The sequence below is a fragment of the Protopterus annectens genome, chromosome 14.part0, assembly GCF_019279795.1.
Source record: "Protopterus annectens isolate FY-2018-M chromosome 14.part0, PAN1.0, whole genome shotgun sequence".
In the NCBI taxonomy this organism is placed as follows: Eukaryota; Metazoa; Chordata; order Ceratodontiformes; family Protopteridae; genus Protopterus; species Protopterus annectens.
This window is the reverse complement of record NC_056748.1, coordinates 797,338,577-797,410,665: the sequence shown is the minus strand read 5'-3', so window position 1 is coordinate 797,410,665 and position 72,089 is coordinate 797,338,577.

Here is a 72,089-nt window from a genome sequence, read left to right as displayed (position 1 = left end):
TAAGTGACTTCTAACAAAACCAGTGCAGTCATGTTCTGTCCCTCTTAAATAGGTCCCTCCCTACTCAATGTTTTTTGTCCAAAGCCATGAGCATAACTATAGGCAGACACAAATAATGACCCAGTTTCCATAGCTGAGAAAGGGGAAAGACAAAAAAAAGTACAGTTGTGTACACTTACCATAAATGTAGATGTTCAAGTGTATTCACTGATGCAGTCATCAGACTTGGGTTATCTGCCTGCAGGTAGCCCTCAGTCGGCCCAAATACCAGATTTTTGCACTGGATGCTGTTGCTTCTTCCATGATGTCAGGAGTATAAAACATGTAGCCAACGCCATTACATCAGTTTTTCTTGCCCCAGATGTCAGGAACCCCCCAAATAGGAAGCTAGTATAAGGTGTGGAACACCACCAGTAAAAAGTAAATACCCCTGCCATAAAACTGGCCATACAGAGGATAGGTAGAAAGGATAGAGAAAAACAGGGGGCTGGAGGGAGGGAAACCAGGACTGCAAAAGTGAATACACTCAAACTTCTACATTTATGGTAAGTGTACACAACTGTACTATGTCTTCGTGTTTCACTGTTGCAGTCATCACACTTGGGTTGACTCCCAAAGCTGAAGAAGGGTGGAGGCATTCAATTGGAGTTAGCAGGCCTTATAAGACTGCTGTAGCAAATCCAGCTCTGGATTTAGAAAAAATAGGTAAGTGGTAATGCTTGGTGAAGGTGTGTACAGAACTCCAGGTTGCAGCTTCCCGAATGTCCCTGGTAGGGACTCCCCTAAGAAATGCTGTAGAGGTGGAAGTAGCCCTAGTTAAATGTGTTTTGATCCCCTGTGGGGTAGGTTTTCTATGGTGCTTGTAGCAGAAATGGATGCAGTGTGCTATCCATTTGGAAATGGTTTTCTTGGAAATGGCCTTGCCCTCTGCCCCTGTAGCAAAGCTGAATAGCAATTGGTCAGATTTTCTGAAAGGTTTAGTCCTGTCAAGGTAGAACCTGGGCTGTCTGTGCACATCCAAGGAGTGCATGATCCTCTTCCCTTTCTTCTGAGGATTAGGGAAGAAGGTTGGCAAATGGATGGCTTGGTTTAGAGCCACACTGGAGACCAACTTAGGCATAAAGGATGGGTTAGTCCTGAGGGAAACCCTGTCTGCATGGAAAATAATGGAGGGTTCCACAGCCATTAGTGCCTGTAACTCAGTCACTCTTCTAGCTGAGGTTATGGATAAAAGCAATGCTGTTTACCAAGAAAGGAATTTTAACTCTGCTGAAGCTGCAGGTTCAAAAGGGGGGAGCGTGAGCTTTTCCAGTACAAAGTTAAGGTCCCAGGCAGGGATGGGTGCTCTCCGAGGGGGCCTTAAGTTGTTAGCCCCTTTCAGAAACTGTTTGATGAGAGGGTGAGAGAATAGAGTTCGCTCAGTATTATAATGAGCTGAGAAGGCAGAGGCATGAATCTTAATGGTGGAGAAAGATACGCCTCTGTGGAGTAGCTCTGCTAGGTAATCAAGGATTTGAGGTAAGGAGGGCACAGCTGTGTCCTTTCCTTGAGATGGACTCCAACAGCAATATCTTTTCCACTTTTCAGCCTAGGATTTTCTAGTACTAGGCCTTTTGGCTTCAAGAATGACATCCAGCACCTGCTTGCTGAGGGTTGCTGGTGGAGTATTCAGGGGATAAGCCAGGCTGCAAGGTTTAGGGTTTGCAGCTGTGGATTGAAAATCTGTCCCTCCTGCTGAGACAGCAGGGAAGGAGTCTGATGAAGGTGCCAGGGTAGCACTGTTGTCAGACTGAGTAAGAGTGGGTACCAGTGCTGGTGTGGCCAATCTGGGGCAATAAGAATTGCCCTTGGGCTATCCTGTCTGATCCTGAGCAGTACCTTTGAGAGGAGGGGCAGAGGGGGAAAGGCATAAATTGAGAAGTTTTCCCATTTGAAGGATAAGGCATCCATCTTCCAGGCCCTGCTGTGAGGGTTCCTGGTGCACAATTTGCTCAACTGGTGGTTCTCAGGGGAGGCAAAGAGGTCCACCTCCAGTGTCCCCCACCTCTGGATTAGAAGGTTGAAGGTGTTGGGCTCAAATTTCCACTCGTGTGGGTCCAGGAGATTTCTGCTTAAGTTGTCTGCCAGTGAATTCTGTTTGCCTGGCAGGAACTGAGCTTGCAGATGCACTTGGTTGCTCAAGGCTGTGTTCCACAGGGCCATGGATAACCTGTAGAATGGGTAAGAATGGGTTCCACCCTGTTTCTTTATGTACCACACTACTGTGGTATTGTCTGTTGTTTATCAGCAGCTGTCCTGGAAGGATTAGGTATTTGAAGGCTGTCAGAGCATACTGTAGAGTTAACATCTCTTTTTGATTGATGTGCAGGAGAATTTGTCCTGGGGTCCACTTTCCATGAATGCATTTGCTTGCTATGTAAGCCCCCCATGCATAGTCTAATGCTATGTCAGGGTTTGGGTGGCAAGGGGTTGAGTGAAAGGCAGTCCCTTGTTGTGGCTGCATGCTTCTGCCCACCAAAGGAACTCTGCCCTTAGACAAGGAATGATCGAAATGACTGTTTCCAGGTCCTAAGAATGTTGGAACCAAAGACTTTTTAAGTACCACTGAAGTTTCCTCATATGCAGTCTTGCATATGAAATTAGCAGAATGCATGAGGCCATGAAGCCTAGGGTTTGCAGTACTTCCCTTGCAGATAGCTGGGTTTTGATGGCCATGTGTTTGAAGTAGTTGTTCAAAGAGATCTGTTTTTCTGGAGTGAGAAAGGCCATCTGGGAAGTTGTGTTCAAGCTTGATCCCAGGAATACAATTTTTTGACTGGGCACCAGTTGTGATTTATTTTCATTGATGGTGTATCCCAATGAAGATAGGAGTCTTTTTACAAATGCCAGGTCCTGAAGTAGTAATTCCTGACTGTCCACCTAAATCAGGCAATCATCCAAGTATGGGAAAACATGGATATTTCTCTGCCTGGAGTATGCAATGGCTGGAGCTAGGCACTTTGTAAATACTCTGGGAGCAGTAGATAAGACAAAGGGAAGTGCAGAGAACTGATGGCGCATAGATCCTGCCCTGAAGCGGAGATATCTCCTGCAAGACTCCCTTATGAGGATGTGCAGATAGGCTTCTTTTAAGTCTAGGGTGACTAGCCAGACATCCTTGGCTAGCATAGGGAGAAGCTGTTGCAGAGTTAGCATTTTGAATTTTGGGACCACCAGAAAGGTGTTGATAATTGATAGATCCAGGATTGGGCACCAAGAGCCCTCTTTTCTGGGCACCAGGAACAATCTAGAGTAGAAACCCTGTCCCCTTTGTTCTACAGGAACAGTTTGGATGGCCCTGATATTGATCAGGGAATGTACTTGCTTTTGAGCCTCTGCCCACTGGTTTGGAGGAAGATCTAGAAACCCACTTGGGGTTGGCAGGGAATGGAAGTAGAATCTGTACCCCTGGGATATAATGTTTAGACCCCATCTGTCCTGAGTAATGGACATCCAGTTTTTGGCATGAAGGGCACGTTTTCCTCCTAGAGGTGCAAGTAGATGGGCAGGGCTGGGAAGGATAATTGACAAGTCATTGTGAACTTTTACCATAAGGGGGTGGCTTGCCACTCCCTGTTTTTGAGGTGGGAGCACTCCATTGTTTAGATCTCTGCATACCCTGAAACTGTAGTCTTAGTGGTCTGGTTCCCCTGGGTTTGGACTGTGAAGGCCTGGAAGGGGCTGGAAAGGACCATTTTTTTGTAAGCCAATGCCTACTGAATCTAGGTGGCTGCACGTGTAAGACTTCTTTAACAGTTTGCTTAGATTTAGCTTTTTCTTCAGTCTTTTCAAGAACCTATTCTGCTTTCATGCCAAACAAACGGTTCTGATTTAAAGGAGCGTCTAGTAATTTTGATTTGACATGGTCGGGCAAGGTTTGTTCCTTCAGCCAAGCATGCCTTCTCAGTACAGATCCAGTGACTGCAGCCCTGCAAGATGCTTCTAGGGCATCAAAGCCACACTGCAAAGTATGCTTACTAACTTGGCTTGCAGAATGCATTAACTCTTGTAAATCTTTATTTTCTGCACAATCTGGAAGTAACACCATTTTTTGTTTAATTTGTTCCATAATATGTTGCTGGTACTTCAACATATGAAACTGGCAATTCAATGCCCTGATGGCAAGAGTTGCAAAGGTATATACCTTTTTACCCCATCTATCTAAAGTTCTGGAATCCCTGTCTGAAGGAGTAGGGTTTTTGGCTGTAGTAGCCTTAATACCTTTAGGTCCCTGGGAAATGGTCTCTGGATCCGCAATAGGATTCTTAAAAGAGAAATTTGTGAGAATCAGGTACTCTGTAGTACCGGTCAGGTTTTCTAGGGGCTGGTGGTAAAGTGTCTGGAGTAAGACGGGATTCCATAAAGACATCATCTACAACATCCAGGACAGGGGGTATAGCTAGGGGCCTGTGCTGAGGCAACTCTAAAAATTCTGAGTCTCTTTTTGAACTGAGGATAATCCTAGCATTCCCAGCAGAAATGCTCTCTTAAAGTATGCAAGGTTTCACCAAAAGAAAAATCCTCTGGAGGGGAGGCAGAGGGAATGGATTCCTCTGCATCTGAATCCTCAAAGGTAGATAAGGGTATAGCCTGGTAATCAGAAGGGCCAGAGTCATCGGACTCCTGGTCTGTAGAATCAGAAAGAAACTCAATTCTTGGTCTCTTAGCAGGGGAAGGCTGGCTTCCCCTAATTAGGGTGATAAGGTCTTCAGCCATTCTAAGCATTTGTTTTTTAGGCATGGGAGCTTCAGCATGCGCTTTGGTCATCGGTTTTCTAGGCTTAGTGCGTACTCTGGGCCTAAGAAACTCGATGGTTTTAGCTTAAAAAGAAGCTGTCGGTTTAATGCGAATATTGGTAGGTCGGAATACACCCTCAGAAGCTGGTGCCTGCACAGCAGCTCCAGACCCATCCAAGGTAGAGACATCCGCAGGTTCCATAGTCAAAGAAGCATATTGCGGCCTACCGGACTCCGAATGAGTCTCAGCAGAGGCCTGTGAATCTGTAGAAGCTGGCATTAGGGGCTGCAAAGGCACCTCACTGAATACCAGCAGACTGGCGACTAGCTTAACGGAAGGGTCGTTGGCAGTTTTTGACCTATGCGGTCTGTCTCTGTCTTTATCTTTGTGCTTTTTCGGAAGATTGGTAGTTGGATGGCTTACCGAAGCCATTTCGGAATACACAGAACATGAGCAAAAGAATTTTGCAACAAAAATAGCCCAACAACGAATGGTTCGGGCATTAAACAAGGCACAAAACTGACAGCGAGGGACGTCGTGGTCTGGGCCTAAACAGGTGACACAGTAAGAATGAAAATCTCTGTGAGGTATTTGCTTTCCACAGGCAAGACAATTGTTAACTTTTTCTGACATCGGTTAGAACAACAAAAAAGAATCCACAACGGGGTACTTAGCTTTAGAAGACTTCAGGTTTGAAACTCAAAAAACGAAAATTTCAGGTAGCGGCCGACCGGGCACTTGCGAACTGCTTCTGCTTCGGGCTCCTTCTCGGCAAGAAAGACTGGTGTAATTGTGTCGGCTGCCTGTTTTATACCCCTGACGACCTGATGTCATGGAAGAATTGACAGCATCCGACGCAGAAATCCCAAGACTCTGGTATTCGAGCCGACTGAGGGCTACCTGCAGGCAGATAACCCAAGTGTGATGACTGCAACAGTGAAACACAAAGAACATCTACAGTTTTAGCAAACACTGGTAAGCCATTAAGATATAGGTGAAGTATAAGGCTACAGGCAATTAGGCCATAATAATAGCTCATACTAATAATCATTGTTATCTCTGTTTTTCTCATAAGACTAACCTTACTCTCTACACAAAAAACTTTCACTACATTGGTGTGTTTTACAAACAGAATAAGTGCAATTTCTTTCTTCACAATCAGCTGACGATGCAGCTTAACGCTGGTTAGCAAACAAGGAATGAACTGGACTGTTGAGTGAGTAAGTGAGTGAGTAGTGACTAAATAAGTCTTGGTAACAGTGGAAGCATGTCTGGTGTTAGTATAACAAGTTAACAAGGCAAAAGGGCACTTTTTGCCAACTCTTTCACGGTCAAGTTTTAATTTTTTAATTTATTTTGCAAATGAATGCATGGTATCCATGCAGGCGGCATGTGTTTTATCATCTCCTCCTTTTTCTGAGAGATAATCATTCTTTTTTTGCATCAAATTGGATATAATATATCACAGGTACCCTACTTATCTAGTGAAATCTCAGTTCATTCTTCCTTTCTTCAAGAGACTCCTCTGTCAGGAGCAGTGTATTATGCCACAACTACTTGTAATTTTCAATGTATTATTTCATTAAGGAACTGTTACATATCTTAGCAAGTTGGGTGTCATCAGTGAAAAGTCACCAATGTTTCCACTGTTCTGAAATAGATTACCTGCATTTTACATTTCAGGAAGCCAACACTTACCATGTATGCAAATCATTATGCTGCATAAGTGTCAAACATGTATAGTCAGTTTTAAACAATGACAGTATCCAATTAGAATTCTGAAAGGAAAAAAGGTGTATTAATACCGGTCGACTGGATACTGTAAACTGTCCATGTGTACTTTACTTGGCATTATCTTTCTGGTCTAGGTTATAGCTGAAAAGTGTACACAAAGGACTAATTCACTTACCCATTTAACAAAAAGATTAAACTCTAACCTCAGATCACTTAAAATGCATTGGGCTGAAAACAAGATAAAAGCACTGATCTAGTATATAATTTTTAGTTTCATAACTTAAGTGATATTTACAGGGCACTTTGGAAATTCAGTGAGGACTTCAGGAAAATAAATGCTATAGAGCTGGCGTGTTATTAGCAGCAACAGTATTTCAACAGCTGTTGTAAATGAATCCGTATACTTACCAGTAGGCTGTACAGTAAGCTTGACTCATAAAAACATCTTCACTCAGAGACTCTCCTTTATGCAATACAGTGTCCTTGCATAAATGCTATATTGTAAGTAATGTATTCTGGAGATTTCTCCTTCAGTCTCCTCTGAAACGGGTCTAGCATGACCCATTCAGATTTTCTCAGTAAACAAATGCATATTAATAAATGAGACATGTGAGACCTAACACTGTGAGTCTTCATATTTTAAAAATAAATTGTGATTCAAACAAAAAGGGAAAAACAGCAAATTCTGAAACTTACTGTTCCCGATTTTAAACACATTTGCCCACTGCACTCACTGAATGGGTGGAGCTATACCCCCCTCCCCACACACACCCCTGCTACATATATACACTAACTCTGAAATTACTGTAACTCACATTAAAAATAGTCCAAGATATTGCAACGTCAGATTTGGTACTGGCATTTAGTTGCAATATTATTTTTGCTCTAGTATAGCAACCTTATTTTTGCTCTTCTTCTGAATATAGCACTAAGATTTGTTATCCTTTGTTTTACTTATGTATTTGTGCTATTATTTATGCATTCAATCACAACTGATGTTTATTGTTTATGTGCCTGTAATTAACATGTTGAGATTCTAAACACTGTCAACAGTCAGCCTCAGCAATGACCAGTAGCTGTAAGTTTGTGATATTTTTCCTCCTGAGTCTTAAAAATTCCACATTCCGTTCTGTCACATACTCAGTGTTAATACTGACTTTTTTCAACACATATACATGGTGAATAATGTTGAATGGCAGTAATTTATCAAAATATTTTTTTTTATTTTTAGTAAGAGTACATTGTTAAATAACCATGCTGTGAGCTTCCTAGTTGAAGTTGCTAGTGAGTGTTCTACGTTTTCCCATTTGTGCCACATTATGAAAAACAGTGTTCAACAATTTGGAAATGGAAGGTTCATAGCTATGTACATTTTGCTTGCTTCTAACGAAATATGTGAGTTTTTTTTATGTTTTTTTTGCAAAACAATGAGGATTCTAGTCAGTAAATAATGGCAGACAACAGTTTCAGACTTCATGTCCTTTTAAAACATGTATGCTAATGTAAACACAGTTATTTAAAGCTTTATTTATTTTTTATCACTGTTAAGACTAACAGTATTGCACAAACAGACTAAAATTGCTGCGTATTTGTGGGGGCTGTTTGTAGGTAAAAGTGGCTTACCCTCTTGTCATTTGCTCAGTTAACTATCTGGACTGCGGGACTAGTGTGCATTTATGTGAAATAAGTTGGAATACATGTCACTTCTGTTTGTGGGAAACTGAAACATAACTGAAACCTGTCAACTATTCTTGTTTTTTTTTTTTTTTTTTGGTCTGCTCTTCATAAAATTTGCTGTTTTTTTTTCCTCAAAGACTGCAGTCAGTAAACTATGACGGAAGTTTGAGTTTCAAACTTCATATTCTTCAGAAAAATGCAAACTAATACAAAAACTGTTATTCTGTCAACTTTCTAAATATGTTGTATCTTTCGGCTTTTCCCGGTTAGGGGTCGCCACAGAGGGACTCTGGTCTGCTAATAAGCGGCAGGAGATTTTTACGTGCCTTTCTAAATATATGAATACTATTCAGAATTAGTCCCTGATTGCAGGGCTTTGTCCCTAATTACTTTTTTACTGTGTTCCTGATTCTAGTGCTATGAGGTTGAGAGGTATTGTTTATGTATAACAGTCCGGTGAAGTGTACACAGCAAAGTGGCTATAACTGCTGAGTGGAAGTAGGTGCTTTTTTAACACAAAAGCTACTTGCACCTTATTGTTAAATGATCAGTTTTAAACAACTTTGTGGGGGCAAGTGTGTGAAATAAGTATGAGTACATGGTCTACTATATGTTTAGTGAAAGAAGCATGAACTGCATTATTGTGTCTGTAATTATTATTTATTTTTACTATGATTAGACATCCAAGGTGTACACAGCAAACAATGGGGTTATAATTGCTAGGTAACAGGCTGTCTGGGAAGAGAATGGCTGACCCTTCTATCATGATCAGGTTAAACAGTTATTAATCTGTCTTTGCAAGAATATTTGGCTTTTATTACAATCAAACATTTGAGAAGTACATAATCAGGCACTGTAATTGATGGGTGCAGACACTGGTCAGGTCATGACAGCAGATCAAGTATTTTATGGTTTAAAGCAATCAGGAAAGTTAATTCAAGAGAACATTTGCATTTACTTGAGATAAAAAAAAGTGTGCACTTGGAGGGAGGCCAATGATTTGAAAATCACCCATGGCCCAAAGTTATTAACCTGAGGTCACAGTTCTCAGTTTGGAGATGAGAGAAGTCACCACTGAAAAGAAAGGTTCTCAGCACAAAGGCTTTGGGAACTCTACTGTTAACCTTCATACTTGTAAACAAGGCATCTTCCACAGGAACTATATGGGTTCTGTCTTCTAGCCTGTTTGCTATCTGTCTTACTACCTAAGGATCTAAATTTAAAGAATTTAACTCATTTACAATATGATGTAAAAAGCTTTAGCTATAGCAAGATACACTGTGTGAAAAGTATGGCCACTGTCAACAGCCTCTGCGACTCTCAAAGAAGGTAACTAGATTTAATAGGCAGAATTGCCGTTTAATGACGCCAAAGTGTTGATGGTTTAACCTAAAGAGATTTTTTGATATTATAATTGATGAGATCAGTTGTGATATGGTTCAGAACTTTGCAGATCAGGCATGTAAGATTGATGGGGCTACAGTTACCAGGCTCCATGGTAGAGCTACAGTTCTACAGGGGTATCACCATTGTGGCACACTACAATTCAGGTACAAATCTTGTGGCTTATGACATATGCTTAGGTTTAATAATATAAGGACAGGTTTGGTGAGGGCATGTTTGGCACTGTTTACTAAACATCCAGGTATGTTGTCAGGTCTTATGGAGGAAGTATTTTTGGTTTTTGATAGCACCTTCAGAACATGTTCCTTGTTGATGCTAGAGAGTATAATGAATTCTAGGATAACTGCAGTTTGTACAGATGTCTCAGGGTGAAGTTTGCACTAAACTTGTTTGCTAGTATATTGGCAGTGTCTATTTGGTTGGAGTAGTTGGTGCCATTCAGGACAAGTTTTGAGCATTGCTGGGTATTATTCCTTTATTTCATAACATAGCTAAAGAAGGAATTGCAGCTATATTTAGCCTGCTTTTGTGGGTTTCTTTACTAGGCCTAAAAGAATTTTTAATATCCCTGGTATTTCTTTTATATTTTTCTTGGTATGAGGAGTTTTGGATATGTTGTACAATTTATGGATTTTTTTGTCATTGTCGTAAAGGTAGTTGACCACCAGGCTAATGTGTTTTCAAATTTCCCATTGTATTTTGCTCTGGTTGGGACGGCTTATTCAACACATTTATTTAAGCAGGAGTAGAATTCAATTCCCGCGGTGGTGGTGCTGTGGTAGTGTTGTCGCCTCACAGTAAGACATGGAGACATGCGTGAATGGGTGTACCGTCGTTGAAGGTTGTGCGTCAGGGCTGGTAACTCAGCACGTAAAAATCAACTACCAATCATTAGTGGACCGGAGTTCTGCTGTGGCGACCCCTAACCGGGAAAAGCCGAAAGACACAAACAAACAAAGAATTCCTTTGTGAAGCTAACTATTGTTTCAGTGTCTGTGCTGGTGCTGTCATGGGTGAATGTTGAGATTTCATTAATAATTGTATGAAGTCTTTAAAGTTAGAGATGTTAGCCTCAGAGATTTTGGATTTTTTAGGCAAATGTCACAAGTTTATGGACAGAAGTAATTAGGGAAGGAGAGACCAGGGGGATACTACATGTAGAAGCTATATTTATGAAGCCCAAATCTGAAATATTATGTCCTCTGATGGGCCTATTAAGTATCCGTTTCACAGAATCTTTGTTACTAAAGTCAAATAACTTCTGGGCATATGCTACACTGGAGGTATAGGTGCTGCAGTTAATTGCAGGGTAGTTAAAATCTGCCAAAATAATGGTGTTCGTGTTGATGTGGGGTTATATGAATACTTTCAGGAATATAACATGACTGCCTGGGACATGGATTGTGTTCTACTGCAGGCTGTAAGCTGGTAGTTCATTTTATTTATGGTGATTGGGAGTTCTGTAACTCCTACTTATGGATCTCAAAGGTTCATAGGTTTATACAACCACCAGGATCTTTACAAGCCTAGCCATGCAATCCAGACCAGTTTTTTCTCAAAGTTCCTTGGTGCCTACATGGTGGGTTATGTTAGTAAAGAGGTAGCTAAGGATTAGGTGGGGGAGGTATATTAGTTGGAGATTAATGTACTATTGTCACCCTCTGTCTATTAGAGACATGGGGGCCAGACTGTGGTGAATTTGTAATTTACCATCCAATGATCAGAGTTTCTTTTGAATAAGGTCAGGGATAAACTCTGCTTCATGTAGATGGGGAGTTTATTCCACAGCGTGGGATTCCTTTGAGACACATATCAGTCTTTCCAGTAAGATCTATTTATGTTGCAGGCAAAGTTCAGATCCTTGGATTTACTGTTTCTGGTGCTATTTGTTTTATGAATGTGCTGGAGATTCATCAAAGCTGGATCTGAGGATGCCTTATATGCTATTCCTCGATTGCATCTCAGTAACCTGTAGGAGACTAAGTACACACATAGAGCCTTGAGGCATTCTCTGTAGGACAGAATATTCATACTCTGGATTCTTCTGGTGAGGAACCTTTGAGGGCATACCTCTTCTTGCAAGTTTCTGGTTAGGTACATGCCAAAGGGGCACTGTACTCAATGACGGGTCTGACAAGGGCTGAGAAGAGCTGCACAATAACTTCCTTGGACCTAAGAGTGAAGTGGAGTGAATTTTTTTTAGTAGAATTCTTTTATGTTACATATTAGAACTTTGAGGTAAGGAATTATTCCCCGTATCCTCAATGATGACTGGTCTTAAAGTTTAAATTTAGTTAGACAGATTTTCTTAGTGTTGGCTGTTACAGTTAATGTTTCTCAATGTAGAACTCACAGTTCCAGTATTTTGCATTTCGATAATAATAACGTTAACTAGTTACTTTTAAACTGCATTTGTGAATTATTAATCTTGATAATCATACATGTAATACTAATGTTTCTATATATAAATGTATCCACATTATTCAAAGCAGAAACAGTCAGGAAAGAACTCCTAATAATAAAGATGGATATGGTAATGAGACCTGTTGAAATTCGCCTTAGAATTCCAGGACAACCAAAGGGAAATGATATAACATTTTTTTTTTTTTTTTTTTTTTTTAATTATGGAAGGAAGTTACAATTTCTGAAGCCTGGAGGAGGGAAAGGTGATTCTCCTTTTCAAACGTAAAAGGGCAAAATGAAAACTACTGGCCTGTCAGCTTGGCATCATTTCTGAAGAAAATTCTGAAATACCTTGAACCCAGTAGGGTGGTAAACTCAGTTCAGCCATACCTCTAAGCTGTCCAAATTTTTGCAGAAAGTCCAGATTTTTAACTTATTTTTAGTCTGCTCCTTTCAAAATATGTGCTGTTCTGGCAAATCATTGAGGACTGAAGTCACTAAAAATAACAGAATTTCAGACTTCATATTCTTCAGAAAATGTGTACTAAAGCAATCACTGTTCTTCTAACATTTCTAAATTTGCTAAGTACATTATTTATAGGTTCATAGGTAGGTACTAGGTTATCGGCCCAAGGGCCTGCATAAGCCTAGCCAACAAGGTTCCCTGGCTTGCGCCACCCAAGAAAGTTATTTTCCTGTACCATTGTCGAGCAGAGACACAGAAGTGATCCCCGGGGTGTATTTCCTATTTCCCATCCACTCATCAAGATTTTTCTTGAAGAGTGCTAATGAACAACTTTGCTTGACATAGATGGGTAGCCTGTTCCAGAGTATGGGAAGTCTATGGGACAGGAATCTATCCCTCTAGCATATCCTATTTATTGTGGTGACAAGGTTTAGGTCCCTAAAGCGTGTAGCTCAGAGGGATTGTGATTTCTTTAGGTACAGCTCTGGGTTTGACATAGCTTTATATGTTAGGCAGAGATCACCTCGGAGTAGGTGATATGCTACGGAGTAAAGCTGGAGTTTTTTGAGGCAGTCAGTGTAGGGCATTTGTTTGAGGCCAGTAATCCTCTTTCTGAGGTACTTCTGTGATCTTTACAGCTGCTGCAGATGTCTTGTGAGGTACATTCCAAAAGGGGCGTTGTACTCTATAATGGGTTTAATGAGTGTCGAGTAGAGGGGAACAATGACCTCTTTTTTCCTGGATGAAAACCCTTTTATGATGAGGTGTGCCACGTAGAAGGACTTCCTGACTACTGTGGCGATGTGACTATCAAAGGAGAGACTACTGTCCACCTGGGTCCCAAGGTCTCTTATCACACATTCAGTGTTAAGTAGATTGCTGCCTATGTGGTAGTTCATGGGTACAGAGTTTTTACCAAAGGGGATGACACTGCACTTTTTGGCATTGAGCTTGAGGCCATGGCTCTGACACCAGGTATTTGTCTCAGCCAGGCCCTTCTGTAGGATGTCCACATCATTTGGGGACTTGGCTATGGCTCCTAGTTGGCATTCATCTGCGAACTTCATTAGCCAGAGGCCTTCTGTGTTAGCCTGTACTTCAGAGAAGTAGATACCAGACAGGAGAGGTCCCAGGACGGAACCCTGTGGTACTCCACTTGTCACTGCTTTGAGGTCAGATTTGGAGTCTGCAACTTTTACAGTGTGGATTCTGTCAGTGAGCCATTTGGCAAACCATCTTGTGACGTAGGGATTTATACCTAGTTTAGTGAGTTTAGCTATAATTCCAGAATAGGGGGATGGTGTCGAAAGCCTTGGCGAGGTCAAGATAGGCTGTGTGAACCACCTTACCCTCATCTACAGCTTTAGTGACTGCCTCAAAGAAGTCGATCCGGTTCAGGAAGCATGATCTGCCTTTCACAAACCCGAACTGGGTGGGATCCAGAGTTTGGAGGGTACCAATGTCTTTGTTTATGAGTTCCATGATGATACGCTCCATGGCCTTGCAGACCAGGCTTGTCAGGCTAATAGGTCGATAGTTCCCAGGATCAGTGCTGGATCCCCCTTTGTGGAGTGGGATAACTGTTGCTGTGCGCCATTCAGTGGGCACAAAGCCTGATGGTGAGGCTATTATTGAACATGGTGCTTAAGTGGGGAGCCAGTTAATTCTGAAGTTCATGTAAAACGCAGCCTGGGATGTTGTCTGGTCCCATGGATGCTGTGTTTTTGGCTTTAGAGAGTGCAGCTTTTACCTGTGTAGTTGTGATTACAGGGACTCTGCATTCTTCCTGTATAGATATAGGCCCTTTAAGGGGTGTGTGGGGGGGGGGTAAAGTTAGCACTGAACCTATCTGCCAGGATGTTGGCAATATCAGTTGGTTCTGTAATTTCCGTGCCTTTGTGCTGTAACTCAGAGCAGATCTGGGTGTTGCAATCAAGATTCTTGACATAGTTATAGAATGCTTTGTGGTTGTCCTTAGAACTAATGGTGATTTTGTTTTTATAGCTAGCTTTGGAGGATCTTATAAGGGATCTCAGCTTCTTACTGAGGCTGACCAGGGAGCTCCTCCACTCATGGGATTTTACTCTCTTTTGCAACAGTTTCTTCCTTCTGTTGCACAGTTTGTTTATGGCAGGGGACCACCAGATTGGCTTCCTTTTTTTGGAGGATAGCGTCTTGGTTTTGTTTGGGATAGCACGATCCATGTACTCGTTTAAGTGCTTATAGAGTACATTTGTGTAGGATTCAGCAGTTGTAACTGTACTGTCCATCTGCATGGGTGTCATGAAGTTCACCACTTCTGTCTTAAGAAGCATGAAGTTGGCTTTGGAGAAATTCTTTACCATTGTTTCCTTAATGGGGGGTGGGCGGGATGTGGATATCAAGGGTGATTAGCTTATGGTTGGATCTGACCAAAGAGGAGTTGACTTCAGGTGTGGAACACAGGTCACTCATGTTGGTAATGACTAGATCTAGGATAATTTTTGGTCTTCACCCCACCCACCCCCACATTATGTTTGGCTTTGTGCAGAATTCTTGTGCTTAGAGATTGAGAGTTATGAGTTCAGTGTTGATTCACAGCACAAGGTCATGCCAGATAAAATTAATCAAGTTATCTGACCTGGCAACAAGGACATTAGAAAAGTAAGGGTTCGTTAATGCAACCTACTTAGATCATTGCATCTTATGTATGTAAGTATGTATTTGTATTTATGCACTCATTTTCATAATATTGGCTCCACTTTAGGCATACAGACTAATTTGTGGGACAACCAAAATTATAAATTTATAAATAGGGAAAATCTTTCTGCTCAGGTTTTCATTCCATGGCAAGAGATCATTAATATTTATCACTGCTACAACCAACTCAGGCAGGTGACACCTTAGGAAAATTTATTGTCCAAAGGATACCATCATAGCAGACATTTTTGGAAAGTTATAATAAATAGCAACTAACTGTTATACCAATTGACATTTTGTAACCTTTTGTAATATACAATACATGCTGTATCCACAAGCAAATGTTTCTTATTAGTGGCAGCTGTTCAACCTTTTTTCAGTTTACAATATGTTCTGTACCAAGAAGCAAAGGTTTACAACAACCTGTGAGCAAATATGTTAGCACTAGCTCAAAGACATTTAAGTTCTCAGTTTGCTCTGGCATATGCTTATACATTCCTCAAGCTACTTAAGTCAGCTGATCAGCATACAGTAAGATCCATAAACTGCCTCACTCTGGGCATATCAACTTGGCCCTGGGCCTCAAGTCTGAATTTAGAATTTTGTTGCCATGCTAGTGATTGACAGATGTAAATGCTCATCAACTGCATCCACCCCATCCAGGGCCTGGTTGTCTTATATAGCAATCCTGACCAATAAGATTAGCAACCACACTCAACTTCAACCAGCCCCCCCCCCCCCTTTATAAGGATTAGTTTGCCCTATACAGCAACCTAGCAACATTAATTACTAATCCTTCACTTTAAGCACCTCCTTAGATTCAACCCTAGAAAGAATCTAAAGCATGCTACAGTCTTCTAAGTAATCCTTTGCACTGTGTAAACATTTCAGTTTTAACCTCGTAACATTACAACACAGCACACATACTCAAAGTAACTGTCTTATTAGTGCTTATATTATGCATCACTTCTTTTTCTATAATATTTTTCCAGATGTTATAATTAATTCTGCTTAGAAAAACATTTACTGTCATACGTAAATGTCAAAAATTCTCATAGCAGACTAACGGCTGCATAGAATTTACCCCACAGTACAAAGCATTACTTTACTCTAACCTCAGGATTCATAAAGGGTTACTATGAACGATAAGCCCTAAAATGAGTGGCTAGCCTTTGCAGCAACCCTTTCCAATTCAGAGATTCACCATAATGTTTTACATGGTCAGTAGAATCACCGCAGTGGACCATCCTGATGGCCATGCTAAATGGGAATGAGGCATTCTGGAGGGTGGCTAATACTAATTAGCCATGTACTCCACCTTGGAAATGTTCACAGGAATGGATTTATGCTGCCAAGCTCAGCTGCATAAATTAGCACAGCCAGTCAAAATAATTACAACAGAAAAAATGCTGTGTTCCCGATTTATATTCGATGAGACAGACTGCTTTGCAGGTACGTTTAGGGAAGGTAAGCAGAAAAATAGTGGTGGGGTGTGTGTGAGTAAGTGTACGTGTATAGTAGTGTTTGTGTGTGTAAGTCAGCGGGGGCATGAATGGTGCCGGATGACTGCATGGAGGTTAGAAGAATGAATCAAGAGGATATGAGTGTGTGTCTGTGTGTATGTGTGTGTGGGAGAGACTGGCTGAGGGAGTGCCTCTGTGAAAATAATGCATGGGCTGCAAGTGGTAATTACACTGAAAAGTGCTGCTTAACACTGGCACTAATTAAAGGCGACTTTAAAGATGTGTGTATTTGTTGATAATGAGCTCTTCCTAGTTGCAGTTAATGTGATCATGTAAACTGACCTCTGTATGGTGGGGGAAGTTCACAAAAGCATTAAGAATTCTTTCTGAAACCTAGGGCATGTCATTGTTCAGAAAATGGCAGTAGTACAGTTCAAATAACTGTATCTAAAATATTTTTAAAAACACCACATTACTGGCTAGAACTGTACCTTTATGTTCAAGTATCAGCAAAACTAATCCAGGCCCCATTCTGTCAAACAAATGCACTTAGAATATTAACTGCTGAAATAAAAATGTATGATGTTTCCTCACTTCGGTGCCAGAAGTATTAACAATAAAATTCCAAAAATCAAAATTTGGATCTATGAAATCAGGGGTTTATGAACACGTTCTTGCTGGCTGTTCCTTTGTTGTTCTTTAGTTCAAAAATGTAATGGGCCACTGGGGATGCACAAGTCAGTGCATTTCTTTGTACCGGTCCCAAGCCCAGATAAATGGGGAGGGTTGCGTTAGAAAGGGCATCCGGCATAAAACTTCGCCAAATCATTTCATGCAGACACCAATAAATATTTCCATACCGGATCGGTCGAGGCCCGGGTTAACAACGACCGCCACCAGTACTGTTAGCAAACAGGGTGCTGGCGGAAATTGGGCTACTGTTGGCCGAAGGAGGAGAAGAGGTGCAAGGCATGGCCCAAGGCAGGAAGAGAGGAAAAAGGCTAGGACTGTGGTAGTGAGGGTCGGAACTTTGAATGTTGGCAGTATGACTGGTATAGGGAGAGAGCTAGCTGATATGATGGACAGAAGGAAGGTTGGTATATTGTGTGTGCAAGAGACCACATGGAAGGGGAGTAAGGCTAGGTGTATCGGAGGTGGGTTTAAATTGTTTTATCATGGTGTGGATGGGAGGAGAAATGGCGTAGGAGTTACTCTGAAGGAACAGCATGCTAAGAGTGTTTTGGAAGTGAAAAGAGTGTCAGATAGAGTTCTGTTTATGAAGCTGGAAATTGATGGTGTAATGATGAATGTTGTTAGTGCATATGCTCCACAAGTTGGGTGTGCAATGGATGAGAAAGAAAAATTTTGGAGTGAATTGGATGAAGTGATGATGACTGTACCCAAGGGTGAGAGAGTGGTGATTGGAGCAGATTTCAATGGGCATGTTGGTGAAGGGAACAGAGGAGATGAGGAAGTGATGGGTAGGTAAAGGAATGCAGAAGGTCAGGTGCTAGTGGATTTTGCAAAAAGGATGGACATGGCTGTGGTGAATACGTATTTTAACAAGAGGGAGGAGCATAGGGTGACATACAAGAATGGAGGAAGATGCACACAGGTGGATTATATCTTATGTAGGAGGGCCAGTTTGAAAGAGATTGGAGACTGTAAAGTGGTGACCAGAGAAAGTGTAGTTAGGCAGCATGGGATGGTGGTTTGTAGGATGACGTTGGTGATCAAGAAGAGGAGGAGGAGTGTGAGGGCAGCACCAAGGATCAAATGGTGGAAACTGAAAAAGGGTAATTGTGAGGTGGAGTTCAGGGATGAGTTAAGACAGGCACTGGGTGGCAGTGAAGAGTTACCACATAGCTGGGTAACTACAGCAGAACTAGTAAGGGTAACGGCTAGAAAGTTGCTTGGTATCACATCTGGACAGAGGAAGGACGACAAGGAGACATGGTGGTGGAATTAGGAAGTACAGGAGAGTATACAGACAAAGAGGTTGGCAAAGAAGAAGTGGGATTGTCAGAGAGATGAAGAAAGTAGACAGGAGTATAAGGAGATGAGGTGCATGGCAAAGAGAGAGGTGGCGAAGGCCAAGGATAAGGCATATGAAGAGTTGTATGAAAGTTGTAAGGAGGGAGAAAAGGACCTGTACCGATTGGGCTAGACAGAGGGACCAAGCTAGGAAAGATGTGCAGCAGGTAAAGGTGATAAAGGATAATGAGGGAAACATACTCACAAGTGAGGAGAGTGCATTGAGGAGATGGAAAGAGTACTTTTAGGGGTTGATGAATGAAGATAATGAGAGGGAGAGAAGGTTGGATGATGTAGGGATAGTGAATCATGAAGTACTATGGATTAGCAAGGAGGAAGTAAGGATAGCTATGAACAGAATGAAGAATGGAAAGGCTGTTGGCCCAGATGAAATACCTTTGGAAGCATGGAGGTGTTTAGGTGAAATGGCAGTGGAGTTTTTAACCAGATTGTTTAATGAAATCTTGGAAAGTGAGAGGATGCCTGAGGAATGGAGAAAACGTGTTTTGGTACCGATTTTTAAGAATAAGGGTGATGTGCAGAGCTGTAGTAACTACAGAGGGATTAAATTGATCAGTCACAGCATGAAGTTATGGGAAAGAGTAGTGGAGGCTAGGTTAACAAGGGACGTGATGATTAGTGATCAGCAGTATGGTTTCATGCCGGGACAGAGCATTACATATGCGATGTTTGCTCTGAGAGTGTTGATGGAAAAGTACAGAGAATGTCAGAAGGAGTTGCATTGTGTTTTTGTAGACATAAAGAAAGCATATGACAGGGTGCCTAGACAGAAGTTGTGGTATTGTATGAGGAAGTCAGGAGTGTCAGAGAAGTATGTAAGAGTGGTACAGGATATGTACGAGGGTAGTGTGACAGCGGTGAGGTCTGCAGTGGGATGTGTTTAAGGTGGAGGTGGGGTTACATCAAGGATCAGCTCTGAGCCCTTTCTTATTTGCAATGGTGATGGACAGGTTGACAGACGAGATCAGACAGGAGTCCCCGTGGACTATGATGTTTGCAGATGACATTGTGATCTGTAGTGAGAGTAGGGAACAGGTGGAGGAGACCCTGGAGAGATGGAGATATGCTCTAGAGAGAAGAGGAATGAAGGTCAGCAGGACTAAGACAGAATATATGTGTGTGAATGAGAGGGAGGATAGAGGAATGGTGAGGATGCAAGGAGTAGAGGTGGCGAATGTGGATGAGTTTCAATACTTGGGGTCAATAGTTCAGAGTAACAGTGAGTGTGGAAGAGAGTTGAAGAAGAGAGTACAGGCGGGATGGTGGGTGGGGAAGAGTGTCAGGAGTGATTTGTGACAGACGAGTACCTGTAAGAGTGAAAGGGAAGGTCTACAAGAGAGTAGTGAGACCAGCTATGTTACATGGGTTGGAGACAGTGGCATTGACAAAAAGGCATGAGTTTGAGGTGGATGTGGCAGAATTAAAGATGTTAAGATTTGCTCTGGGTGTGATGAGGGTGGACAGGATTAGGAATAAGTATATTAGAGGGTCAGCCCAGGTTGGAAGGTTTGGAGACAAAGTCAGAGAGGCAAGATTACGTTGGTTTGGACATGTGCTGAGGAGGGTTGCTGAGTATATTGGGAAAAAGATGCTAAGGATGAAGCTAACAGGTAACAAGAAAAGAGGAAGGCCTAAGATAAGGTTTATAGATGTGGTGAGAGAGGACATGCAGGTGGTTGGTGTGACAGAGCAAGATGCAGAGGACAGGAAGAAATGGAAACAGGTGATCTTATGTGGCGACCCCTAACGGGAACAGCTGAAAGAAGATGATGATGATGATGATGATGAATGTAGCTGTAAACTGTACTGCAGTATGTTGAATAGTATTAGTTGGTGGTCATTTTTAAGTTTGTTTACAGTGTAAGGGGCTGTGAGTGGCAAAAGCCCTCCATGGGGAGGGTGCATTTTTTATTGTTTTTGATTAATGGTTTTCAGAATTTGTCTTTCAGAAAATCATAAACCATCAAATTAGTGTGCTATGATGCAGCACACTACACATCATAGGTAAAATAAAGTCAAGCTTGATTTATTAGCCATACCTCAGAGATGACCAAGTCTTCCACTGTTGATTCAGAACTCAATATATCAAAATTATCAGCAATCCAAGGACAGAGGTACTAGTGATCTTGTGCACAACTACAGATCTTGCTTTATAGATAAGCAGCCCACTCCAAGTTCTGGTAGAAACACCCTGAATGTGCCCATGCAAATAAGTCAGAGCAAAACTCTGAATGTGGGCTACATATGCATTAACTCTGACTTTGCAAGCAAACTAATATCACCATCCTTAAACTGGGTCACTGAGAGCACTAATACAGAATTAGTACTACTAGAAAATGTCAATATATACTGACACCTTGAGAGATGAAATGATATGTGTCATGACTACAGTGGCTCTGGCTTCTCACAAATTACACACCAGTACATCTAAACTGACAAACACACTGAAGGCAAATGCACTTTAGATAGGAATATTTCTATGAACTCTGTTAATTTTCTAACAAGCAGTACACTTCCCAATCATTAAGTCACCACTTACGCACATATGCTATAAGGAAGCACAAATCCTTCATAACCACATCTAATCTGGTCACCAAAAGACATAAAATAATTATCAAAAAAAAAAAATGTCAGGATGCTAGCTGCAACCAGTTGGCCATGCATAATGTATCACTTTTGCGTAAATATCTCCTGGATCAGTATAGGTGGCTCCAGTAACAATGAGTTCTGCACACAACTGTGTATTGCCTTTGAGGTTGTAGATATAGCTAAAGAATGCCTTGTGGTTGTTCTTGACTAAATGTACCTCATATTTAGCTTTGGTAGATTTTATTTGTCCTCTGAGCTATTTATTTAATTTGATGAGAGCACTTTTATCCTGCTAGATGATGGTATACCTCCTAATTTTTGCCATGATTTTCTTCCTTCTGTTATACAGCCTATTGAAGTGATTCCACCAGGGTGACTTATTTTTGAGTTAGTTCCGTACTTATTCCTGGTGGGTACAACTACCTCTTTACAACTATGAACACGCTTGTATAGGGTCTCTGTGAACAAGTTCTGCATAGGCAACGGTGTTCTCAGGGTTTAGAGGGGCTTGAAATTTTGCCAGGTTATCCCGTAATAGTAGGAAGTTAGTCTTAGAGTAATTCCTGAACATTCTACTGTTAGCTGGGGTTCTGGGTTTTATTTTTACTTCAAATGAAACAGTTTTGTGGTCTGACCTCACCCAAGAAAACATTACACTGAGGGTGTGCAGCACTCTCCCATATCAGTGAGGACCAGATCCAATATTTTTGTGCCCCTGGTCAGTATACTGACAATCTGGTCCAGGGAGTTTGTGTTTACAAAATACAGAGATCTCTGTGCCTGGAAGTTTGTGTCATATATGTTTCCCAGTTAACAGTGACATAATTAAGATTGTCCATGAATATGGTTTTGGGTTGGATGGTGAGCGTTTCCAGTAAGCTCAAATATGTGTTATGAGTTTCCTGGGTCATACAGGGGATTGATAGCTTATAAGGAAGTAGTATGGGGATTTGCCTATGTTTTTTGACTGTAAAGAAGCTCAAGTGCATCGTCATTTGACCAGCCTTGAGGTATATTTACTTTTAATGTAAATCAAGACTCCTACAGCTTTAGTTCCTGCCTGTGTAGTAGCTGATATAAATGTATGGAAGGGTGCTCTCCAAGGTTTTAAACCATGTCTCAGTGAGGCACAGACATCAGCATTCTCTAGAGTGAGGAGAGCTTATAGGGAGTAGAGGTTCTTGTTTAGACTCCTATCATTGACCAGTAACACCTTTAGTTTTTCTTGGTTCTGATTTGCTATGTTGGAAGTATTTTCAATATGACATTGCCTAAAAAAGGCACTATGGGGAGAAAAATGTTTTAGCTAATATTCAATTGCCTAGAGGAAAGAGAAGTGCTGACCATCCCTGGCAAAGCAACATGATCCGTTGACTGTCTCCTTCCAAGCTGTCAAATTTTGCATCCCCTTAGAAGATGACGAAACAACCCAAGTCTGACTGTCAAGCTATCATGAGAAACTTAGGGCTAAGGAAGTAGAACACCGGAGTACTTTAGAATCAGGTGGTTGAGAACCACTCATTTTAAGAATCACAAGAATATGTAGTGAAATAAACCAGTTGCATGCTAGGAGGTTTATACAGGTTCATAGATTAGTACTAGGCTAACTGCCCTTGTGGGACATTTTAAGCCTAGCCAATTACCCCATGTGAGAATCAAACGCTGCACCTTGTGTCTGCAAGGTAAACAGCTTAACCATTATGCCATCCTCCCACCCTCAGACTCAAATATTTCCTCACTGATAACATTAGATTCCTACTAACCTCTTTACTACTCTTCATGAAATTGCTGTATTACCTTTCCTTGATACCCTCCTGTCCAAATACCTCAAACAAAATGATCACTTATAACAAAACAGTCAAACTTGCCACCACACTCTCTTCAACTGCTTATCATTGCCATGCCTTAAAATAAACTATAGGACTTTCAAACAGAGAATACTTTCTAACAAGCACATTCAATTTACTACATTTTAATAGCTGTTCCCAGCTTAGGTAACAAATCAATAAGACAAGGAACTGACACAAGAATTAATATCTAACCAAAAATGTATTTCATGTTCCACAAGTCATCATGACAATGGAGGACAAAGTTCTTCATTCATTTCTGCCAATAAAGTAGAACAAATTCTCAAAATACTTGGTCTATGGGTAAGTTATCTAACTTTAAACATTTACTTAAACAACAATGCTTTCTAAATGGTGAGGGACTGAGTTATAGCAAAACCTAATTCATAGCAGTTTCTAGTAGTCTCACTAGAATGTCATATCCTTTCTACATTTAGCTCTCACTAACATGTAAACAATTTAGCTGTTAGTCTTATATATTTGCTCGCTATACACAGCTGAATAAATAGTTTTTTTTTTTTATAAACCCTTTAAGAGTAATTGCTATTCATCATTAAAAAAGCTACATTCCTTCTTAGGCAATATCTAGAATTCCAGATAGGCATTTAACTGTCAATGTATGCTTTTTACATCATCTATAGGACTGTTGTTGTTGTGTCTTTCGGCTTTTCCCGGTTAGGGGTCGCCACAGTGGAACTCCAGTCCGCTAATGATTGGCAGTTGATTTTTACGTGCTGAGTTGCCAGCCCTGACGCACAACCTTCAACGATGGTACGCCCATTCATTATATATATATATATATATTTTTTTTTTTTAACATTCAGCTTATGGCTAAGATCTGGGTTGTTTGTTATATTGTTATATTAACTAAGGATGTATAGTGTGCCATCTTTAGATGTGTTTACCTTCCATCCATTCAAGTATGGATCTGTTTTAAAGCTTGTCTCATTTCTCTACTATCATCTAACATGCTTACCACTTTCACCAGTTTTGCTTACTTAGCACCATTGATGAGACTCTCCAAAGATGACACACTCTTCAATACGTCATCACACAGCAATCTAAAAGACCTTTTTATTTACACTCTGTTGGCCTAGTTAGTCCCACTAAGCCAGTGATCTCTTTTCAGGGGAGACCAAAGGTGGTATTCATACTGACTAATAGAAATTTGATCAGGGCACTGAGGAACTTTTCCTAATCTTTTCAAGTGCAGGCATTACTGAGCTCATGTTTTCCACTTCCAAGCACAGAAGCTGCTGGGAGAAGTGACGCTACAGAGGAGAAGTGGAGTGAGAAGAATGAAGTACTGGATAAAGTTATGTTGCAGATGCTAGCAAAAGACAAAGAAGAAAATAACAAATGCAGTGAGACTATGCCTCAAATGTCCTATGTGGAAGGAGAATTCCAGGAGGGACAAGTAATGGAAAGAAATGGTGGAAGGGACTAATAAATATGGAAATCCAGTCAGACAGATTGTATGATGAAAAACTGTTGCAACTAATTAAGGAGGATGACTCAGGAGAGACGAGCTTGTTGTCCTTAGGAGAGGCAGCTAAAAAGTGTATGGAGAGGGTAGAGATGAACAGAGCAGTACTAAAAAAAATTAATTTGGTTACAGAAAATGAGGATTTACAAGGAGAAGAACCAAAACAATCATATGTTGTGTCAGTACAATACAATTTGAGGGAGCAAATAGAAGTACAGGAAAAAGTGACCCAAAGAAAAACTTAAAAGTAAAAAAAAAAAAGTAATAACATTAACAGATGCAATGTATTGGACAATACAATTGCATCATTGGGATTTATGGTTCAAGATGTAAAGTTTTTCATACAACTTGGGAAACAGACATTTTATGATATTACTTTTGAAAACAGATGTCCTGATGGAAATGTTTCTGTTACAGTGTGAGAAAAAAGTGAATGACTTTCCTTGGAATAAATATATTTTTAAAAGTAAGAAAACGATACTATATAAACAAATAAATATTCATGTCAGGACTGACGAAATTGAATTGAATGACATGCTGAAATAAAGTGTGTGAAAATGCCAAAAATGTGAAAAAAGTAAATATAACATAAATTTGTGTAATAGAGGATGGGAAGCTGATGTGATTTTAAAAATGAATGATATTGTGGGTCTAACTATTGTTGTTCATGTAAACGGGAAGGGGTACTTTGAGATATTTTGAGCACCCAAACCTAAACAATGACATCTTTGTGGCGACACTTCATATTTGATCAGGGATTATAAAGTGAAATGTCATCTATGTGGTAAGTGGGGCATACGGAAAATAAATGTAAAGCAGAACACAAAAAATTTAAAGGGTTGGGGCATTTCTCATTCAACTGAACAAAGGAAGAAAAGGTTAAAATACAAGAAAATATAAATGTGCAAGTAAATGATACTACTGCAGATAAGATGATAGATGGAAGGCAATGAAGAAGAAGAGCATTCTTGTGAACAAACCCAGCTCTCTGAAAGAATCTACCATCTGAAACAAGGCATCAAGCTACTTCTACCAAGTTTAAGTCCCTTTCTGTGCACCTCTTCAGTGAAGTAGCTTGTAATGATTTAGGGATAATGGATGAAGTATTTAAAAGGCTTAAAATTTCACAAATGCTTACTGTCTCTCTCAATTGTTTTCCTTTGCCATTTACCTGTTCTAATGTGTTCTCTTCTTAGTCTCTAGATCTATCTCTGTCATCTCTATTTTTTACATACTTATTTTGATTTTTTTTTTCAAAGAAATTAAATTTTAAGCCTTTAAGAAGCAATTTCATATAGCCAAACTGTACTGCAATCCATGTTAACCAATAAATCCTAATGTAAACCTGCTACTTTATTAGAAATGTACAAGAGCTATATTCTGTATAACATTTTACTTACTAAAGCTGTATCATATCTGAAGTTTATAACTTAAGTTTACTTATACTGTTTATTGCCTCTGAGCAGGGTCGCAACTGAAAATGGCCTCTGGACCCGTCTACCTAACTGGTTGCCAAATAGTAAATAAATAAATGAATGAATGAATAAAAATGATAACTGTGTAGGAAAAATGGTACAGTCATATGATAAACAAAACAAGCAGGTATAACAGAATCAGGAAGTGATACAGACTGTGATACAACAGAAAGATGCAGAGACAGAAAATATGTTGAAAGGTAAAGAATGACAAAAAGAAGAAAATGAGGGAGAAAAAATAAAGTACAAAAGGAACTCAAGAGATGAGAGTCAAAGTAAGAAAGAAGAAGAAAAAAATCACCATGACTTAAAAAGAAAGCAAAAGGAAAATGTAAAACTGATTTCAGTGAATGTGAATAGTATCATTAATGATGCTGGAAGAATGTGTGTTGCAATGGTATAAAAAGCTAGATACAGATGTAATAGTTTTACAACATACAAGATTTATTACTGAATTTAAGAGGATTCAAACAGAACATTTATAGGGAGTAAAATCTTTTGGAATTTAGGGCAGGATAAATGCCGTAGAGTAGTGTTTTTTTTTAATTCAGTGAAAAATGAAAGTATAACATCACTGTGTTTTCCATGCTGTAATGATTATGATAGTCGACATAAGATGGGAAAAATAAGTGATAAGGTTAAAAGGAATATATGCATATACTGGAATGAGGGAAACAGAGAAATTGTTTGAGGAAATTAAGCCTCATCTGATAATAAATATGAGTGTCATAATTGTGGGAGAGTTTAATTGTAATACACAAGGAAGGGGTGCAGAATTAATTAGGATGTGAAAAAAGTGAAACAATTAATGCAATGGGGAAGACTAATTTTGGGAAAAAAGAGGGAAAATACATATAAAAGAGGAAATATTAAACCTTTCACAAGTGTCACCTGGCAAAAGGAATTATGAGAATCATAGATGCCATGAACCCCCAAATCCTGAAAAACTCTCCGGGTGAAGTCTGAGACTGAGAAGCTCATCAAGGTTTCTAAACAAAAGTCCACCTTCTCCTGAATTAAAAAGGCTTTTTACTGCAGAGTGCCTATAAGACATTCTATAGAGACAACTTTGTGTGACAGGGTTAAGGAGGACTTCTGAAAGTTTATCTGGAATCCCAGGTTGGACAGAAGACATGAAACCCATGTTAAGGACTCTTGACATCTGGGTGAAGATTCTGCAAATATAAGCCTATTGTCCAAATAAGGCAATATGTGAGTATCATTCACATGCAAACAGCTATGACTGGAGCTATACACTTTGTAAATACCCTTGGAGATATCCCAAAAGTTAATGCAGAGAACTGAGACTGAGACCCAGAGACTAGAAAATCTGAGACATTTCCTGAAGCCTTTGGCTAATGGAATCTGATGGTATGCAAAGTTTAGGTCCAATGTTACCATAAAGCTTCCCTGGGGAATGTGAGGTAACAACCTCTGGAGAGTTATCCCATGCTCTTATTGAACACTGGAACAGTCAAAGAGGCTGTGGTTGATCCCTGGTTCATGGTGGCTTAAAGGACATCGTCCACACAAATTTAGGAAGGAAAGATCTAGAACTGGTCTCCAAGAAGACTCTTTAGTACCATAAATATACTGGAATAGAAGCCTTTGCCCCACTGATTTAATTGCACTGGTCCTATGACTGCTAGGGTGAACAAGTACTGAAGAACCTCAGGAAAATTTTCTGTTTGGTTTGGTGGGTTGGGAGGAATACCCCTGAAAGGAGGTTTTTGTAACCAGTGCCACATGTAGCCCTCCTGAACCACCTTTAACACCAATGAGTCTGTCACAATTTGTTTCTTAAGGGGAATGAAGACAGCCAGTTGTTGGGACAGTTTTTGAGAGATAAGCTGGGAGGGGAGGGAAAAGAAGGAAGACATCTCCCTACTGAAATGACAATGGAAATGCCAAGTGCCAAAAAGCTGAAAAAAAAATGAAAACCTAGGAGAAGAGTGAATCTCAAAGATCTGATTTCTCCTTTAAACTTCTTTTTTTTTTAGCGGGCAAGCCCTCTTTGTACCCCCACTCCCTCTGAACATATATAATAACTTTGAGACTGCTATACCTCTGAGAAAAAGGGAATATCCAAAGAAAGCCATCTCTGACTTTGCATTCTGTTTTTCAGACATTTTGGGACTTGCGAGTCTCGACATTTCAAATGGTCACCAAGAAAGAATGCTGGCATAGTCATTCTGAAGTTGTAAACTGTCACCTTTATTTGGAAAGAATCCATGTTTCTTACTGTTGTCCCCCCCCCCCCCCAACATCTCTTATGATATCGTATTGCTTCTCTGTTTAGCCTGTGAAGGCAGGGATTGTGTGTTCTGTACTTGGGCATGAAAGACAATCTGGAAGATTTGTAAGGGGTGGGGGGTCTGAAAATCTTAGAAACTCCCTTCATTAATTTCCTTCTTCAATCAACTTGATAGGGGACCTGAGCAGCAGAGGTGTCAAATAAAGCCTCCTTGTTCAAAGGCAAATTCAAATGTTATGACTTTATCTCCTCAAATAAAGTTTTGGTTACATATCCAGGCATACCTCCTCAAAATAGTAGTAAAAGCAGGAGTCCAAGACACAGTATCTGCACAGTCATACACATTTCTTAAAGCATGTTTAGATACTTGAGACATGTTGGAAATAATGGAATTGAGATAGTTGTTACTTGCAGGGGGAAGACTGCTAGGTAGACTACTCAAACAGTTTGTATGAAAAAGCAGAAACTTCCACTTATGGGTCAGACAGTTTAGAATTCTATACACCAAAGCAGAAGAAGAAAATATTATCTTATAAAATCTACCCCAGCTTTTCATTCTATGTCCACAGGGCAAATAATGGATGATCCCTGAAGCATGCTGCTGGTAGAGGTGTCAGACCCAAGGAGAGAAAACAAGTGCTCATTGGTTTGAGAAATATTGTAAATCCTATCTGCTTTTTTGGGGGACTGAAATTTATGACAAATAAGTACAGAATGAGATAATGAGATGATCAACACTGTAAACTATTTCAATAACCTCTTCCTAGATACCCTCAACAACTCAGCACTACCTACAACAAAAAGAATAAAGACTAATCATGTTTCCTGGCTAACCAAATCCACCAAACAAATGCTACAAATTCAAGAGAGAGCATGGAAGGATTGGCTAAAGAAAAGAACTGACACAAACCTCTAAAACTTCAGGCAACTACGTAACAAAGCAAAAAAGCAGTCATTGCTGATAAGAAAGCCTACTTTTCACAGCAACTAACCAACCATAAAAACAACCCAAAAACCTTTTGGAAAACCATCACATCACTCCTTATCCCTGGATCAAAACAAGCCCCTCTCCATACTCAGACAAGACTCCAACTGAAGTGGCCAATATGTTTAATGCCCATTTCACTGACAGCATAGCTAAACTACAAGAACAAAAAAATACTCAGTATATATTCACAGTGACATCAGAGTTCAAAATCACAGGAAATATTTAAAACAACATTACAGGACAGTCTCAAATAAATAAAGAAAAATATCTAAACTAAGCTTTGCTATATTCCTGACTATATCCAAGAGGATTGTACTGTTCCCTAGAAACTTACTTCATCAGAGCAAAGCAGATGTGGTAAATGGCTCTTGTCAGGTCCAAGACAGAATACAGAATACACTGTCGCTCTAAGAGACCTCTCAAATGATTATCTCAAATATTACTGCTGGGATAGCTTGCAGAATTACATCATTTCTTGTCATCTGACTCTATCCCAGGTGAACCCCCCCCCCCCACTGCTAGAAGCTAGCAGTATTTAGCATCTATCTGTGAAAATACGCAGACCTCAGATCTTTGGCAGATGCCAGAAGTCATAAAACAAATGCATTTCTTCATGCTTTCACAGGTAGCGATTAGTTCACTCCAAAGACAATACATAAAGCTTCTCAGCACAGACTATGTCTCTAGCTGCACTGAAAACTGCGTAGCCATAAAGTAATTTAATTTCAGCTATTTTTCTGAAGTTAATCTCTTGTATTCCAGTTTCCACTATTAAAATATATACATTTAAACAGTTACAATAGTGCATGTACATTTCTCTTCTATTCCAGTACGGCACACTGTGGTTACATTTTAAGCACAAGTACTTTATAAAATACCTTTTTAACACACGCCTGTACAGACCAGTTTAATATGCACATGACATATAATTCTAATTCAGTTCTAACACAAGTGTCTTATATTGACAATGTTGATATTCGAAAATGACATATAATTATTTACAAATTTCCAGACAGCTCTGCTGGCAATATCCCCCTTTGTCACACTTCTTCCCCCCTCAAAGATTCAAGCTAGTTTTTCAAGTGACCCTTGAGAAACTGTCCTTGAAAAGGATAAGCCTTTCTGGGAATGCATTACTCCATTCCCTGTCTTGAGATTCCAGCTGCCATTGCATTGCTGACCCTCTTACAGTGTTGCACTGTCATATCATACTCCTGCAACCCTAGGCTCCACCATAGTAACTTGAGATTTTGCTGGCTAGCTCCCTGTAGCCATAGATACCACTCAGACTCCTCCTGCCTCCTACTGCAAATACTTAGCACCAGGGCCTCTCTATCATGTTAAGGTTTCATCATGTTAGCATGGTACAATTTATGCTCCTGCCCTCTGCCTAGCAATTGTGCCATGTAGTTAACAGCACTGACCTGCCTTTCCACTTTGAAGGGTCCCTTCCAAGCTGCCTGCAGCTTGCTGTGTCTGACAGGAATGAGAACCATAACCTGCTGTCCTACAGCATATTCTCTAGCTCGAGCATTCCTGTCTTACCAGAGATTTTTCTGCTGTGGGCTTCTGCCAGGTTCTCCTGGGCCATGCCCATGAGTTCCCTGAGCCTTGTCCTGAGGTTTAGGACATATGCCACAACAGATTCCTTGTGGGATTTACACTCACCCTCCTACTCTTCACAGATCAAATCTAGAGGTCCCCTCACCCTCTGCCCATACAGCAACTCAAAGTGTGAAAAACCTGTGGATTCCAGGGGCATCTCTCTGTAAGCAAACAACAGATGGGGCAAATATTTGTCCCACTCCCTCTTAAGACTGATCTGAAAATGTCTGTAACATGGTCCTTAGTGTAGAGTTTAACCTCTCCACCATACCATTAGTCTGAGAACATTAGTGAGTGATCTTTAGGTGTTTCACCCCATAGTGCTTCCACAGACAAGCCAGCAGGTCTTATGTGGAACTGGCACCTCTGTCAGTCAGTATTTCTTTTGTGAAACCTACCCTGCTGAAAATCATTAACAAAGCATTTGCCACATTTTCTGCCTCTATGGAGGACACAGCCACCGCCTCAGTGTATCTGGTAGCATAATCTACTATCACTAGGATATACTTCTTTCCTGTGCAACTTGGGGTACTCAGAGGCCCCACAATATCCATAGCTACCCTCTAAAATGGCTCTTCAGTCACAGGCAAAGGCAACAAAGGAGCCTTGGCCTTGTCTCCTGCCTTGCCTACTTTTTGGCACTGCTCGCAGGTCCTGCAGTACCCTATTACATGCCTGGAAATCCAAGCCAATAAAAGTTTTACATAATGCATTTCTTGGTATACTTTATGCCCATATGACCTGCAAAGGGAATTCATGGGCTATGGCTAGAAGTGCCAGATGGTAGGCTCTGGGCACTTCCAACTGTTGCATTCTCTCACCCTCTAGCCCACCCCCTCAGGGATCCACTGTCTATACAGTAACCCTTTGTCCCAGTATACAGATTCCTCCTTTCCTTGAGAATCAGGTGCCTCTCTAGCTAATCCCCTCAAACCTTGTAATGTAGGATCTGAGAGCCAAGCCTGTCTCAACTCTCTCTTTGTAACCCTTCCCAGGTCCCCTTCCTCAGAAAGTCTGGTATCCTCTGACAGCTGTGCCTCACTGTCAGCCTGGGTACTACTTCTCACCTCTGCCCTTGCAGTTACTCTGTCCAAGTGAACATCGGTACACACAAGCAGCTGTGGCTTACTTTCCATCTCACTGTTACAGGGTAGCTCCCTCCCTGAAGTAACCACCTCACCATTCCTAGCTTCAAGTGTGTGGTATGTCTGGGTTCCCCCCAAGCTAACAGATCCACGTGCTTGCCTCCAAGCCTGACTGTGTGTAACTGCATGCACACAAGATACTGCATTATCAAAATCATTCCCTATCATGACATCTGCAGGAATATCCTCAAACACACCTACTTGCTTGCTTCCTTTTTCATCCTCCCAGTCAAGGTGAACCCTAGCCAAAGGGGTATGGAATGGGGTTCCTCCTAAATCTCTGACTGGAGTAGACTGCCTAAGCAAGTAGTGCTCCTGTTCAATCGGCTTCACAATGGTTAGGTCAGAGGCTGTGTCTCTCTTAGCAGTGGCCTGTTTTCCATATACTAAGACAGGATATAACCTCTTGTGGTAGTTTGGAATCCCTGCCTTTCAAGGCCCAGATTTGTGTATAGAAATGATCATAGTTTAAACATTTTGTTAGATAAAGGCAGGGATTTCTTTACTATGAATATGACATCTATTAATAAAAGGGTTGGTATGTATAAATGTTATGGGTGCAATATGTGTAGATATATTTTAGAGGGACCATACATTGAATTGCCCCATATTTATTATACTATTCCAGTCAAGGAAGCCTTTTCTTGTAAAAGTCAAGGAGTGGTTTATATAGCAATCTGTAGTAAATGCCAATAATTTTATATAGGCATGACTACCAGACATTTATACGTCAGGATTAGAGAACATATGAATAGTATAAAAAGAAAGGACAATAAGAACACACTTTATAAGACATTGCATGGAATGCACAGGTTTTAAAAGATTTTATTTTCTGTTTTGGAGCAGGGAAAATTAAGTTTGAGAGGGGGTAATTTCAAAAATTACATTCCGCAGTGGTGCAGTGGTAGCATAGTTGCCTCACAGCAAGAGGTTCTCCCGTTCGATTCTCAGCTAGTATGCGGGGAGTGCCTTCTGTGTGGAGTCTGCATGTCCTCCCCGTGGGTCGAGTGGCGTTCCGAAAGACATGCGTGAATGGGCGTGCCTTCATTGAAGGTTGGGCGTCGAGCTGGCAGCTCAGCACCGTGAAAATCTACTGCCAATCATTAGCGGACCGGAGTTCCACTGTGGCAACCCCAAACTGGGAAAAGCCGAAAGACAACAACTTGGAACAAAGAGAGACCAAATGGCAAATAAATTTAAAAGCAGATAGAACACCAGGATTAAATGATGTTATTAACATTAAATGTTTTTAGCGGATCATAGAGGTTATGTTAAAAAATAAACAGAGTTTATTATCTTATATTTCATTTGAATTTTAATTAATTGTTTAATTGATTTAATTGATTGAAATGGATGATTTGATTGTAGTCCAGTAATGCTGAGAGTATTTAAAGAGTGTTTTATGTGTTTTTTTATATTTCTGATGAAGTCTTGCTGACAAAAGCTTTGATTAAAGAAGATTTACACTAAAGTTGTCATGGTGTTTCTGGCTGTGGTAGTGGTTTGTTGTTTTTATTAGTTTTTCTTTTGACCGTACACACCTTACCTATGGACAGCATGGGATTGCAGGTATACCCATACTTGTCTGATTCACAGAACTTATACACAGATTTAGAACATCTATAAGTTGAACAGTGGTATAATCTATACTTAAAGCATTCTTTGGCAAGCAAAAATAAAACACAATTCTTCTATTCCAATCCAAAAAGAAATCATTAGGGAGCTGAATAAACAATTGTTTAAAAATGCAAGTTACTTGCAAAAATTGTATGGAGAAAAAAACGACAAATCCCATTATATTCAACAGAGGTTGGAGATTGATATCTGAATGTTACCAACGAATTCTGGAAATGGTCTAATTTTAAAAGCCAATGTCTGGGTTTCAAATTTTAAACCTACCTAGATTCATTACCTTATGGCTCCATGGGAAAAAAAGAAGTTATGTCTTACCATAACATTCCATCGGTGTTGTAGATCTTTGTTCATTCATTACCATTAGGACTTTGGTTCCGTTCTTGGAACTGATACGGCCGTTTCCAAGCTTGCGCCAGCCAAAAACTCTCAGCTAAGACCTACCCATAATGCCCCTCTCCTAGTTACTCCAGATCGAGTCTGCCTGCCCCTATATAATAGAGGTAGTAATAGAAAAAAAAGTAGAAGGCTCTGTCTGAGTAAATACCCTAACCAGGAGTTCCTAAAGTCCACCAGGAGTCCAGGTAGGGGGAAGGAGGGCGGGAAGTAATAAATGAACAAAGATCTACAACACAGATGGAACATTATGGTAAGACATAACTTCTTTATTTGCTGTTGTAAAACTTTGTTTATTCATTATCATTAGGACAGAGTCCCCAGCTACTCGAGTCCTGGGTGGCCCTAAAGAAGGATATTCCTGAGCACCATAGAACCAAAAGATGCTCGTCCCCTGGAGGCCAAATCCAATTTGTAATGAGATATAAAGGTATGAGGTCTTGTCCTAGTGGCTACTATGCAGATATCATCCATAGAGGCTCTGGAATGAAATGCTACAGAAGTAGACATAGATCTGGTAGAATGAGCCTTTATTCTGGAAGGTAAGGATAGCTTATTCTGTTGGTAGATAAAGGTAATGACGTTTCTAAGCCAGGAGGATAAAGTCACTTTGGAAACAGGTTTACCCAATCTGGGTCCTGCAAAGGCCACAAACAATTGATCCGTCTTCCTGAAAGATTTAGTCCTTTTCAAATAACAATGAAGCTGCCGATGCACATCAAGGGTTTGCAAAAGGTACTCCCCTCTATTAGAAGGCTGAGGGAAGAAAACCGGCAGGTCAATAGATTGGTTAATCATAAATCCAGAAATGACCTTGGGCAAGAAAGAAGGGTCAGAACAAAGGGACACCCTATCCGTGTGGAAGAACAAGTAAGGTCTCTTGACACTCAAGGTACTGCAGCTCAGATACTCTTCTCGCTGAGGTAAGTGCTACTAGAACTAAAGTTTTCCATGACAAAAACTTTAAATCACATGAATCAAAGGGCTCAAAAGGAGGACCTGTGAGAGATTGAAGCACCAAAGTCAAGTCCCAGGGTTCTAAGGGAGGCTTGACCGGAGGTTTAACGTGTAACACTCCTTTCAAAAATGTCTTGCACAGGCGGTGTGACATAATCAAAGAATTAGAAAATCCATTATGAAAATTGGTGATGGCTGCTAAATGTACAGTGATCATCGATGCTGAGGCTCCTGCATGTAAAAGAGTCGTCAGGTATTGAAGGATTTTTTGAATAGACATAGAGAAGGGATCTATGTTCTGATCTTTGGCCCAAATAGAAAACCTATTCCATTTACTAGAATAAACTCTCCTTGTAGAAGGTTTCTGTGAAGCCAGAAGAATTTCATGGACAAGAGATGGGATGTCAGGCAGCCTGGCAATCAATGGAAGTGGAGGAACCAAGCTGTGAGCTTGAGACTGTGGAGATTCGGATTAATCAGTCCCTGAGGATGAGATAACAGGTCTTGGGAATGATCCAGGATCCACGGGCTGTGAATCAGATGAGGCCACAGAAATGGGAACCAGATTTGACAGGGCCAATAGGGGGCAATGAGGATCACTTTGCTTCTCAACCTCTGAGCTTTCTGGAGAAATTTTGGAATGAGGGGAAATGGGGGAAAGGCATACAGAAGACACGGGGGCCAATCGTGCATTAGAGCATCCCTCGGGGGTTCCCCCTGAGGGGGGATCAGGGCAAAGTAACTTCTGCATTTGTTGTTTAGGGAGGAAGCAAACAGATCATAGCAAGGCTTGCCCCAGCATCGGAAGATCTGATCCGCTGTTACAGGGTTGAGAGACCACTCGTGAGGCATCAGGATGTTCCTGCTCAGATTGTCCACAACAAGGCTGGAACTCCCAGGAATGTGCATTGCTGTAAGAAAGCAGTTGGAAGCTATCGCCCGGTGCCAAATCCTCATGGATTCCTGACACAGGAGGTAAGACCTGGTTCCACCTTGCTTGTTGATATACCAGACGACTGACATGTTGTCTGACTGAACTGCAATGGTCCCAGAAGGTAGGGATGCATGGAACGTTTGCAACACTAAGAGAACTGCCCTCAGTTCCACGACATTTATGTGCAAATTGGCCTCCTTGGGGGACCAGGTGCCTTGGACCGTCTTTCCCTGGAAATGCCCCCCATCATATAGGGAAGCGTCCATGGTCACCGCGGCCATGGGCTGGGAAAGACAGAATGGTTGACACCAAAGATTTGTTTGTGGCTTCATCCACCATAGCATTTCTTCCTTGCAATGGTTTGTAAGACATATCATGTGGTCGAGTGGATGAGTTAAAAACAGCCACTGTGCGGAAAGGAGCCACTGCAGCATTCTCACGTGCAGCCTCGCCAGTGGTACTAACATAATGGCAGCAGCCATGGAGCCTAAGAGTTGCAGTACAAGAAATGCTGGTACATAGATCTGAGGCAGAAGGTCTTGGATTTGGTGTCTTATTTTCGAAAGGCTGTGAGGGGGGAGAGAAGCTTGACAGGATGTTATGTCGAAGACTGTCCCAATAAATTCCAGTGTCTTTGTTGGGGACATTTGAGATTTGTCCTTGTTGACTGTAATCCCCAAGTGGAGAATGAGACCTTGAGTGTAAGAGAGGCTGTGGACTAGGAGATTCCTGGTCAGAGCGGCAAGGAGCCAATCGTCTAGATATGGAAACACCTGGAATCCTTGTAGTCAAAAATGAGCTACCACAACTGCCATACATTTGGTGAACACGCGGGGGGGCTGTCGAGAGACCGAATGGCAGTGCCCTGAACTGGTAGTGATTGGCTCCCAGCCAGAAGCAGAGAAACCTCTGGGAGCGGTGATCCATCTTTATGTGGTAGTACACATCCTGGAGGTCTATAGAGCACATCCAGCTGTCCCTCCCTAGGAAGGGAAGAATGGACTGTACCGTGACCATCTGGAATTTTTGAGGTTTGAAAAATTTGTTCAATAAGCTGAGATCCAGGATTGGTCTCCAGTTCCCTGTCTTTTTTGGCACTAAAAAGAACCTCGAGTAAAACCCGGATCCTGTCTAGTCTGGTGGGACTGGTTGGATGACTCTTCTTCTTATCAGCTTTTCTATTTCTAAGGGTGCTAATTCCCTCTTATTGGGTGTTACATCGGGGATTCGTTTGATGGGTCTGGGAGTTAAATCGAATGGTATTTGGTAGTCTCTGGATATTACTCTCTGCACCCAAACATCAGTAGTAATAAGCTGCCAGACTGGTAGGTACAGAAAAAAATGACCCCCAACCACTTCAAGAGGAAAGCAATCGGGCCGCTGCTCAGGAGGGCTGGTAGGGTCTGACAGAGAAAGAATCTCTAGCACCCTGGTTACGCGGGCCCCCTCTACCCCGAAATGGACGTGTTCCAGATGAGTGTTCCCCTCTGCCCCCGGGGGATTGCTCACCATGAGTGTCACGAAAAGATCTTTGGGATTTCTTGAACCACATTTTTCCTCCCTTCTGGTTCCCGGAGTAGGACCTCTGGGGGTTGGAAAAGCATATGCCCACAGCAGACAAGGTCTTTCCATCGGAAAAAGAAATCACTTCATGCAAGTGTGTCTCGTATTTTGGGTCCAAAAAAAGTAGATTTGTCGACAGGTGCATTGACAAAGGAAGATTTAAAAGGGTCTGCGAAGTCACACAACTGCATCCAAGCATTACGTCTCATGACAATGCCTGATGTGACAACACAAGCTGCCTCCTCAGTGGTGTGAGATATCAAACGCATCAAGGAGTTAAAGATGGATTCAAGGGTAGCTAGCTACGAGGCAACAGTGCCACGCACCTCATCAGGCAGTACCCCCGCCAAAGAGGAAGACATTTCAGAAATTAGGTCTCTTTGGAGGCGAGTAAAGTGTGCCAGATAGTTCAGCAACCGAAGGGCGAAGGTCGCTGAAGCATAGGTCCGCTCCTCTAGTCTGTCCATGTTCCGAGGCTCTCTGTTCAGAGGATAGACAGTGGAACTATCTTCTGCCAGTTTGCACTTGGTGGCTGCTGCCATGACCATGGAATCAACTGTCAACTTCTTGGACCAGTGGGGCTGGTCTTCAGGTGTAGATAAAATTTTGCCTGGCCTCTGGGGGACAGGTTCTACATTGTCTGGGGCCTTCCAGGCACACTGCACAATGAGCTTAACAAGGTCATCTGCCGGTGGGGTCACCCAGGAAGTAGACGGCCGGGCACGTAAGGCCTGCAAGAACACAGATTCCTCAGAAGAAGGGTTAGAGGACTTCCAGTCTCCCCAGTGCTTGAGGATTTTGAGAATGTCTCCGAATGAGACGTCACTGGGGGAGACTGTGGGGACCCTTCCCCCTCATCACAATCGGTGTCTTTGGTGATAGATTCCTCTGGGGAATCATAGTGCTTCCTCTTGCACCGTTTCTTCCAGGGTGGCTCCCCAGTGGGATCTTCTGAGGAGGACTCCAGAGAAGGAGTTCCCTTCAAAGGGGGGTCTTGTGGCTCCTGTGCCCGGGATCCCGAAACAGGGGGTTGGGACAGCTGCATGCTGGGGGGGGGGTTCTGATGCTGATGTCATTGGTGCTGATTGCAAGCCTGCAGAGGCAAGGACCCTCTCCATCACCTATAAAGCAGGCCTGCCCAAGGAGAGATGGGAGCCCAGAACTGAGAAGGACAACCTCGGAACCTGGGTCACACCCCGTCCTGAGGAGCCCACCTCCAGGTGAGGAGTTCCGAGAGGACTGGAAGCCATCAGAGCCGTGGACATAGATGGCGCCAAGGAGAAAATAGGTGCCAGGCTAGGTACCAAGGTACAGACGGTCCAAGCACTGTTCCGAGAGAGCATCGGCTCCACCAGAGCCAATGCAGCAAGGGTTGTCGGCGCAGAAAGGGGAAAAAACTGCTGTTGGAGCTGAGACAGTATGCACTGGGGTGGACATCGGTACCAAGATCTCCAGGACCTGGGTAGAGGCCAGAGGAGGATAAACAAGGGAAGTTGTAGTAAAAGATTCCGAGCCAAGAGGGATGGAAGGTCTAGCCTGGAATGGACAATCCCTTAGCTGCCAGAAGCTGGTCCACAACCCACACTAGGTCTAATTCAGAAAAACTCCTGGTGGATCTAAAGGAGGCTGCTGAAGGAGAATCAGGTCTTTCTAGAAAGGGGCTAAACCTCTGCCCCAAAAAAGGGTTGTAAGTTGGAGAGTATCTTGTCCTTGGCAGATATTCAACTTTAGGAGCCGATGGAGCCGAAGAAACTATTGGCACCATGCCCGGGGATGGTGCCGAAGCAAGTACAATCATAGGACCCAATGTCGGATCCAAGGACGGGACCGAAGTCAGTGGTTCCAAAGGCTGGAACCGAAATAGGGATGAGTATCATAAATGGCACCGAGGGAGAAGATACAGAGCCTGGTGCCGAAGAGGTCTGCGCTGAGGGCGCTGGAGAAGCATGGAGCCGACTCGGTTCTGTAACTGACGGAGATGCAGGAACTGAGTGACTCAGTTTTTCCTTATGTTTTTTGGTCTTTGGAGGGGGTGAGACCTCCGACCCAGATAGAGCTTCTGAAAAAGGTGTCTTAATTAAACCTTTTAAAATAAGCTTATTTTTACGTTCTGCTAGTGTACGATTACTAAAACTAGCACAAAAGTCACAATTAGCTTTTAATACGGTCCGTGCCCAAACAGTAGACACAACAAGCGTGTCCGTCCGAGTTGGACATCTTACGCCCATGGGCATCTTACGCCCACACTTGTCAGACTGTTTAAATCCCAACTTAGCTTTGTCTAACATAGTACGGCAACAAGGCTATCCTAATATAAAAAAACAAAAAAAGAGAGTGAAAAAAAGTGACAGAATACCAACGATGGTATTTAAAAAAATACCACAAGTGGTAAGGAAGGGCCTACCAAAGGCAGGAGAGAAGGACAGTACCAACAATGGTAGAAATTTGATTACCAAGGTAAAGAGTAGGGAATAGAAGTAGGTTGTAGGCGACAGTTAGAAAAAGTTAAAAAGACTAAAAAATAAGAAATTTTGAGGAGAAATTAGATTAAAAAACACAATTTTCCACTTAGCTTTGACAGAGATGGCTAGCATGTCTGACGAGGAACATGGCAAACGTGATCTGGAGTAACTAGGAGAAGGGTATTATGGGTAGGTCTTAGCTGAGAGTTTTTGGCTGGCATGAGCTTGGAAATGGCCGTATCAGTTCCGAGGATGGAACTGAAGTCCTAATGGTAATGAATAAACATAGATTTACAACATCAGATAATGTGTTTCAGATACTGCGCTATAATATTTTATGAAAAATGTTTCCAATAAATATGATTTTTGCTTTGGGTTTCTATATCTTCTATAATCATGCATGTCAGACCATATCCTGCAGGTCTACCACAATTATAAGAACTTCTGAGCAATATATCATACCATTCTTAATGACATTCAGTTAAGAATTTTTTACCCCACCTTCCTAAGTAGAGACAATAGAATCTTCAAGCTCATGGTACTTCTGCTGTACTGTCTTCTCTTACCACAGAAACTGCAAACCAACAAAAGGCACATCAGCACATCTACAAAACTTACATCAGTATAGCTGCAAAACTTACTGGAGAATTGCACCAAGTGCTGTTATTCTGCACCTCTTCATGTACAAAAAGGGTAATTTTCAAGTTTGACCACTTCATAATAAAAGCCATTGGGAAATACTTTTTTATACACCACAGTATCTCAGTTGAAGTGCTCCTTCCCACTCACTGAATATTACTTTGGTAATGCACATATCACAAAATGAAATTACATATAAATTTTGCTAAATGTGCAAAATACACCACTCAGACAAGACTGGAAAGTATTTTTACAAGGGGAGGGCTGTGTTCCCATACCCCACCTAAAGATTAAAACTCTGCAATCATATAATCTCAGGTGAGTGGGAGTTCATTTTGTCCTTTTTCCATGAGTGTGCAACCCTGAAATTGTGGAAGAAGCAGGGTGGTCCACAACCCCCCCCCCCAATAACCATCACAAAATGTCCAGTCTTATCAGGTTACTGTAATATACTGATTCTGGTAAAGTTACTTCAGTGAAGTTTGACTCACTCAAATGGCAATTGATAATTTGCCATGCTCCCTTCTGCAAAGCCACGTTCTGGATCATGAAAAGCCAACACGAAGTTATTAGGATGTGTTTCCAGAAACTCTGTGTGAAAAGTTAAAACTTTTTTGACAAAGCACTCTAGCTACATGTTTACTATATCATCACTCATTTGATAAAAAAAAGAGAGTACTACTTGTTAGAGGTTCCATACTCCTGTAGCTCTATAGTGGTCTTGGAATCACTCCTGCTGGTTACAGGATTACTCAGGGCAGCGTGTGTTTTTGAAAACCCCCTTAATTTAAGCATCTTTAGGCATCTGTACTTCAGAAAAAAGTACTACTGCCTATGTACATACCTACTCACACACACAGGCACACACACACACACACACACACACACACACACACACACACACACACAGCAAATATTACTGTAAAATAAAACTGCATCTGCATGAAGGTACAAATAAAAATGTTTAACTACACTTGCGGTATCATGACAACATTTATTAATAGTCTGAGAATGTCAGACATCATCAGCACTTTGGCTAAATCATCATGTTCTGAGAATTCAGTTAATTATGTTTGGTTACAGTGGTGATACCATATTCAAAGCCAAAGAAACACTAAAAATAGCTATATGTGTAATGCAAATGCCATGTTATTTAATACAAAATTAACTGCAAATGACTTTTTTATATTATATATGAATCTTGCATGTTGGTAATTTGGTAAAGAATGACTTTTTTTCATTTTTAAATGGACAAACGTAATGTAGAAATTGAACATTTTTCAGCACACAACTCTGCAAAAGAGTAGACAGTGTTTCATATATAGAAATATTCTAAACTTGTTAATCAGCAAACAAAGTTATAGATTTTTTTCTAATCTGTGGAAACAAAAAGAACAACTGGGTGATGCAAGCGGAAATTATTCAGCATTAAATTACTACAAAATGAGTGACATGTTTATACATATACCTTGTGGGTTTTCTGCAAATAGACCGGAAATATGAGAAAATAGTTTCTTCATATTTTCAACAAAAATAAATTGAATAATTTTAAAACAAAAACAAGGGGTCAAGCAAGAAAAAGTTCAAATATTTTCTATCTTCCAACTAGATACAAAATGAGAGGCACTCATGTACAGTGACACTCTGTTATACATATATATTATTTGTCAAAAGAGCAAGTTAGAAAATCATATGCATTGCACTTGATGCTTTCTTCGAATACAGCAACACAAGCTAATATCCAACACCCTCAACACCCTAATGAAGTTAAATAAATGGAATAGTTATCCTTTTGTTTGGCATGACATTATGTGTTCACCATTACTTTATCTGTGGCTTTGTCATTTGTGTTAGTCTAACTGTGGCTTTGTCATTTGTGCGATCATTTGCACTAGAAAGGATGTAAAAAATTATGTCCTGCTTTGCGTCTCCCCACTCCCATTTGTGAGTGCGTGTACTTGTACACACACACATTTTATCTGCAGTTTTATCCAACTATACACACATTACATATCTGTACGTATGCACGTGCTTTACACATAAATATATATAGATGCACAGAATATATATGCAGATATATTGACGTACGCATCTGTGTGTGTGTGTGTGTGTGTGTGTGTGTGTGTGTGTGTGTGTGTGTGTGCGTGCGCGCGCGTATCTAGCCTGTCTTTATATTCCAATAAACGTCTACATTCTTCGCCTGAAACAAAGATAATTGATCACGTGGTCTGTGGCAAAAAGTCATGCTTAACATTACTTGTACGAATTTTCCAACGCAATGTAATTTTATACTTTACAAATTAGGGGCATAAGCAAACATTAATAATGCGCTAAAGCAAAACAGTAGTATATATGTATCTCGTTTTCTTTGTTTTCAGTTACACATCTAATTGTGTGTCATTATTGCCTACTTTCATTCTTAGTCTTCTAAAAATATTTTTTTTGTCACAGACAAATTGTCAGTCAAGAAATATTGTAGATTTTTAAGTTACAAAAATGTACATAACAATGTCTACTTATCTTCAGAAAAGGTAAAGCCCAATGTGAGTCCATTTATTGTACTGAATTTATGAATGAATACAATAGCCAGTTTTTCACTTTTTTAAGTTTTGTGTTGGTTAGTGGCTTACTATGAAGGATAGACCCTCAGAGGTTATTTAACCACGCGCATACAATGTGTCGACTCAAAGTTAGACAAATGATTATTTTTCAAAGAAAAGTTAAATATTTTTATAAATTATGAAAAGCTTAAGTAATAAAAACTCTAGTACAATAATTCTATTTAGAAAATGAAACATTTTGATTTGAATATGCCAAGTCAGACTAGTACACACCTATACGAACCACTGAAGTATGCAGGGAATAGCGCCACTCTAGGATGCTTACGTCTTGAATCTCTTTCCATTTTCCATGAGTGTGCAGTGCCGCGCGTGCCAGGGAAAGGTCGGAAAGAGCTCCGATCACAAACGGAACTGCTGCGATACTCCCGTCCTGACGAGAAAATACTGTATTTATGCGTGCGTTTGTGTCTGGGTGGGGGTGACTTAAGACTTTTTTGTTTTGGTTTCCATGTATTTCTGAGCAATAAGGGAAGCGTGGGTGGGTGAACTCACCCTGCAGTTTTGGAAGGTAACAATAAGTATTATATTGCATTTCTGAAGAAGTTTCTCTGACAGGGCAGTAGTTCCCATCAAGGGGGAAGGTTTCTTGGAAAGAGGAAGGACTCTGTCTCATAGTTTATCTCATTAATAAAATAAGTTTCGGCCCACAAGGAGGCTTACCATGAATTCACATATGCTTATTTGCAAACTTGAAGAGGTGACTTAATCCATTTTTAGATTTTGTGGTAACTGTTCTGGTAATACAGGGCATTTGTTCCGCTTTTGATTCTTTTGCTGAACTATATGACAAAATTTTGAAAGATGATTTTACCAATACCAAACAAAGCGTATGTTATAGCGCTGTCTTTAGTTTCATGTTGTCATGCTTATTATTATTATTACTACTACTATTACTAGTTAGGATACTCCGGTTTTGCATGCGTTTATTTGCTGTATCGTGTGTCTTATAACGCTGTCGTCTGTTTTAGGATACCATTCCTGTTTTCCCTTTTTAATAACTCTGCTGTTCACTTTTTACTACGCTTCTAAGTTTGTGCTTAGAAAAACGTCCTGTAACGAATCTGTAAATGGTTTTGTATATATAAATCAGTGATTTTCCAGTGTGTGTGTACCTTAAAATCACCAGTAAACCTGTTTCAGACGAAATGTGATTTGTAAGAGCAAGCATTGTAGTGCTTAAATCTCCATTTAGAGATTCACCTGAAATATTTCCAAATCGTTGCACAATTTTTCCTGCTAGTATCACTTCCAGTCACATCAGTGGTTGTTCTTATCACCATCAATTGTGTTGGGGCGGATGTTATCTTTACCTCCAGTCCTAGAGAAAGTACTGCCTTTTTTTTGTTACTTTTGTGGCACCCCTTTTTTAAAAGAAAAGGGGCAGGGGAAAAATTGTGTGTATGCCCTTTGTAAAGAACACAGTCTGGAATTTTTCATATTCTCTTCCCGTCCCCAAGCTATACAAATAAAAAGATGTAGATGGAAGATGACCTGACATCTGACAAATCTAGTTAAGTGATGCTGCTAAACACAGCATAGCTATGCTATACTCCTATCCATCTTTTCTGTTTTGCATCCTAAGCAGCTCTAAATCTCTGGAATGTATTAAACTGTATGTTTGCTTTGGGCAATTTGCCAGCCACTTCATGAAGTTTTAATTTGAAATGTCCCTTTTAACAATTATATGTGTCCTTTCTCCCATTTTACCCTTCTTCATTAACTCAGTCCCTAAAATGTCCCTTCCAGCTGCCACCAAGTGCCCCTTCTCACCATTCTAACCTTCAGGGTCAATGGGTAAAGATGGAGTTAGACAAACAGTGTGATATGGCCACATTATAATCTGTTTTTTTAAGTTCACCTACTACGTTTGTCTAGAAACAATGTTATGATGGCCAGGCAGTTCCCATCCCAGCTCTACATGGTAAACCTAGACATAGCTCTGAAATCTGACAGGCTGACCAAAACTAGATCTTGAACAATAATAAGCAGAAATTGGGTTAGAAGCAATTGCATCAGCTTTCTGATAGCACATCAGTCAGTCATTCTGACAGCAGACTACATCTATAAGCTTCAAAAATAACTTCATGAATGACTGATAGCAATTAATGAGGCGCAACTAAAAAGTAAAGACAGCTCATCTGTTATCTGTCTTTTGGTTATGGGATTAATATCCAAAAATTGAGAGTCACAGCAAGTCTCACAATCGCTATGCAAAAGTGTTTAGTTTAGCTGTGGATGGTGGGTAGGAGCTACTCTGTAATTTTCTGTACAATGCTCCTCAGTCTCACAGGTACTCAAGTCACCATATTGCAGTCTGGTGAGTAAAAGAAATTAGTCAAGAAATTAATAAGGTTTGTGAATTAGTTAAAATATTTCCTTATGTGTTTATTTGTGTAAGTTTACCAGAAATAGTCCAACCATGCAAACTGATCCTCTTAAGTGGAGTACCAAGGAGAAACGTGCCACAGACACAAAGACATACATGATCTTGCATAATATAAGTACTATATGTAGTAAATAATACAATTCTTATTTACAAACTTAATGTACATACAAATGTATAATCAAATTTGGACAAATGATTAGTTTAATCCTTACAGCAGTATAGAGATTTCAGGAAAAAAAGTGATATAGCATGCATTTTAGGAATATTGTATTTTTGAATACTAAGATACTTAAAGCATTAATGATATGTGGGGAAAAGTTTGTAAACCCAGGTTAGTGAGGGGAGAAAAGGAGTTAGGTATATGATGGGAAAGTGAGAGGGGAGGTAAGGAGAAGGGACTGCATAAGTAGCGTGGAAGTGGTAGGGGGTTGTAAAAGTAGATGAATAAGAAATAATATGGAGACAGGAAAAGCCATGGATAGTAATATTTACATGACAGTAATTGTCTTACAAGTGGATATTGGTGCTTTTTAGGTCACTGGTTGGTGCAGCAAGAGAGAAAGATTTTACTGTTATGTAATGTTTTAATTTTTGTTGGAATATGTTTGGGGTTAGCTTCAGTTCTAAGTATGGGGGAATGAAATTTCACTGTTTAGCTATATGAACTGCATGTTAAGAGTCTCCACCATGGTTATTTGATTTAGTGCTAGCTATATTGTGTAGAGTCTGAGATTTCTTTATTTATTTATTTAACATTTGTTGACTGGGAAACTCCAATTAGGACAGAGCCTATTTTCACTGGAAACCCGGGAAGAAACACTCCAGACTCATGTCTTTGGAAGGTGGGAGGAAACGAGTACCCGGAGGAAACCCACACGAATGTAGGGAGGACATACAGAGTCTGCACAGAAGGCACCTCAGCCGAGAATCGAACTGGAAAATCTCTTGCTGTGATGAGACATTAACTGCTGCACCACTGTGCCTAATCTATCTAACTAAGTGATCTAAGTTGCCCATTGGGATTGTGCTTTGTGATAAGTTGAGATTAATGCTGGGTATTTCTTTGTTTTATTTTGATATTTTGTGCAGTTTTTAATGGAGAGTAAGTGTGTTTTGGGGTTCAAGCCAGTGTAATTGATGTAGGGCTGACCAGTGATAGGCATTGTTAGATACATCAGTGGCAAATTTTGCAGTTTTGCTATAACATCTTTCAAGTTTGCCAAGGAAGGACATTTTGGATATTTGCTGCAATAGGGGTAGCATACAGTAGGCATTAAAGTAAGAGGCTGGATGTGCTGTAGTTGTGCCTGAGGTGTTATGTAAAGTTTCTGGAAAGCATGCCAACATGTTTTTGGTTGGTTTTGGAAGATGAGTAGTTGATGTGATGGTCAGACCTAAAGTGTTGGTCAGTGGTTGGTCCTAGTAACATGGTTTAACTAACATGTTCAAGGTTGCTTTGTTAATAAATGTCATGGTTATTATTGGTTATGTTTTGTGAGTCAAGATCAGTGTTTTGGCCTTTTTGGCATAAAGAATTGGTTGAGAGTAAGCCATTCTTCACTTTAGGTGCTCTGTGTTTGCATTGGGAGTTGAGTTAAGAGGCTGGAAGAATCATAAGCACACTGTACAATGGTTCCATTCTAAAATTCTCAGCTATGCTATACATGTTGTTAGTAAAGATGTAGAAAGTAAACCCTTGAGCGTTTCCTACCATGGTGGGTGAGAAGTTTAAGTAAAACTTTTTTCCATTTTACTTATCTACCAGTTGAGCAGCTGTTGAACCATTTATGCGTGGAATTTCATATGTATAACTGGGTATTCCTCTTGAGAAGTTGTCCACGGGAGACCATGTCACCGGCTTTTCACAGGTTTAGAAATGGAGGTACTGATGGTATACTGGTTTAGGCAAGTATTAACTTTTAGAAAAAAATAACAGGGCTATATCTGTGCTGTATCTAGTGCAGAAGCCAGGCTGGGTTGATCATGAGATTGTTGTGGATTAAGTGGCTGAGGAGTTATTTATCGGTACATTTTTATAGGATTCTTGAGATAGGGGATAATGTTATGACTGGTCTAAAATTTGAGATGTTATGATCTTGTCCCTCTTTGTGGATAGGTATGATATGATTGTTTCTAAATTGGTAGTGCTTATTGTTCATTTACAGATCTATTTATTTATACTGATAATGTGTTTGAGTTATGGTCAGTGTGGAGGTAGTTTGTTTATTATTTAGTTTCAGCCAATGATTTCACTAAATAGGCAGTGGTAGGATTTTGGTGGGTGGTGGTAAGAAGCAAATGAATCCACAGAAGTATCCTTGTTCTAATTTGGAGGTGAGCAAGGAAAATAAATTAGTGGTGAGGATACATCTGTGTAGGAGACCAGATAATTGGTAAGCAGTGGCGGTGGCCAAGTGTATATATGGTGCTAGGAAATATTTTGACCAGTAAAAGATGCCTAGTTTACAACTGTAATAGTAAATTACTTTACTGATATGTGGTTCATGTTTGAATGCAGAGCTGAGGATGACTCCAAGCAGTGCAAAGTTTGATAACAATTGCAATGCTGTCTTACAACTGTCTACAATAGAAATCTAGTTAGGATTTAGTTTTGTACCAGGACTGAGTAAAATCGTATTAATATACTTTTCATGCTATTTGGTTTCAGTTTTGACATTCCTAGCAGTAATATGACACTTTAAAAAGCTGAGTGGGGGTTGTAGCTGATATCTCTAATTGACATGGAGAAGAAAGAAGATGTGTCTTCTGCATAGTATTCAACAACTGCAGGGAGACAAAGTGCAGGCATGTCATTAACAAATACACAGCAAACTAGAGGTCCAAGGAATGGCAGTGCAGACTGCTTTAGAGGTGTCTGATAAAATCTTCTAAAAACACAGTATGACTAGCAAATAACTGGTGAAGTAGTCTGTAGTGTTGCAGCACAGGTCAAAACGTGAAAGGTGAGACAGGAGGATAGTATGATTTACCATGTCAAATGCTTTTGACAAGTCAAAGAAAATCACTCTCATGCATTTGCTGTTGTTGGACTGCTGGAAGAAACAGTTGGTAAAGGGCAGTAAGGCAGTTCATGTACCACACCCAGCTCTAAAATTATTTTGCAAAGAAGACAGAAATTGTTTATGATCAGGTGATGTAATAGACGCAGTCAAACTTTTTTGTTATTTTAGATAACTTAGAAAGATCAACAACTAATGTGAACTGTCCTAGATATGTGGAAGGGCCTCCTTTGTGACAAGGACAGTGACTGATGTTTTTTCATGTGAGTGGGACATGGGTCTTTCTTTTACTGATTTGTCAGTAAAAGTGGATATCAGAGAAGCAATCATACTGGCACCATCTTTGAGGGAGAATCTTCTTCTTCTTTCGGCTTTTTCCCGGTTAGAGGTCGCCACAGAAGATCACCTGTCCGCTCATGATTGGCAGTGGATGGAGATGCTTTTTAAAATAATGGATGACATTTTTAGTTTTTCAAGAAGATTAGATGTATTAGAGGTAGGGAATGATGCAAGCTTCAGGGGATTTCTGGCCCTGTCTAAAGGAATGACTAGATAATGGTGTGAGGCAGTGGGGTTGAGGACTGGCGAAGAGCCAAAGCAGATGTTAAGGAGTGAGATGAAAACTGTATGGCTATGTCACAATGAGCAAAAGCTTCTTTAACTTGTGTATTATTAAAAGTTGTATATTTAGCTCCATTCTTGGTGATAAGAGCTTACCTTTTTTGTGCTCTGGTGTAGTAGTTGTGATGATGGATTTCAGTTTGTTGCAAAGTTTTGTTTAGGTTATGTAAGTTTCATATGTGGTTTGAAAGTGTTGTTTCCGATTTCTGTTTTAATGCCTTATCAGTCACTTTATTTGGGGGTGGGTTACCCAGTGTAATATCCTTAATTTAACTTTTTTTATTCAAACTGGGTTATGTAATTGAATAAGTTCAGGAAAGTACTACTGAAGTAGTGAACAGCAGTACCATGATCTAGTACACACAGTGGTTTCCATTTGATGGATTTCAGAGTATTAATGTGTCTTGAGACATTATATTGATTCTTGCATTAATGAATACAGCTGACATAATGATTTGGAATGTATTCTATATGTAAATAAAGCGGAATGGTTGCTTAATGAGCTTATCATTACACTGGTTATGAAAAACTTTAGTATGGAGCACTAGCATTCAGTATAAGATGTTTGTTTGCCAGTGGCCTTCTTGGTTGAGGTAGTTGCTGCAATAAGATCTGGGAGCTGGAGAACAAAGTATAAGGATGAGCATGGACATCAGCAGCAAGTCTCCAGACAATTCTGAAGCCCCTAAGTAGAATAATATTGTTTGGATGTTTTCTAAGATCTAAGATGGTGTTTGCTGCAGTAAAAATATATGGACTATATAGGCAGTGTAATCTGCATAACCAAATTAATTTAGAGGGCATGTAGTAAGGCAGAATAAGGCAAATGGGCTGTAGGAATTGTTTAAGATCGCTTACTTTTAATTTTAAATGCTATATCCCCTGCACTTTTGTGTCCTACTTCCTACCTATCCCGAAGAGATTAAAAGTAACAGGATCTGTTTCTGTATCAGGTAGATGCAGCTTCAACCAAAATTCAGAGATAGTAAGGATGTCTAGATTATAGCAGTAAAGCAGGTATGGATTAGTCATAGTTTGTTGTAGGCATTATGAGCATTAATTCAACTACTGATCGAGAATGCTGGCATACCTCATCTAGTGGTGTGGTGAGTGGGGTTAAGGAGGATACTGCCAAGATGGGGACCTGGCCTTGGGTGAAGATGTTCCACTTATAACAGTTGGTATAACATACATCTCTGTATGTCTTTGACAGAGTAATAATGGGGAGATTTGTGGAAGGAGTGAAATTTAGAAGTCTTGCAGTACTTTTAGTCTAAAACTAGAGTACAGCAGGATAGCTGTGGATGGGAAAGCCTTGTGAGTAAAATACAGTAACAGCAGAGTATCAAGGTAGGCATTGCCTAAGAGGTCTTTGGGGACAAATACTGTAGGTAGTAGAGTACTGTAAGCTGCAAGACAGATGCTGCTAAAAGTTAAAGGGGGTATATGGAATGGGAGGCTGTTAAAGTGGAAGGGGGTGTACCAGTCACATGGGAAGGTCATGTAGCAGAACCTATTTAAATAAGTGAAGATGGGGAGAATGAGATAAATGCATGGTGGAAATTAAGGGCATTCTGTAGTAGTGTTTTTGTGTGCCTTGAACACAAAAAAATCTATCTCCAACTTTCCCATGTGCAGAAAATCTATTGCGAATATTTCTGTTTTCAAATGGTTTTATATATGTTATAGACATTTAAACTGTGAAATGTATGTAGATTTCAGAGGCCAAAAGATTGTTGATTATTGATAACTAGAGATGTGTGCAAGGTTGATCAGATTGTAACAGAAAAGCTAAGATGGGCATGGGGGGTAGAATGGTCCACAATATGCCAGCATTGAGAACCAAACACCATACAGGCCATTAGGTACTTTGGGTTATAAGAAAGACAGAGGTACAGCTACCTTTATTAGTCTTCGAAGAGATCCAACAATGCCAGCAATAAGTTGATTGATCTGTAAGTTGGCTGTATTTAAAACAGCAACATCAATTTGTTTTTAAAAATAAAACTTTGAATATATATGGTTGTGTAATCAAATCATACCACTCTCTTTAAAGAACACTGTGTGATAGCTGGTTTTTGTTAATGTGTGGGCAGAATGGTTTTTTTTTTTATGTAAAGTGCTAATGTGAAATGTCAAGGTCAAATAATATGACAGTTTGTAGTAAAGATGGAAGGAACTACTTGTATCTGCCAATAGGCAGAAACAGTAGGATCTTGCTCAGATGTATGTGGCTTCAAACAGTAGTATCTAAAAGGCTACAGATACAGTGCTTCTTAAATGTGATGCTAGCAGCATGTATAACTTAAGATAAACAAGTTGGCTGCATGTTTCACTGCATAAAGCTCTGGATAAATAGTTAATCAGGAAGTTGTTAAACACATATACAATACTTTGTAAGAATATAGTCAACATTCATCTACTGGCACGGTCAGTGGGAAGACTACACAATAACAGAAATACATAAATGCCTTACCCAGCTTCCATCATATATTCCTCTAGTTATTGTGTACTTAAGGTGCAAATAATATCTAAATCTAACAGCCTACCTAGAAGTTAGACAAGGCATAGAAAGAATACCATCAAGATAAACAAAATTAAGTGTAAAATTAAAAGTTACGGAGCTGAGATATGTGGGTCACCATAATGTCTGAAGGTTGGAAAAGACAACGAGATAAGAGCCTATAGTGCAAACATTTTTTGGAATGACGTGGTATCTTTAAAAGTTTATTCTGAACATGACAGACGTCAGTTTTCCACTAAAGAAATGACTGGATCATGATGTGGAATGTTACTAGAGTGTACAGTAGGACAAGAGCTGTGAAATGCTTAAAAGGTTACTTAAGCACTTACCTGAAGCTTTCTGGTGGAAATAAGTCAGTCATATTCCAAGTAGATGGCAGCCAGAATGGTATAGATGCTATGATTTCTGCAGAACGTTAAAACTACTTTCTCATGAATAAAAAAGGGGTGTATGTTCAAACTTCAGTTTCTACAGCGCCCATCATTGTAGACTCAGTGTGAGCACTTCCACTTACTTTGACTACCCGGCATCTTTTGCACATAAACAGCCTGCTATCTTATTCATTCTGCCATAATTTACTTCTAAACAACCTGTGGCATGTACTACAGCATTTTTACAGCCTGTTAGTATATGTAATTTGAACTTTGTTCATTTTAATTTGTGGAGGACAAGAAATATTCTTGTGCATTGCATAGTGTGTGCGCTGGTGTCACACTACTGTCCATGTTCCCTCCCTTCCAAAGTCCATTAATCTGAACTCTTTCTGGAACTTGATTGTTCTTTAAATATCACTGCTCCTGTATTTTAATTTCTACTAAATCTCTCTTTGAGAAGTGTTTGCGTAATTACCTGCGACAATTCCATATAGCAGTACATTTTGTTGATTGGTTTTATTTGTTCAAGGTCTCATCTTTCCTCTCTCGTTCTACAACATAATTATATCTCAACCCATACCCTCATAAACTTTAATCCTCAAACCTTCTTACTGCTTAAAACATATGAACTGGAACCCTCTAAAACCTCTTCCTCTTGACAATGCAGTTACTTACTTAAATAGTTCTTTTACTAACCTACTAAATAGCTTTGCTCCTCCTAGAACTAAAAGGGTTAAAACAGAATTGCCCCCTGGCTTTCCAAAGAAACTATAACCCTTGTGCATCTCCAAGATAAATCATGGAAATGCTACAAAAATACAAAACATCTAACTCCCTTACTGAATACAACCAACTGTGTAATAAAGTAAAAAAAAAAAAAAAAACAAATGGCTACTGATCATAAATCCTACTACTCAAAACTTCAAAACAGTCACAAATCTAATCCCAAAAAATTTTGGAGCAGTATCTCTGCCCTTCTCACTCCTGGCAGAAATGACAACCGTTGCCCAGATCCTAGCTCTCCTGATTATGTTATTGCTGCCCAATTTAACTCCTTTTTCTTAGACTCTATAGCCATGCTTACCACGTCTTTCCCTAACAATGTATTGGCATCCACTATGTCTTCTATGCATAACTTCCCTTCCTTTACCTTCAAACCATTCCTGTCTATACCATAAAAAAATACAACTAAAACTAAAACCATGCTCTAATGCCCCACATAACCTGTCATTCAAATTCCTTAAGTTAGCTGCTGATGGCATAACTCTTCCCATCTGCATCCTAATTAATCATTCCATTCAAGAATCATATGTACCCCTCCTCTGGGGAAAAAGCCTTTATTATTCCTGTGAAGATATGTGAAGTCTGCCAGCCTAGCCAGATATAATTTTGTAGATAATTCTGTCATTTGTAAATATTAATTTAAGCCACAGGCTTGTTCCCTTAAGTGGAAGAAAATGCTGTTTTCAAAAATGTAACCACATTGCACTCTGCTGGTGTTAAGCTGATAAGTCAAGCTTTCTATAATTGTTTGATGTCAAAACTCAGAGCCAAGATGTCTAAATGAAGGAATTTTTCCTATTGTTTTAAGGCCAGAGTTAATGGCTAGAATTTACATACATAATTTATTTTATTGCTCTGGCTTCCTGACCAGCTGCAAGATCAAAAGGGCTATTAACATCTGAGTTTCGGTTAGCTTGGGAACCAGTGAAAAAATGATGTAATCCGAAATGAGTCAGTAGCACTGTGCCATCAAATTAAGGACAGAGAGACTCAAAGTATTTAGCATTTGTCTTCAGAACATCAAACATCACCAGCACTGCTTTGCTCTATATGTACATTTATTTTAGGACTGTGTTTTCTCATAGGTATAGCTAGGAAATAGAAAGATTAGACTGTGTTTTTCTGTACTGATATCAGAACTTTTCTACTATATTATTTTAAGCATTTCTGTGTGATCTCTGAACTCTTGATTAGCACTGTGTAGTAAGAAGTATTGTCTTGTGTTTTTATTTATTATTAAATATTTTTAAACCTTTCAACTGTGGCTATTTTGTGTAGAGATAATTTAAGCTCTAGAGTACATTGCATTTATATAGTGATACTGTGAAAAGCCACTCCAAATAATCCTTGAGTGTTCATACCATTTGGATAATAATATTGCACAGTAGAATTGGACACCCTTTGGTAAGGGCCTTTTTGGTAGCTGATAAATATTAGTGGGTGCTGGCAGTGATTTCTACCCTAACGTCTGGGTAAAAGGAGCACAGCTGGAGAACCTGTGCCATCATTTTCAAGGAGTGTCTGTGTGGTTGTATATAGCTCTTATCTCAAAGTGTGTGTGTGTGCGTGTGTGTGTGTGTGTGTGTGTGTGTGTGTGTGTGTGTGTGTGTGTGTGTGTGTGTGTGTGTGTGTGTGTGTGTCAGCTACTTGGGCAGGGACATGAAACACTGGTTGGACAGAGAGGGTGCTGGAGGTTTTATCTTGCCTACTAGGCTGAGATCTTGACCCTATAGCTGTGCCAGTGGGGAGTCTTATTGTGGATTTGGAGAGAAAGGGAGAAGCCAGCCCAAGACTGCTGTGATCTCTGTGTGCTCTTAAAGGAAATTGTACTTGACTGTGTGTGTATTTGTTATCCTCCCCTATGTGGACGCTCCTCACTGGTGAGGATTGAGGCTCCTTGATTGCTGGGCCAGTGCACGGGTGTCACAATTCCCATACACAAAGGGGGTTACAATACTGACATCTCCAGTTTCCATCCAATAGCCCTTCTCTCCCCTATCTGTAAGATTCTTGAAAGATGCATTCACTTGCATCTCCTACCTTATCTTTTAGACAATCATCTGTTGACACCTACTCAACACGGATTTAGACCTGGATGTAGCACCACCACTGCCCTTCTTTCCTTTCTTGATATCATCCATCATGCTTGTGACTCATGTAGTATTATGTCTACCCTTTTCCTAGACTTATCCAAAGCTTTCGATATTGTTTCCCATCATTTACTTCTTTCTCAGTATTCTCTTTTCAACTTATCTCCCTCTACCATCAATCTATTTTCCAGTTACCTCTCAAACAGATAGCAGGCCATCAAGGGGACACATTGCATCTTTTCTTACCTTCTCAATCTGACAGGCGTTCCCCAAGGCTCTATCCTGGGTCCCTTACTATTTAATATTTTTATCTATAACTTCCAGCACTGTATATGGAATGTCAAACTTGTCCAATACACAGATGATTCTACCATTATCTGTTCTGCCAAATCTCTCTCAAATTGTATGCAAGTAACTCAAAATCCCTTCACCAGCACTGAATCTTGGTCTGACAGGCATTCCCCAAGGCTCTATCCTGGGTCCCTTACTATTTAATATTTTTATCTATAACTTCCAGCACTGTATATGGAATGTCAAACTTGTCCAATACATAGATGATTCTACCATTATCTGTTCTGCCAAATCTCTCTCAAATTGTATGCAAGTAACTCAAAATCCCTTCACCAGCATTGAATCTTGGTTGTTGAACAATCACCTAGTTCTCAATCTATCTAAAACTAAAATCATGTTATCCACTTCTTCAGAAAACACTAAAATTGATAAGAACTCCTTCTTGATAGTCAGCCACAACATGACCCCCATCAAAATAGGTCCCCATACCAAGCTACTTGGTGTCATTATTGATGAACACTTCAAGTTAGACATTCACCTACAAACTAACGTCATGAAAACCCATCAAAAGCTCAGATTGTTGTATCGGCACAGTCGTTTCCTCACCCCTTTCAACTAGACAAACCCTGGCTGTCACTTACCTTTGTCCCTCTCTCATGTATGGAGCCCCTCTCCTTACTAACCTTCAGGCCTCTCTAAAGGCAAAACTTGCATCTTGCTACAATGAAATCTCTAAGCTTGATACTGGCTCCAAGTCCTCCTCTCACCACTGTGCTTCCCTACACTCCTTAAATTGAGTGGAACTTCCTAGCTATATCTTTTACATTCAACTTTGTACTATACATAAACTCCTCTTTAATCCCTCTCTCTCTTCTGTTCTCACCCTGCATCTTCCTGGAAAATCATTCAGATCCAAAAATCAGAATGTTCTTGAAGTGTATAAACCCACACGTAGTCCAGGACAAATTTTATTGTCATTTTCCCTAACACTCAAATGGAACTCTCTTCCACCATACATCCAAACTACTCAGAACCACTCTAGTTTTAAGACTTTGCTTCATTCCTACCTCTCATCTAACTGGGAATGCTCCTGCTGTCATCCTGCCTAACTTTTATCTGTTTTACTCCTACTTCCTATGAAGCTTTCTTTCATATATTCTGCCTAACACTTGCTATGTTCTTCTTATTACCTTCTTAATTTGTCTTTCATTTAAGGAATTTTTTATGCCTTGAACTTCAGAAGGCTAATTTATTGTATATGCCACAAAATGTTTTGTTGTTATTAATTTTTCAATCCATTACTTTTACATTATTTGATATTTTTGCATTATTGTTCACAATTGTAATATTGTAAGTGGAGCTTTTCTTCCTGGGCCTCCATTTAAAAAGGGTTCATTTTGGCCCAATGGAATTTCCTGGTCAACAAACTGCAAATAAATAAAAAAATAAATAAATACGACCGTATAAATAATACCAGATGAAATATGCTCAGAAAAAAGAGTCACTGTATGTGGATTTGAAAAGTTCCCTGAATGTATTTATGGGAAATCTGTGGTACTGTAACAGACCATAAACCACTGCAGAGTTAAGTTCAAGATGCCTTTGTGCAGAGCACCACCAAGTCTGCAAATGCTGCTGTTGAAACTAAGGAAGTATAAGTCAGGAAAATAAGTAAATACAGCTGACAGGTTATTATTCATATTTACAAAAACAAGAACACATGCTTGTGGAAGAAATGGAAATAAATATATAGTTCCATAGTTTCCTATGACAGAAAAAAACTCAACGAGTTTTATCAGTGTATTCAAAGTAAACTGAAGTGAGAATGCTTCAAGATGCAACAATGAAAGACTGACCACAGAAAAAGTTTGCTGCAAGGAAATAAATACAACAATAATTTTTGTTTAGAGAAAAAACATGGGCTATATTTAAGGTCTGATGTTTAAAGCAAGCAAATCATACTGCCTAATCAGCTAAGATGTTAATAAGAATGTATGGGTCATGTTTGGAACTGTGAAGTACAAAGAAATATCTTGTGATGTTTTGTTATGGTTAGGAATGTCAATGCAAACCGAATAAAAGGTATGAGACTGTTCTACATGCCTTGCCTGTTGTAAGAATCCAAAAGAAGAAATTATTCCTTATTCAGTTTCCAGTAGCCCATGAAGTAAACTTGAAATGGATCTGGTTCAATTTAATGAGTATGTGTCTCTGGTGTGTATAGACTGTTATTCAAAGGTTCACCATCTAACCTGTTGTCTGAATTATCCATAGTTCAGTGATGACGTGTTACCAGTGTGAGTGGCTGTTACACAGATGAGATTCATGTTAAACTTAAATATACCAACTCTGAGGTTGCACAACAGTAGTGAAAGATGAAAACTCCACAAAATTATAATTTAGCACTTTTCTCTGTATTACCACAAAAAGGTCTTAAGAAGAAAGTATAAATCTACACTTCACACACACATATATATATATATATATATATATATATATATATATATATATATATATATATAATATAAAAACAAACCATGTGACACAAGACAAATGATTCAATTTTTAAGACGTATTCACATACTGAAATACATTTCAGTCCATTACAAAACAGATGTTATAAATGTTTAAAATCCATTTGATTTTAATCTTTGACCAGCTCCTATAATTAAAATACAAACCTTAATCCAGAAATCCCAAATCCATATTTAATAACTTTTTGTATTTTTTTTTAGCCAGAAGTCCGTCATCCCCATGTATACACTCATAAGTGTACCCATCCACTTGTAGCCCTGGGTCGGGACCATGCTGCTGCGTGACTGCAATTCAAATGAGGATGCACTCTACTGTGCCAGTCTTGGTGTCCACTACTGCTCCAACACTGCCATCACCAGTCATTCTACTTCCACCTGGTGACCCAGCAGTACCTCCTGGGGTCACTCCCCAATTGGGGGGGGGCATACACACTCCCCACCAGAGAAACAGCATCAGAGGCCACTAACAAACCCCCCAAGTTGCCCCCTACAGGACAATCTCTGTTATCCTGCGAAGAGGCTGGCCTAGAGAGATGCACCCAGCAGGTGGTGGTGAGGCATGGAGAACTCTGCCAGAGCATATCCAGTTCTATAGTCAACAGTGCAGAAAACGTGAACATAAACTGAAAGAAACAAAATGACAAGTAATACAATGAAGATAACAACAGAGGTAAAAGTAACAAACCAGAAATAATGGTCAGTAGGTTGTGCTGCACCATTTTATACTACAAACCCTGGAAAAGGAAAAATCCAGACAGCTTATGCACGACAGATCTGGTTCATTCCTACTACAGAACAATGTGGACTACAGAGAAGCAGAATAAGGTGGGAAGTACCTTCTCACTGTTGGTATGAGGGTCAGCCAAAGTAAGTGTAGTGAGTGCTGAATATAGGCAGAAATGTCCCAGCTGTACAAATAAACTACACAGCCCTGAGGAGGTTAACAAACGGTAGTATACACAGCATGTTAAATGCTGGGAACATGGTGTAGGTTGGCACCAAACCACATATAACTTGCATCAGAATACCAACAGGAATACATATAGGACATGTAATCCCTGTGGTAATGCTACACCCTGACAAATGTAAAATCAACTGCATTTTTATATGACTGCCCAACATTCACATATTGGTATACTCTGCATAAATGGCACAGTCATGGGCAGTGGAATGGGCAGTCATACAGTACGGCATATCAGGTTGACAAGGATAGAATGCAGCATCTGCATGGTAGTTGTACAGGTACAAGGCACTAAACAATGCCTAGTGGAGATATTCCACAACAGATACCTACATGCTTAATTGTAATGGTACATCCAAGGTCAGTCTTTTCTGCAGTGTGCAGTAGGAGGGGCAGTAGCACAATTTACTTGCATTTACAAGTTGTATAACAACCAAGACAAAGGAAAACTATATGCACAGGTCACCTTAAAACATTATTTCTTCTGTTTGATACATACCCCTAAGGGTTGACCTCCGACTTGAATGATCTTGTCTTGCGTGACTTGCACATTCACAAAACCTGTAACACCATGATTACCTGCTCAAAAGATTTACATATCCACCATAACACAAAGAGAACCTACTGGCAGTACACATACCCCTCTCAAAGGATGCCTCTTTTTTGTAACAGACCTCCTGTTATATTAAGCAAATTAGCTCCCTAACCCTCTTCAAACATGGCCTAGATGAGTTGAAAGGTAACCATACATTCACCCCATGAATGACTGCTTTATCCCTCATGGAAAAGAGGATTAAGTAATGGAATTTGGGGTGGCAGGTAACACATGACCTATCTGATTAACAGGCTAGTAATAACTTAAAAGCTTATGAACCCATACAGTAATTAGCAGCATTGCAAACTTAGGCAACTAAGCAGGTGAGATGGAGATGTACAAGTACAGCAGCCATTCAATATGAATACCCTGATGCCTGGAGAGATGTGTTGTTTCCTCCCCTGGTAGGTCAGCCTATTCTCCCATATCACATCAGGTGATAGAGAACACAAAACAGAAAGGGGGGGGAGTGCAAAATACCTATGAATGTCAGTGACTGTTTATGGGTGTTCAATAAGGCCTTCTTCTTCTCCTTTTAGCTTTTCCCATTAGGGGTCACCACAGCACAACAGCGGTCCGAAGAACGATTGGCAGTGGACTTTTACGGTGTCAAATTGCCAGCCCGGCACTCAACCTTCCACAGAAGGCACACAAATGCATACACTCATTGTTAGGGCCAATGTAGTGTCCAGTCCACCTGCAGCATTTCTTTGGGGTATGGGAGGATACCAGAGCACCCGGAGGAAACCCACACGACCACAGGCAGCACATGCAGACTCTGCACAAAAGGCACCCCAGCCAAGAATCAAACCAGAGAACCTCTTCCTGTGAGGTGGTAATCCATAACTGCTGCACCACCACAGCCGCCATAAATAAGGCCTAATTTTGTAAAACCATTTATCAGGTAGTCATGCATACTGTAGAACTCAGGCTGTCTCTCCCTAACCTCCTCTTCACATTAGTGAAGAAGATTAGGGTGGCACGTCATCAAGTCACTGTACCACTACCAACACTGCTCATCTGAGTGGGTGAGTCCACTGGCTTTACTTACCACCTTGGCAGGACAGTACTAGGTACCTCCATTATACTGTGGGGCCATCATATGATTCATCTGTAATGCTTTTGCTGTGGTACAGATACTGTCTTACTGCTGCACCACATGGGAGATGTTTCATCTTCTGCTTTTGCAGAAGACACTGTCATTTCCCAGGATAATAACAGGAGGGAAAAGCTGAGTCATATTAGCACACACAGCAGAAACCATCTGACATGCAACAACATTCAGTAAAGTAGCTCATTGTAGTCTAATGCCAAAATGCCCTAGTATAACCAGAATAGGCAGGCATGAGGGTGGCAGATGCAAACCTGTCACACATGGTATCATGCCTTTGCAAACATATGTGCAGTATAACAACATAGTAACACTGCAGATCACAACACTGCCATGCCATCACGCCTCTTTAGGCTGCTGACTAGGTTGCAAAAGCCCACGGATGTTTGGTTGTGACTGAACTGCCCAAGCATGCACAAAATGTATCATAATTGCCATGCATGTGCTAGGTAAGACACGGTTCCCATTGCATACTACAGAGGTGCTGTGCTGTGTGTTCAGTTTAGAAACAGTTCACCGTAATTGCTTCATTAGCATAGCTGCTGTGCTACGAGTTTACAAATAACATGATAAAAAAACACCATTGCTATTACAGTGCATATCACATCAATGATTATGCTACAGCAGAGAAAGAAAATTTTCATCAAAGACTTGGAGTGCACTGCACAGTAAAATAGTGTTTTACAACAGCTGTGGTAAGGGTTCACAGGTCAAGAGGTGGTGGAGATGCAGAATGGATATATTTACCTTATTTGGGGGTTGCTCAACACCAAACCTGCAGGCAGTGGGTTTGACAGCATAAAGGAGCTGGAATGGGGAATGTGTGCAGATAGGAAATGGATCCATCCACCAGTAGCCCACTATGTGTGCAACTGAATGGTAGGGATCACTGGTATAAACATATTGGTTGGAAACACAGATACAGAGAAATGCGTGGGACTATGCAGCAGATGTACACAAAGAAGGTGATGAGAGAGGCACATCCACTAAATGACTTAGGCTATAGATTTGTTCTTTTGGACATGTGGTGGTGCTGCCTGGGAGTACCCAAGTCTGTATAGGCAGATCACAAAAGGTCCATTTCCTGGTTTGGTGCTTCTGACCTTTGGAACAAAGCAGGTCCATTCCACATCCCATTCTCTTGGCTGTCCAAAAATCCACTGCTGTGGGGATGTGGCTATGAAAGCAGTAGCGAGTAGGCTTACCACCGCTATCTCACCACAACAACTCGACCACAATGTAGGCAAATAAGGCACCAGCTTAGGAACACGAAGATAAAAAGATTTTTATTTCTTTCGATAGCAAAAGACTAGTCTTTTGCTATCGAAAGGAATAAAAATCTTTTTATCTTCGTGTTCCTAAGCTGGTGCCTTATTTGCCTACATTGTGGTCGAGTTGTTGTGGTGAGATTGCAAGTTTGGATCCTGTATTGGCTCCTCATTGTTCATTTTACCACCGCTATCATATGGGTGGCAGACTGGTACAGCCAATAGTAGACCTATTTGAGCCAAGGCACTGCACATAGGTGTATGTCCCCGTATACAGTAATATGTATGGCACTGACACATTATCAGTGGTTTAAAGTAAAAGAAATAGAGGTATTACTGCAGGATCTAGGTAAGCATAGAAGGCACATTCTCAGCACTGAGTGGGCTGACAGAGCCTTATGGGAGTGTATGTGGTAGGATCTTATTACAAAACGGAATGCTATTAGTAGCCACAATACATCTGCACAATAGGTCAATGACAGGGTCACGTGACATTATACTGCATGCCCATAAGAAAACCCAAACTATTATTTAGGAGACTATGGCTACAGATGGGGGTCTACCATCAAGTACCACTCTCACTAGCATATAGGAGTTATTGGGATCCCTGTTTGACAACAGTGAGAGATCATTAATACCTGTGGGAGTCCTGGATGTGGGGGCTATTCTGGTCTGGTCACAATATTGTGTGCCTGCGTCAGTGATACACTAGGTTGATATGTAAGACACTAGCAAGGTCTTGAGGAGCATTTGTGTTATGAGCTTTCTAATGGAAAACACCACTACATATCTCCAACAGCCACTTTTGGGATGCAGATATAGCAGCATATCCCACAAGATAAATTTATCTTTATTCTGTGTGTAATCGATTTCTTGTAATATTGCTGAAGCTCTGATCATAAAAGTATAGAAAACTGCTTGCTAACGTTGCTATAGAAACCGGTATTTCACTAGATCACGCAAAGAGCACTGAAGCAGTATCGGCATTGAGAAACTTCATCAAGAGTAATTTGAAGAGTGCAGATCATGGAGAATGGACATGGCTGACTCCATAGGTCAGGACTGTTTTTACCTTTTTTATTTTTTGATCTTCATCTGTTGGGGAGCATAGTTTGGGGAAGAAAGATTGACTTACTCAATAGATCAGGAAAACCAAATTAGTGAATGGACCTTTTTTGGGTCTTCAACCACTGAGTCAGAGAAAATAGACCTGCCTTGATCCATGGGTCAGAAACACCAAAGCAGGGAATGGACCTTTTTTCTTTTTTGCTCTTCAGCTCAGAGCTGAGTGGCACTAGATCACAGAATGGCACTGAGCACTACATTATCAAGTTACGGCTCTATGTTGTTGAGCCAGAGGCAGTGACAACCACACACAATGCGAGAGGTTCTTGCTTTATTCCCAGACAAGTGTCAGCTTTTTCATTTCTTGTTCATTTGTTTAAACTAGGTCAGGTGTTTGTACAAACATGTATGCTCATGTGTAAAAAAGAAGAAAAATCACCATGTTGGTGGTTTTGTAGTTGGAAGGAGAAACAACTGCTCTTTGGGAAAGCTCAGTACCTAACTGTCCAGACTTTGGACATTCCCTGTTGGGCCAGAGGAAGTGCCAACTGCATGGAAATGTGGAAGGTCCTGGGCTCCCCATACAAGGGTCAAAGTTGTCCTTTCCTGTTTAATTGTTAAAAAGAACTGTTTAAAAAAAGAAATAAATGTTGTAAATGAGTGAAAGCAGTGGTAGAGACAAGGGAAGGGAGGCATAGTATCTTCGTTCAAAGGATACTGAGGGAAGAGTAGGGATGCATTGGGGAGGCAGAAAAAGTAGGGAAGTTGAAGGTAGGAACTCATTTTACACAAATTGCATGCTGCCATACAACCCTACCTTTGACTTTGACACAGTTCCCACTTGTAATGTCACTACTTGAATTGCCGAGTGCCGACAAGCTAAAAAAAAGACCAAAAACCCAGAGAAGAGAAAATCTCAAAAATCCCTCTTCTCCTTTAAACTTCTTTTATACAGATGCAAGCCCCCCTGCATTCACCACACCCATAAAAGTTATATATACCAATTCTAAGATTGCCATAACTTGGAGAAATGGCAATATCCTAGGAAATGACCATCCTGGGCTTGGTATATATAAGTCCTTTCTTCAGCCATTTAGTCTTCATGTTTTGGAACTCAATCTAGTTGTTCCCAGCATTTCAAATGATTACTGTTGTGACACTCTCTTCATGTCACAGCCTCTTGCCTTTTTTACAGTAACAATGGAAATATATAATTGGAAAAATTAACACTATTTGTTTAGCTGGAATGCATTACATTAGCATTGTCTCCAGGATATGCTTAATGTTTTGCATCCATTTTTTGCTGGGACAGGTTCCTTTCTCACTGCACTGAATAAGAAAAAATAGGTATTGGAGAATGAATCAATGAAAGTTTAGTTGTATTGGATGTCATTTCATGCTGAAATCTACCAAGAACACATGCTACAAAAGAAAAAAATAGTTGACATAGTAAAGGATCCACCTTAATGCACATTTGTAGCAAAATAGGGTTGCTTGAAAGTATAAAATAACAGTCCAGGTGGGAGCCAAACCACACAGGAACTTTGATGAACCATTTTTATTGTAACTTGTTTAAGTGCTTTCATCAGGATATAGCAAAAGACTTCTTCAGAAACACCTTTTCATTAAGCATAGCACATTAAATACCTTAGATTTCTCTCCCTAAACAACATATGACTTAAAGCAACCAATAAAACACTTGTTCCAATCAGAACAAAATCACATGACATTCTCTAAAAGCTATATTAACTTATAAAATACAAGTGTAACTTAGATTAACTTAAAACAAAATTATACCACATGTGAACAAAGTTTAAGAACACTGACAACTGCTAAAGAATCATTCGGTCCAGGTGGCACACAAGTATTCAGTCTGATTTGCCATCTTAAGCCTTTATATTTAATGGAATCAGCCCAAGGACCACCTCTTATACATTTATCATCTCCAAACCCATGAAACCAAATTTATATCCAGGATTTTCCAAAACATGTTTGTTAAGAGCATTATTAAGATTATACTCCCTAATATCATTCATATGCTCATACATTCTGTCCCTGAAATTTCTCTGTCTTTTCAATATAAAATCCCTTAAATTGTCTACATAGTGCCACATAAACAATCCCCATGGTGTTGCAATTACAAAAACATTTTGCCTGAATACAATCCCCACTAATGCTGGTACCTTCACCTTCAATAACATCCTTACTTATATAAAATCCACATTTATATGTGCCATTTTGTCTGGGGGTATTAGTCAATTCACCATCCTCTCCATTTTCTAACAGCTCTTTCAGGCACTGTGTAGACAATGTAAAGGATTTTATATTGGAAAGACACAGAGAAAATTCAGGGAAAGAAGGTATGAGCATATAAATGATATTAGAAAGTGTAATCTTAATAATGCTCTTTGAAAACATGTTTGGAAAATCCTGGACATGAATTTGGTTTCATGGGTTTGGAGGGGATAAAAGTGTAAGGGTTGGTCCTTGAGCTGATTTCATTGAATATAAAGAGTTAAGATGGCAAATCGGACTGAACGCGTGTGTGCCACATTGGACTTAATGATTCTTTATCAATTGTCAGTGTTCTTAAACTTTGTTTATATATAGTAGAATTTTGTTTTATGTAAACGTAAGTTAAACTTGTATTTTATAAGTTTATGTAACTTTTAGAGAATATCATGTGATTTTGTTCTGATTGGAACAAGTGTTTTATTGGTTGGTGTAGGTCGTATGGTTAGGGAGAGAAATCTAAGGTATTTAATGTGCTATACTTAATGAAAATGTGTTTCTGAAGAAGTCTTTTGCTGTATCCTGACAAATCTGCTTAAACAAGCTACAATACAACTGGTTCATCAAAGTTCCTATGTGGTTTGACTCCATCCTGCACTGTTATTTTATGTTTGGTTCGCTTGTTTGTTGGAAATGTCTTCAGTCAATTCTGGAGTTGCAACTTGTGCAACAACTCACTAAACAAGTTTCTGTTATGGCAGCTTGTATTGGTTACAAGAATGATACTGTTTCTCAAGCCATATCTATCCCTCCTGGACAAAATGGTAACGTAAATCTATGTAGTTCATCAGTTAATGAATTTGTGGCAACCCCGGAGGTTTTCAGATCACATGAAGGGGAGCCAAGCATAAATTGCTCAATGAGGTTTAAACAAAACTTGTCATATCATTATAGTGTTCCTAGGGAATGGATATTAGTGAAAACATTAAGCTTTTGAGAGACATATTGCTGAAAATCAGAAAACTACAGGTGGAGAATTGTTACCTTAAAGAAAGTGTTGAAGTGCAGAGGGTATCCAAGGGCCTTCCATCTTGGAAGTTTCCGAATGGTTTCATAAACAATTCTCCATTACATTTAGATTTAATTGATTTATTTGATCTTCAGGGTTGTGAACTGCTTGAAGTCCTGATCAGACACAACCAGAGGACAGTTGGTGAGCTTACAAAAGAAGCTATTGATTTGGAGAAGATTATTATGTCTGATCTGTTATTTGAGCAACAGAAGGACAATTTTGTCAGTATTTTTTTATATGCGGACAAAATCATTGGAGACGTACAAAAAAGGAAGGAGAAATAATTTGAAAGGGACCACATTGACTATTCCAAGGGTTTAGCCTATCCTAAGCCACCAATCCATGCGGTTCCGCCCAATGATTATTTTTCAAGCAATGAACTTCAGGAAGAAGCAGCCGTCAGTCACCATGGTTCTTCCCCGTTAGGGCAGGAACTTTCGAGGCATTCAGGGAGGATCAAGAACCATTGGATTAACAGACAGCATCCGATGAATATGCCAGGGAATATGAAAGGGGCGTTTCAACACCAACAGTGGAGGAACACCAATTCAAATTGGAACCGATAAATGCTCTGGGGTCTCTGTTATTGGAACTGGGTGATTTTGAGGGTGATGGTTTATACATCATGACAAACCAACAAGGTGACTTTCATTTGTATAATTACACTGATAAGTCATTTGACAACAAAATTGTAGAATTATTAAGTAAAAGTTTTAACTATATTCCTACAGTTAAAGCTAAAATTGCGGATTTTATTTTAGATGTAAAACATTTTTTGCGAAAGGTGAATTGCAAGTTATTGTTTAAAGACAAAGATTTTGAGCATGATAGCAATGTTCTTAGAAGGAGCAGTGTTTTCAACCCTCCCCTATCCATGCCATTACTAAATGTAAGTTAAACTTGTATTTTATAAGTTAATGTAACTTTTAGAGAATGTCATTTGAGTTTGTTCTTATTGGAACAACTGTTTTATTGGTTGCTGTAGGTCATGTGTCATTTAGGGAGGGAAATCTAAGGTATTTAATGTGCTATGCTTAATAAAAAGGTGTTTCTGAAGAAGGGTTTTGCTTTATCCTGACAAAAGTGCTTAAGCAAATTACAGTAAAACTGGTTCATCAAAGTTCCTGTGTGGTTTGGCTCCAACCTGGACTGTTACTTTGTTTGGTTCACTTGGTGCAGATGACCCCAAAATACATAGATTCTGCACATTCTGCTGCTGAAAGCAGTATGTGCAGAGTAAAAGGTAGACTGCACAACTTGTAGTTTATAGTGGACACACAGCTCTACTTCTGGATCAGCTACAGAGCAATAGGGGGTAACTGCAGATAATCTGCAGATGCTTGACCTTTCATACAGGGCTGCCTAATGGAACATCTGTAACTTCCTGGCAACTTTTCACCTTCTCCTGAGAGGTTCTACTGGTAAACCAGAATGATACAGGGATAGAAGACATCCCTGTCTGTTGATTCCTTTAGTAAGATGCATTTTACGGGAAATATTTCTACATTTTATCCCAGTGATTTTGAATCATACCTAAATGATGAAATCTAACAGCTTGAGATATTTGAGAAGTACCTTTCTTAGAAGCTTTCTTCTAAGTAAGATAAATGAAAAAAAATCCAGTTTAGTCGTATAAAATGCTTTTTCCATCTCAAAGAAAACCACCATCCATCCAATACGAGCTGCTACAAATGTACAGAATATATGTGCTAGTACCTTTGTATAACAGTCAGAGCTATAGCCCCTCATAAATTCCACATTTGATATTTAATTAGCCACACAATTTTGCTGGACCATTTGCAGTTTTCCATTTATCAGTTACAGTTGTGTGCCCAGTGAGGAATTCTGGAGAAGTCCTTGGTTTCACCGACAAGATAAACTCTGCTAATGTTAGGCTTTCATGTGTGTATATATTCTGAGGCATATGCTTATTAATTTATTTATTTAGTTTACATTTGTTAACCAGGAAAGTCTGACTGGATACAGGTCCATTTTCAATGGAGGCCTGGGGAGAAAAGCTCCAAATGTACAAAAACAAGTGTAAAGACAGTGAAATTATTACAGTGAGTTATCATAAATCTGAGATTTGTTTAACGATATGTACACACAGGTACATGTTTTTCTCACATACACACAGCAAAGGTTGGAAGCAAGTAGCTGAGAAAGAAATGGTTAAAGATTTCATCTGAAAAAGGAAAACATATATTAAAGGTGGTTATCATACATGGTATAGTGTTAACTTTAAATCTTTCCAGTAGGTGGGTACTAGACTACTTGCCCTTGTGGGCCATTTTAAACCTAGCCAGATTCCCTCGAGGGTTAGAATCAAATTCTGTACATTGTGACTGTAAGTTAAACACCTTAACCATTATACCAACCCTTCTTTTCTTGTATCTACTTCTGCTAAAGAGTTTAATGAAGAAATTTGATCTAGCTGCTTCATGATTTTTAATTGTCCTGTTCTATTTTCTTTCTCATATTGGATAACCTTATGCATTTTAGTACTTTGAGGAAACCTTTCAGAATTAACCAGTCTAATACAGGATTAATCAATAACACCTCAATATCAGTCTAGGACTGCAATGTGTTGTTTTCAAGAACTTCTTGTGCTGGAATACAAAGTAAAAGAGCATTGTTTAGCCTCCAGGTTTTATCCTTCTGATACATCCTCGCTATTGCAAATCAAATCTGTGTCGCCATGTTGAAGCAATATTCCCTACTGAAAGCTGATTATTTTTCCCAAATATTCCCTCTTCAGTAAGTACACATCCCAGCCCCTGTGTTCAGTTTTATTGCAGCTAATGAATTATCTGAGATGGTCCCCTTCTTTAACCTGGCCAAAGTGATACCCTGATTCATCACATTTGACACAGCAAAATATATGCAGGCATCTCATTTAAAATCTATATCCTTCGGTGTAACTCTACAAACCAGCCCTAAACAGAATCCTTTAAGCTCCAATAAATTATGTGAATTTGTGAATGGGCACTTATCTGGCTTATATCCAGAAACCATGTTCCACTTCCCCCACTCAATACAAGAATGTCAGAATGGATTGCTAGATAGCATGGTGGTTTATCAGCTAAGGTTTCTGCCTCACAGCTCCACAGTACAGGTTCAAGTTTCAATGTAAATTGCATTTACTCTTGTCTTTATGGATGAAAAGGGTCTACAATAAACCAGTTCACTTATATGGTTTACAAATGAATGCAATAGGAAAAATTAAAAGAATAGTTATAATGAAATAAGATTAAAGCAAACTGTACAATTGTAACCAAAAATGTGGTGTTAAAATTACAGCTGGCAGTTTGCTAAGACAAACTGTTAATATGTTGAATATCAAATGATGGTTGCAGACAGACAATAGTATGAGGGTCAATAAATGTCTTAAAATCTTCAGTAATAATTGCATTGCTAAGCACCCTGTTTGTAAATTTCTTAGGTTTGTGTATGTATGCATGCAAGAAAATGTAAAACAATGTTCCCATATTCATCAGAGTCAGGCCATCTTCATGGCACAGAGGAATAAAGACATAATTAAGAGCTAGATTACCAGAATTCATTTAGTGGTTCAGTTGCTGGAAGAGCTAGGTGTGTTATGATGGGAGTGAGTGGAGTATGCTAGCTTGACCATGCTGGGGAAGGTGGCTCCCAATTTACCAGCTTCTGCCATGCCAGTGAAGGCTTGCACATTAGTAAGACTGTGAACTGGGGGAGATGGACTTGGCAATCTCAAGCCAGTGAAAGTAGGCTTTATGGGGTGTGAATGGGTGGGTGCACATACATGCCACATGGAAAGCAAAGGATCCTCCGTTGTGATGAGGTTCTGATGTCTACCATCTAGGGTATGGCTAGCAAATAATTAGAAACACGCCTGGTCCTCACCCAGCATGATGTGTGTCTGTCACTGAGGGTTAAGAATGCTAAGTAGTTCCCCATCCTGAGGGTAATTAAAGTCTGTCTTGGAGCATGGATGGCCCTGGTCCAGGGTGTGAAGTTGGACCCTATTTCTGTTCGGATGAGGTTGCTGTACCTTTAGCAGCAGGCAGAAAACCGAGCGAGGGTAGAGGGGCATAAACTCCTCCTTGGCTGCCTGGCTAATTTCCCACTGTGGTTAGCTTTGTTTCAAATTTGTAGGCCCCCCTGCACTCAAGAATGAAAGGACTAGAGATCTATGGGAGGAGTGCAGATGGTCAGCAGTTACAAACGAGAAAAATATACAGAAAAAGTATTCATCATTGTCTACACACACAAGAAGTATTAAATACTCCAGAATTTTTAAAAACATAACTGTTCTACATAAAACATAAAGTCAAAAACAATTTGCCATTAGTTAACTTTAATAAAAAATAAAATAAAAAAATCACTCACTGCATGCAGTAACAATTATAGTGACAGTGTGTAAATTGAAGCTTGAGGTAAGTTACAATGACCAATCAGTTAAGCAGACAGCATCTGCCTACTTTAAGGTCCTGCCTTGTGTAATGAGCTTGTTTTATACATAGCCTAAATTCATTTTGCCATTTGCTATTGCTTGTTAATGAAAAATAAGATGTAGAATATTTAAGTATAAAGTATCTGTTCTAGAAACATATTCTTGCTTCCTGTTTCTAATGATGATGCTAATAAAAGGGAGAAGAGACGGTTTCACAGTAAATAGTGAAATATGTTAGCTGATAATACAGCTTCTTAAAATTAAGGATTAAAAATAATGCAATACCAGTAGTGCAAATACAGAGCAATAACAATGAAATAACTGAGCAAGATCAGTCAAATATGTTAAAAATACATATGGCCTTTAGCTTTACATAATATGACAACAGTTTAGATAAACAATAAAATGCAACTAGCCTAAATGAAAAGAAAAACACAAAACAGGTAAAGAAACTGTGTTTCTGTAGTAATCACTTTTGCCACCCACAGATAAGCAAATCAGAACCAAGAAGTATTTGTCATGCATTTTATTAAACTTCATATATGATTCTACTAATAACAGTACTAAGTACTTAATGACCTACACTTACCAAGTACAGGTATTCCACGAGTCATAACAGAGATTACTGTGTGTCCAAGAATTAAGTCAAATGAAAGGCAATGACTTACAATGACACACACATTCCGACTGAAACTGGGAAAGATGTAATAAATGAGTGTACATGAGATAGTTACAGATGATAATTTTTATTTTTATAAAGGCAACTTCTTTCTAACATAACTAGCACGGATTATATTTTACACATTTGTCATTTATATCAGAAATATGAGTTGCAAAAGTTTGTAAGTGCATGTATGAGCTAATCTTGAAGTTCCACAGAACTATAGTAGCTTTTCCTGCTTCCTTTCTTACTTGTGATGTTTGTTATACTGAAAAGAAAAAGAAGTGTTTTAACAATAAAGTGCAAGTTATGTAATATGATAAAATAACAGTAATATGTTACAAACAATATGAGTAATGAATGTAACAAGAACTTAAAAATGTGACTATCAGTGCAGGAAGTGCTTTAGTATATTCATTACATCTGCCTGTGATAGGTTTTCAATAGGTTTTACAATAAAATCATCTTTTTTATTGCCTATCATAGTCGCTTTTCATTCTTTACTATGTTACCCTTTCTGAGAAAGCATTCAGATAAAAAATAAACATGGATTTTAGCTTGCCACAGTAAGCAAAAAGGTATGGCATAAACAGAATTATTTAGAATACAAAATAGAAAAAAATGTTTATATATTCAGAACGGTCTAAACACACACACACACACACACACACACGAGAAGTATGAAGTATTTTATATATTTATATTTTTATTTATCTTTTGTTCACAAAGTTAGTCTCACTAGGCTAGTGACTTCTTTTCAGAGGGAGATTTGAGGTGGTATTTTGACTACTGGGGGAAATTTGGGAAAGACACCAG